Below are 72089 nucleotides of genomic sequence, written 5' to 3' on the forward strand. Positions count from 1 at the left end.
TCATCCCAATTATTTTTTGAGGAGAGTACAAAATTTCATATTTTTTTCATCTTAAACCTATGTTCCACTACTAGTAGTTCAGAGAGGAAGTTATTTGTAACACAACATTCATTTCCGTGATGTAAGAATTTAATTAATGCAATGAAGCACAACTCTAATGGCAACTTTCAGCTCTTAAGGTCCCAATATCTGATGCTGAAATGTCTCTACCATTCTTTATATCTTACTTGGAGACATCAATTAGGATAGTGCAGTTTGGAGTATTATATGTGAATACATATGAGATGACAGTAGTTGATGAACTGGCTGTTAACTTAGTCTTCGCATTATATTTTTTTCTTCCATTGACCTAGATTGATTTTCATATTCACTTGATATTTTCTGTTGCCTCTTACTCAGTTTAGAGTTCACTTTGATTTCTAAGTATTCATACCAGCCAGCATGCCTAAATAATTTTCTGTTGTTGGAAGTACAAAAGAGCCAGTAAAATATGCAGAGAATAAGGAATAGATACTTGGAAACAACGAAAGAGGTGAACTCAAAACATATTCATTAATGTCTTCATTAATGACCTGGATGACGAGGCAGAGTGCAACCTCAGCAAATTTGCTGGTGACACAAATCAGCCAGAAGTGGCTGATACTTCCAGAGGGCCATGCTGCCATCCAGAGGGACCTCCACAGGCTGGATAAATGGGCTGGTGAGAACCTCATGAAGTTCAAGAAGGGGAACTTTGAAGTCCTGGGGAGGAGCAACCCCAGGCACCAGTAGACACCGGGGGACATCCAGCTGGAAAGAGGTTTTCAGAAAAGGACCTGGGATTCCTGCATGAGACAATAATGTGCCCTGGCAGCCAAGAATTCTAATGGTATCCTGGGCTGCATTAGGAAGAACGTTGTTAGCAGGTGGAGGGAGATCCTTCCCCTCTCCTCAGCACTGTTGAGGCTGTGTCTGTAGTATTGTGCCCAGTCTGGGCTCCCCAGTGCAGGAGGCAAGGACATACTGATAAGAGTCCTATTGGGCCACAAAAATCATTCAGTAACTGTAGCATCTCTCCAGTGAAGAAAGGCTGACAGAGCTGGGACTGTTCAACCTGGGGAAGAGAAGGCTCAGGGGGTTCTCATCCATGTGCAGAAATACCTGAAGGGAGGGTGAAAAAAGGACACTGCCAGGCTCTTCTCAGGGACATGCCCAGAGGCAATGGGCACACACTGAAACACAGGAGGTTTCCTCTGAACATCAGGAAACACTTTTTCACTGTGTGACCAAGCACTGGCACAAGCTGCCCAGAGAGACTGTGGAGTGAATACCTCCAAAGAGAAATTCAAAAGTCATCTGGACATGGTGCTGGACAACTGGCTTTTGGGGCCCCAAGAGGACTGGACCGATGAACTCCAGAGTCATTTCCATACTCAGCTACTCTGTGATTCTGTGACTTTGAGTGAAAGAAATTCACTTGCATGAAAGTACATTTCTTAGCTTACAAACCATATCATTTTATGTGGGATCAGAGAATTAGACTAGATCAAAATTTACCCATTTGTTCAAGGTCCTTCAAAATCTGTCTTTCTAAATAAAATTTCTCACTTCATACTAAACCCAAGGTACTTCATCACTATGCATTTTTTTCCTTAATATCCCAAAACATAACCATAAAAAACCTAGTATCAACCTCCTACTCCTTCTCCTAACTTTCAAAACTTCATTTCATTAACTTTTCATTAGCATTTTTTCAAACCTAGCAAAAATTCTATAGAAAAGCCAGCAACATTTACCATCTCAAAAGATTTAAAAAATTCTGAAACTTAGAGTTCTAATTTAGATACTTTTTATCAGCCTTGGTATTTAAAAGTTGGGCTGCATTACTGACAAGATAATTTGCAGAGCATTACTCATGGCATTTAGTGTAAGAGTCCTTACTGTTTCTTATTTCCTTCTAGTTTTTAAAACAGAGATGCTTACCCAAAGAACAAGTCAGCTCCTTTATCACAGTGAAAATTGCCAGTAATAGATTACATATATAGATATTAGGAAAACGTTATTTTTAAGGTATACATACATGAGTGTTTGTTGGTTTACATGGTGGTTTTCTAGGGTTTTATTTAAGCTCTGTTAAGAATGTATGTTGTTACATATTGTGCCATTCGACTGAGGAATGGAAAGAAAGGTTGAAATTTGAGACAATATTAAAATGCTTTAGAAACTTTAAAGCTTTATAATAGTTATTTCAATAAAACTACTTCAAATATTTCTTCAAGAAGGAAACAATTTGGAGTTCAAGTTCAGTGGCATAATAGCTGAAAACGCATAACAGTACTCTCATTTCCATCACTAAACTATAGATTAGGGTCTTTTTCAGTTGTTGCTATTATAAATCCTTGTTCCCAGGGGTGCTGAGCTATCATAAAAATTTGCTTTGGGCAATGCTATGAGATAAGTTTTTCAAATAAAGCATAGGGGATTGGCTTGCAAGTCCCACTTGTGTTAATAGGAGCTATCAAGGCAAATCTCTCATGGCTTCATGGGAGAAAAAACTCCAGAGTATTAAAAGTTTAGTCCTGAGGATTATTTGGTTTTGATATACATCCTGATAAAAACATGCTCTAAAATAAAATAAATCAAGCTAGTGATCTCACTTATTTGCTGGGACTCTTAATGCCCAGTAGACTGTGTTAAACTGAAATTCCACTGATGAAGCCTGCAATGTAAGTTATTTCCTAAACATTTGTGGAAGAAAGAATGATAGTTTGGCTGAAGAAATACACGTTTTCAAGACAATATTATATGATTTTGTCTAATAATTACATAGAAAATTTTTATAATAAACTTCTATGTTTTTCACTATCTAATACAAAATGCTGGTTGAGCTTCACTTGGATATACCCCTGTTTTTTAGAAGGTGGGGATACGTTAGTTTAGTTGATCTGAATGTAAATGGCTCTTCTCATTCTGCTTCACATTTTCCACTTCGAGGTAGGTTACAGTGGTAGACCAGTCCATCTTCACTCTTCTTCTGGTACATTCCATTCCCCTCATCACAACTGCTCACATTTCATACAGACTATCTAGGAGCCAGGTCAAGGGTTTACTGTAAATGGCGGATACAACAACTTGACACACTTCATCCTCTGAAAAATACGGCTATGCTTATGTCTCTGGCCCCAGCATTCGCCATGTAGCTAGGCAGTAAAAGATACTGGAAACTTCCACAGAGAACCATAATTCTCAGTTCTCCTGGTAATTTACATTAAACATACAATTGTCTGAATACCACAAAAGAAAAAAAACACTACACAGACCACAGACATATCAATTTAATCAATTTCAGTCAGAGTACTAGTTTAATTTTATGTATTCTGAATCAGTCTTTGGAAGAACATTTTTTCACAGGCTGCTGCAAGACTGCAGGAAAAAGAACGATTAGCTTTCCAGAATATAGACCACCTTTGCGAGCACAACTTTTTCTGCCTACATGTTCTACGTTTTATTTCTCAGGTAAGGTTTTTTTAAAAGAACAAACTTACATCAGAGATAGACTATATCAGCTCAAAGTACTTCTCTAATACAATTACAAGGCTATAAACTCAGCACATGGGCTCAGGAAAGTGAGGTATTCTGCATGTAATAGAGCTAAACACACACTTTCTATAGGCACATACTTCAGGTCCACTTCTTTATGATTTTGTTGTTTTTTATTTTTTTTTTTTCTCTCTACATCTTTCTGGTAAACAGATGGCAAAAACTTTAAATAGTACTCCAGGTGAGATCTCACCAATGTCTTCTACAGCAGTAATACTGCTTTCCTTTCTCTAGTGCAAATACCTTACTTGCCACAACCTCAGATAATATTTGTCATTTTAATAGCCTCTTTACATTGGTCGTTCACATATTTTATGTGATTGATTAATAGCACCAAGTTTTACCTTCTTCCTCTATTATTTCCACTCTGTAAGCACCAAAGTCTTGCTATTCCTCTGAAACCTCACACTTCTTACCGCTGCATGTCATCCCATCTTTTTTTACTCCAATATTCAGTTTTCCATTTTGATGTGTCTGACAGCCTGGAACTCTTCTGTGCTAATCCCAATATAGTATCACTGTAAAATATTTTACTTTTCGTACTGTTTCTCCTAACAGTATCACCTGCATTCTTTTCTTACTCGTTGCGCTAGTCTGTTTTCATTAACTTAATAAATAATTTCTCATGGGAATTACTTTGTAGTAAATCCGATGTCCAGATACATTTTAGCTACTACATTTTCTTTGCCTAGAAAAACTGTTAGTTGAGCCAAGAAAGGTACAGCATTACTCTGGCATGACATGCTTTTGCTGACCTTACCTAGAATTTAATTTCACTTCCGATTTATACAATTAATTATACTTTGAACCACATTTGTTCTAAAATCTTCATGAAGTAAGGTTACTATGCCTGCAATTATCCAAATTCCATTATCTTCCTTCCTTAAATATATGCCATATGCTTGTTTTCATGCACCAAATGCAATATGACTTGCAGTCCGATGGACTCCTTAAAAATGCTTGCTACCAGATTGCTTTTCTGCAAGGAAATATTGAGTTCAAATATTAAAACAAAACTTAAACAACAGTTTTTGTGGTTATGTGGAAAATGTTTCAATAATCAGTGGAAAGTTATGAAATTGTGTTTTGCTGACCTCTTTGGTTTGTAATGGGTACCATTAAAATAAATAAATCAATCATGAATATTTATGACCCATCTGCTTTGAATATAGTCCATCAAATTTAAATTAGACAAAGAATTAAAGCTACAATTTAAAAGCTTAAAACTAGAAGGGCTTATTTTTAACCTTAGGACAGCCCAGCATTTAAATAAGACCAATTGGAACTGGGAATGAATATGAACTCTTAATTTTATTAATCTCCTTATACTGTTGTGCATTATTCTGAGTCACCAAAATATGCATAGCTTCTGAACATCCTGACACGTTGCTTCGCATTCCATGTTATATTTTAAGACATACATATCATGTATCACTTGCTAATTGTTTCTGTGGGAGGAGATGAGTAATTAAGGACTTGTGAAACTGTGGCAGTGTACGTTTTTATAACTGATAACATAAACTCACAGGATGGCTGCAGTTCAACAAAGGGCTCAGCTTGCACTGTTCTATAAATAAGCACAGGAAATTAGATTGAAATTTTAAAATTAGATTGCCAAGATATTCAAAAGTGACCATAGGATCATATGTCTTGTTTTGGGTCCCCCACTAGGAAGGACTTTTCAGAATCCTGATATATGACAACTTCCGAAAATACTTCATTTTAGAAAGTCTTCTATTTGTCCAACCTAAAAATATGTAATACATTTTTGAGAAGGATGTAGCTAAGCTAGATTTGAAAAAAGAAAAGAAAACAGAACAAACAGGACTGCTCTTCCAATTACGTTGCTCGTTGGACGTGTTATATATAACATATTATGGGATACAAGTTTTCTTTAAAAAGGTGCATTATAGTCACTAAAGTGCATCTGTATTTATTAATTAGTATAAAGCATTTGTTTTTGTAATACTGATAGGCACAATATGAGCCTCACAGTTCCTTTCTCATCATTATTGCTTTGCAGTTTCATTTAGAAATGTAACGAATGTTTAAGTTTCACAGAATCATAGAATAGTTAGGGTTGGAAAAGTCCTTAAGATCATCTAGTTCCAACCCCCCTACCATGGGCAGGGACATCTCACACTAAACCATGTCACCCTAGGCTCCATCCAACCTGGCCTTGCGCACTGCCAGGGTTGGAGAAGTCACAACTTTCTTGGGCAAACCATTCTAGTGCCTCACCACCCTTACAGTAAAGAACTTCCTCCTTATATCTAACCTAATCACAGAATCACAGAATCACAGAATCCCAAGGGTTGGAAGGGACCTAAAAAGATCATCTAGTCCAACCCCCCTGCAAGAGCAGGGTAACCTACAGTACATCACACAGGAACTTGTCCAGGCGGGCCTTGAATATCTCCAGTGTAGGAGACTCCACAACCCCCCTGGGCAACCTGTTCCAGTGCTCTGTCACTCTTACAGTAAAGAAGTTCTTCCTGATGTTAACGTGGAACTTCCTATGTTCCAGTTTACACCCATTGCCCCTTGTCCTATCACTGGATATCACTGAAAAAAGCCTAGCTCCATCATCCTGACACCTACCCTTTACATATTTGTAAACATTGATGAGGTCACCCCTCAGTCTCCTCTTCTCCAAGCTAAAGAGACCCAGCTCCCTCAGCCTCTCCTCATAAGGGAGATGTTCCACTCCCTTAATCACCTTTGTGGCTCTGCGCTGGACTCCTTCAAGCAATTCCCTGTCCTTCTTGAACAGAGGGGCCCAGAACTGGACGCAATATTCCAAAAGCGGCCTCACCAAGGCTGAGTAGAGGGGGAGGAGAACCTCTCTTGACCTACTAACCACTCCCTTTCTAATGCACCCTAAGATGCCATTTGCCTTCTTGGCCACAAGAGCACATTGCTGGCTCATGGTCATCCTCCTATCCACCAGGACCCCCAGGTCCCTTTCCCCTTCACTACTTTCCAGCAGGTCGACCCCCAACCTGTACTGGTACATGGGGTTGTTCTTCCCCAGATGCAAGACTCTACACTTGCCCTTGTTAAATTTCATCAAGTTTCTCCCCGCCCAACTCTCCAGCCTGTCCAGGTCTCGCTGAATGGCAGCACAGTCCTCTGGTGTGTCAGCCACTCCTCCCAGTTTTGTGTCATCAGCAAACTTGCTGAGGGTGCACTCAGTTCCCTCATCCAGGTCATTGATGAAAATATTAAACAGCACCGGTCCCAGCACCGACCCCTGAGGAACTCCACTAGTCACAGACCTCCAGCTAGATTCTGCGCCATTGACCACAACTCTCTGCCTTCTTCCTTTCAACCAGTTCTCGATCCACCTCACTACTTGATCGTCAAGCCCACACTTCCTTAGCTTATCTATGAGGATGCTGTGGGAGACAGTATCAAATGCCTTACTGAAATCAAGAAAAACTACATCTACCGCTCTACCATCATCCCTCCACCTAGTCACTTCCTCATAGAAGGCTATAAGGTTGGTCATACATGACTTCCCCCTCATAAAACCATGTTGGCTGTTCTTAATGACCCCCTCATCCTTGATATGCCTAGTGATGGAGTCAAGAATAAGTTGTTCCATCATCTTTCCAGGGATGGAGGTAAGGCTGACCGGTCTATAATTACCCGGGTCCTCCTTCTTGCCCTTCTTATAGATTGGTGTGACCTTTGCCATCCGCCAATCCTCAGGCACCTCGCCCGTTTCCCACGACTTACCAAAGATACTTCAACTGTTTAAGTTTGAACCTGTTCAGTTACAGTTCCTAATGAATAGTCCCTGCCCAGCATCCTTATAGGCCCCCTTCAGATACTGGAAGGCTGCTATGAGGTCCCCATGCAGCCTTCTCTTCTCCAGGCTGAACGGCACCAACTTCCTCAGCCTGTCTTCATACGGGAGGTGTTCCAGTCCCCTGATCACCCTTGTAGCCCTCCTCTGGACTTGTTTCAACAGTTCCATGTCCTTTTAATGTTGACGACACCAGAACTGCAGACAATACTTCAAGTGAGGTCTCACAAGAGCAGAGTAGAGGGGCAGGATCACCTCCTTCGACCTGCTGGTCACGCTCCCCGATGAAGCCCAGGATATGGTTGGCCTTCTGGGCTGCCAGCGCACACTGAAGCCGGCTCATGTTCATTTTCTCATTGACCAACACCCCCAAGTCCTTCTCTGCAGGGCTGCCCTGAATCTCTTCTCTGCCCAACCTGTAGCTGTGCCTGACATTGCCTCGACTCAGGTGTAGTACCTTGCACTTGGCTTGCTACACATCACCAAAAGTGTATTTTTCCTGCATTGTAATTGCTTTAGGCATGACTGTTTTCTCACTGTATGCAACTAGCTTTTCTCATTAGAAATAATATGTGCTGTACATAGAAATAAACCTATGCATATAATACTTTATTAGAAATATTTAAGTTAGAATTAAGTAAGTGATGGCTTGGTAAAAAAAAACCCAAACCAGTCTGGATTTATTAAGTAAAACCACCATAGAAATGTATTATGCATTTATGATGTTTCCATATTGAAAATGGAAATATCAGTTTATTACAAACTACCATTATTTCAAGAGCATTTTGTGATTCCTGTCCTGTAAGATTTTTTTCCCTAGAAGACTTAGCAAGATTTGTATCTATGATCACCTTTTGCTGTTACTGGTAGAAGGAGAGATCAGCAGCCATACACTTGACCAGGATCTCATTTCTTGCCTTCTGCATGTGTCTATTGGCATATAAGAAGCAATTTGTTCATAGCATTACAATTATTCTACCTGGTTTGGATGGACAGTCTTGTTGGCTTTTTTCCTTGTCAAGACTCTGACATGAATCGTAAGAACTTGATCCATGCTACATACATGAAGCTGAGGTGGTCATCACAGTGAGCTATGTGTTATACATCATCAATTATATCTAAATTTAAGTGAGTGAACATCTTGTAGTTTCAGATTCCTAGCTACACAACATGCTTGGACTCCTGATTCCCAGAACATAAGCACATAAATCTTGCATGAAGAATATCATGCTAGTGTTTTCAGGGCATAATGCCTGTTTAAATTGTCATGACACAAATTAAATCAACATGGCTATTACAGTAGACACTGTTGGAGTATTTCGTTTAATAAATCTTAGGACCTTTCTGTTCAGGGTTTACCAAGTTAACTTTTTATCTAGGCTGAAGTTTTTCTGCCATCATTTAAATAGTTTTCTCCAATTTTAATGTGCTATATACATAGCATCTTCTCCAGTACTTTAAATTCAATACACTGCTTCCAAAGCAATTGGTTCATCTTACCTTAGTTTCAACAACATGCTTACATGAAACTTGAGCAATTAAATAATTTCCTTTTTTGTTCTTTTTTTTTTTTTAAGTATTTTTGGACTTGTCTGATGGAAAAAAAATTCTCTTGCTTCTTTGTATCTAAGGCCTTCTAATCAAGTACTTATGAAACCGTTGTGTCCTTCAGTTTTAACTGCATCTGTTGGTTGGATTTACCTTAAAGACTTTAATTCTCATTGACTTTTCAACATATAAATTAGATGTTTCACCTGAAATTTGATAGAACATAGATGCTTTCAATACCCTTACTCATTACCTGTTAAGTATGTTCATTAATCAACATTTCCTATTTTAAATAAAAATGAATTATTCTGACACTTGTGATTATGGTCTCCTAGCAACTTTCTCAAACCATCCCTTTTCATTTCAATGGGTCTAAGATCAGAAAAGAATGAAGATAGCCCTAATTCTGTATGTGGTTTAATCCTTTTCTCCATGTGGTATAACTTTAATTTATTAAAGGAATTGATATCTGTAATTTCTTTGGACTAATGATAAAGTACAGTATTAAGCTTCCATTCTACATGTCAGTGTAACCTGTATCACAAAAAGAAAAATCTTTTCCCACGTATTCACTTGGAGCCTGCAGTTAGCAGGCTGATTGTTTTTCACACAGAAAGCTCCAGCAAGGCATCTCAAAGAAAAAACGTAATTCAATAGGATTTTTCAATACCTCAGTAAGAATCAACTTTTCTTCATTTTATGTGCCACTCTCCTCAATCCATGAGGCTGCATGAGGTAAATTTTCTTGTCCCCAGTTGTCAAGTGCCTTCTCCAAGTCCTCCTTAAGCTTTTCTCTGAAATTACTTCCTCTTTTTATTTCTGTCCATATGTCTATAGCTTTTTTTCTCCCAGACCATATTTTTATGTCTTGTTGTAGCTCATTCTTACAAAACTGTGTAAACTCTTCTCCTTAGGTGTTTGATCTTAGAATCTCTGGCACCCTGGGGGACAGCTACACTGCTTTCAGAAGAACAGGAAAGTTTATAATACTACAACAGATCCTAAAAATAACAGTTAATAAAGCATCATATGTATTTGTATAGACATTTATGTATGTGTATACTTCTATATGAAGAAATCCATTTTTTTTCTTGCTATCAAGGTGCAATTTCTCATTCTTCACCACATTTAAATTTAGGACTGAGCAAATCTCTTCACATTGCTTGGCATTTATTCCTTAGCTCCATCTTCATGGATGCACAAGGAAAGCTGGACTAATGACAACATCAGTGTTCACCCTTTCTATGTATACTAATTTAAGTATCTGAGCTTATGCTTTAATTTAGATTTGTTAGTCTCCTATATTGTTTACAACATAGTTAAATACAGACACACAGGGTAAATTCCCCAGCTCTCTGAAGGGGTAGGAGGCTTTAGTTTGGACTTGAGTTTTTTGTTTTTATAATCTGCAAAGAACAAGTACAGGTACTTCAAGTGCACTGTCCTCTAGGAGGTCTGCCAAATTCAGCTTTCTTTTGTTGACACACAGTCAATATCCTGGTCCTGTGTGTTTTGGAGCCAGAAATAAGGTTGGAAATAAGGAGCTTAGGAGATAGTTCTGCTTAAAAGTCTAGGCTTGCCCCAGTATCCTTGAACTCAAATGGCCATGTGGAGATGTTTTCTATAGCATTGTTCTTAGCAAATCATAGATTTTATCTTGGAAACATGGACAGCAGAAGTTGAGCTTTTTTGCTTATTCTAGTAGTCACAGGACGGAAAACACACAGGGATTTTGTCCTGGAAAGAAGTGAGCTGAAGAAGCAATAAAGAAGCAAAGAGTACTCTGGGGGCACTCACAGATCCTTCTGCGGAACTAGCGATGTCAAAGTCAGAGCTGATGGCTCTCCTACTGATGTCAATTTTCTGTGGAGGCTAGTAAAAGAAGGCAGCATGCATCCTCTGTCTATTTTCATCTATTATGGATCTGTTACACTGTACAATCTGTGAGCATGGTTGCAAAACATGGGAAGTGACTACCATGAGAAATATAGTTGACATTACTTAGAAAATAAGTCTCTCTGGGTGTTTCTAGCTATATATACCTACATACGTAGCTGAGCCCAGGCACTCAAAGCCTTCTTGTTCTGACAGAGAATGAGTTTACTAATACTGATGGCCACTGTGTCATGTAGACTGACCATAACAGAAAAAAAACAAACCCAACCCTCAGGTCCTGACAGGTTTGTTTTTCAAGTTAGACATTGTCTGTTAAATCTGGTAAAATCCCAAATCTGATCAAGTCAACCAAAGTCAGCTGGATCTGGATTTTTCTGTTTTCTCAGTCCTTGAACAAAGGTTTCTCTGTTAGGGTTTTCACCAATTCTTTCAGCATGAAATTATACTATTTTTGTAGATATAGATACAAGATTGGATTTTGCTCTGTTTTTAGTTCAGTGATTCACACACGTTTGGAGAAATGTTCTCTCATCATGCTATGTTAAGAATAGTAGCAATGGAGAAAACAAAATTGGGAATAGAAGACTTACAGCAAGACTTAAAGCAGTACAAGCCAACATTTACTTGCTGACTTAATCTGTGCATTTTGGTACTATCAGCTTCTTCTCTAGGGGCTAAATTTAACATCATGTTGAAGTTATCAAAGAAATTCATTCTCCCTACTGGAAAATAATAATTCTTTTTTGTTCCTGCTGCTTGTTGGATACTGTTCTGCTTTCTCTGCTTCTAACTTTCTCCGCTTCTAACTGTCCCCATCCCTTTTCATTTTCACCTGAATACATTCTTTTGTCTGCTTTCCCTCCTTCAGCTATTAGAACTGAATTTGGCATCTACGTAACTTAATGCAATGGAAATATAGTAGGGTGGATTCTATACACTATACAGAAGGGAATGAAACAAAATTGCATACACTTGCCAAGAGCGTATTTTAGGTCCAACTTTTATTTCTGGCCTACTGGGATAAAACTTTTGATTGAATTAGTAGTTAATTACTGGTTCTTATAAAAGTAAAACCACTAATTTTAAAATTAAAACCCAAACAAAACAAAACAAACAACCATAAGGCAAGCCTGTTAGACAATGAAAATTAATAACTGGTCATATTTTGTTTAACCTCAAAGGAAGATTTTTCTCTACTGCAAGTTATTCACTTATGCACTTGCTATGGAATCAGCACCGTGGGTAAACTGATAGCCTGTACAAGAAAGAAAAGAATGGCAAGCTGATTACTTTATGGTTATTTCACAAAACTGATGAGACAGCAAATTATATTCAATTCTATTAAAAAGACTAAGCACAGTCTTCCCCCCTTCCTCCCCCCCCCCCCCCCCCTTTAAAACAAAATCCCTGCATTCCTTGTGCTGGGATTGGATGATATGATTCTACAATTCAGGAGTCTGCAGAACATCTGCAATGAAATTGGTTTTCTGTGGAAAACTGATGAATCGCTTACTGCCAATGACTGGAAGGAAAAGTACTTGTTTATGCCCTTCTGTAATAAATTTTTATGAGGTGAAGTTTGCTGTTTATAAAAAATATACTTTCAGTTGCTGTAGATGTAAAACAATAGAATTCAGAATTTAGACCAAAACATTATTGAAAAGTCAGTCACTAGCAGAATATCATCCGCTTACAAAATGCCAAAAAGTGGCTTTTACTTCTATAATAGAATTAAAATTTCCATCCATCTAAGGCCTTTCAAGAGGAAAAAAAAAAAAAAGAAAAAAAATGTCAGGGACAATATTAACACACTTACCTTTGTAATATATCTTAAACTATAATTAATACTTTTATCAAAAAATATGTATTCTGCCTCCAAAAAGTAGATCTCAAACATAGTGCAGAAGATAATCATGCTTGTGAGCTATTCCTCAAAAATGCAAGCAATGCCCCTCTGTAATCAGGGACAACTACATACCTGCTTTTCCTTGCATACCCCTTCACTAGCCATCTCTTTTAAGAAAGAGTCAAACTGCTATCTCAGGGGTAAGAACTGACCATTTGAATGTGAAAAATAATTTTTCATTATCAAATGTGTCTTAATACAGTTGTATGTTTGCAAATTAATCAGTGGAGCTAGTTTTGAGAATTTAACTGAAACAATTGTTTCATACTTACTTTGGGCGATGGGAACAAGAATTGAGTTTGATTGCCACACTCTTTACATTTCTTTCTGCATCTTGAGATATTTCAGTAAAAGATGTCATTGCTTGAATATGACTTCTTTTTGGATCCTGCCAAATACTTCCAGAAATAGCTGTAGGTGATTGGAAACGTGCAGATATGTATTTTTAATGACTAATGCATTTTGCATTTCTTTAGCAAAAGCCGCTTTGCTGTGGATATGAAAAATTTCGTGTGCTATTTTCTTCATACTTCTTATCTCCTTGACATCTATACTGGTTCTGCTGGTACTGTTAATGTACCAGCCTTTCTTGGATCAATTTATAAGTGTATTTTTATGAAGATAAGGTTTTGTGGCACTAAGCAATGGTGCAATGAGCAACCTGCATTCCTTTGTGCCTTTTCACACATCTACCACCTTTGAAATTGTTACAGTTGCCTGCTGTTGCTGCCATAAATCACAGGGATTGTGAAAAGGATGTAACTGAGAAGGCATGCTGCCAGTCCATCTACAACATCTGCAATGGCCAGGTTTGCTTAAACCTGGAGACAGCTGGCCAAACATGACTTAACTGTCATCTTGTTTTCCACAATGCATGTTATAGAAGCTATGCCACTTGGCTAATTGCCCATCTCATGCTTGCATTTGCAGCATGCTCTGGCCATCTGAGTATTGCTTTTGGACAAGAAACACTACTTACCACACGGGACCATTATGTCCTTTGCAAATTGAATGAACAGCAGTGAGTGCAAAGCTTTTGCATGGAAAAGGCCCTGTTCAAAACCCTCATGCTGCTTAGCCTGAAGCCACAGTTCTCTAAGAGCTCTGATTCCTGGGTCAAACACCACTCCCTGCCCCTAGTCTGGCTCTATTGTTATCCTTTGGGTTAATATGGAACAAATTAGGGATGGGTTGCTATTACTGATAGTGTAGCAGTTATAGAGATATTACAGACTGCTGTGAAAACTATCCTGAAGTGATGTTAATTATTTGCTCTCTGAATCCACCTTTGAACCATCCTTTGAACAGTGTGACTTTATTATGTGGGGCAATCCATGGGATCCACAACCTTTTGTAGAAGCCTACATCAAAGGAGACTGGAGTTAGGAGTTATCAACAAATACTGTGCTCACATCATATAGCCTTTTGCTAATTAGACTATTTTGTGGCTATTATAGCAGGCTATGGTAGTCACTCATATGAGAAACTTACCTACTTAACTGCAGACTGAAACATTTTCATTAATGCAAAAGCATTTTCAGAAAAACTTAATTAGCTGTGTCTGTATTGTGAACATTGCTTTTTATGCCTTGTCATGAGCTATGCATCTCTACTCAAGTAACTGGATCTCACACAGCATGTTCAAGCAGATGTTCAGTTCCTGTTGTGGTTTAATGCATCTGACAGTATGTGACCATACAGTGACAAACTGGTTATCAACATCCTGAATACCAAGCCCATTATTGTACCTTACTGCACCATGCACAACCATGACCTTACATCAAGACTGGGTATAACAGGAGAATTCCTTCAGAGCAATCACTTAACAGGCAGCAGACCTGATTTAAGGCAGAGCAACTTCCAAAACTCACTGCAAGTCTTTAGTGCTAATACATATTCCAATAAAATAAAGAGTCAATACTGCCACAAATGCTACTTACTGTCTTTGCTTGGGGCTAAGTCTCTTTCTAGTCACCTAGTCCCAGTGACTGCTCTGCCTCTTGACAGAGAAACCTGATCCTTTCTCCACCCTGTCTTTAAGACCCAAACAACATAAGAACCAACTACAGAGGGCAGGCTAGGAATCTTGTTAAGGAATCAGGCATATTTACCTGAAAGCACCTACTAAACCTGCAAGACATGAGTTTGGTTTTTTTTTCCATTAAGAAAATATATCTCTGAGGAAGATCCTTAACAGTTATTGCACCAGAGCTATGCTTTCCAAATGTACAGCTAATTTGGAGATGCTAGGTTGGGCTACTTCCTTGGCAGACTGTGTACTGAAAGACTAGTTAGGTAAGACCTCTAAACCAGATGGCACACCAGCTATCGGAAGGTGTCTAAAAGCTAAGGAACATGACAGGACGCTGTGGTCAGGATAATCAAACTTGGCAGCTGTGCAGCCAGAGGTTAGACAGAAGGTTGCAATGAATACTGAAAATGGCAGAAGAAAGGAGTCCATTTCCCAGTCTCCTAGGCTACTCCAACATGCTAAGATTAGTTCTCCATTACAGCTCTTCCAATAGAGCGGGATGCAAAGTAGTTACTAGACTGGCAGCCTTTTGTTCCCTGAAATATTTTTGACATATCTGCCTAAAACAAGACTGATTCCTTTGAGATGAATGGTAGCATACTGGCCAACTTTACCGTACTTTGCACCAGCCTGTTCTCTTAAGTAGACTCAGGATCAGAGGCATGCAACTAAGGATTTTGTACGCATTAAAAACTGCCTGAAAGATCTAGAACTACCTGCACTTGTTGATGCACAAGTGTTCCCACACCTCCCATTAGAAATAAGCCTGCATTCTGTGTGCGGCAAACAGGGAGATTGAGCAGAGATACCAAATCTTAGGTGTGCTCCAGAGAATGCAAAAGATCATTGCTTGGCCTTAACAGATGCCTCACAAGTACCTCTCTGCGTGCTTGCAGACATCTAGACACAGTGTCCCATTCTGAGAGGGATCTCCCCATAAATGTTTTTTGCTCTAATGCCATCTATTTGGTCATCCAGCCAGGCTGCACGGGGTCTCATTGAGAAGGAGTTAATTTTCCCCATAGAAGTCCTCATAGTGCTGTGCTTTGCACTGGTAGCTAGAAAGCTAATGATGACTCAGCAGTGTTTTGGCTATTGCTTAGCTATGCCCCCAATGCATCAAGGTGGCCTCTTCAACATTCCCCCCTCACCAGGAGGAAGATAGGCAAGATCATGGGTGGAGAAATCACCCATGAAATTGGCCATCATGTTTGAAAAATCATGGCAGTCAGGTGAAGTTCCCAATGACTGGAAAAAGGGAAATCCCCCTTTCAAGAAGGGGAAAATGGATAACCTGGGGAACTACAGACCAGTCAGTCTCACCTCTGTGCCTGGAAAATCGTGGAGCACATTCTCCTGGAAGGCATGCTAAGGCACATGAAAAACAAAAAGGTGCTTGGTGACAGCCAGCATGGCTTCACTAAGGGGAAATCCTGCCTGACCAATTTGGTGGCCTTCTATGATGGGGCTAAAGAATTGATGGACATGGGTAAAGCAGCTGATGTCATCTACCTGGACTTGTGCAAAGCGTTTGACACTGTCCCACACGACATCCTTCTCTCTAAATGGGAGAGATATCAATTTGATGGATGGACCACTCAGTGGATAAAGAACTAGCTGGACGGCCGCACACAAAGTGTTGTGGTCAATGGCTCGATGTCCGGCTGGAGACCGGTAACGAGTGGTGTCCCTCAGGGATTGCTGTTGGGACTGCTCTTGTTTAACATCTTCGTTGCTGACATGGACAGTGGGATTGAGTGAGCCCTCAGCAAGTTTGCCGATGACACCAAGCTGTGTGGTCCGGTTGATACACTGGAGGGAAGGGATGCCATCCAGAGGGACCTTGACACGCTTGTGAGGTGGGCTGATGCCAACCTTATGAAGTTCAACCACGACAAGTGCAAGGTCCTACACCTGGGTGAGAGCAATCCCAGGCACAGCTGCAGACAGGGCAAAGAAGAGATTCAGAGCAGCCCTGCAGAGAAAGACTTGGGGGTGCTGGTCGATGAGAAAACGAACATGAGCCGGCAGTGTGCGCTTGCAGCCCAGAAAGCCAACCGTATCCTGGGCTGCATCAAAAGGAGCGTGACCAACAGGTCGAAGGAGGTGATCCTGCCCCTCTACTCTGCTCTTGTGAGACCTCACTTGGAGTATTGTGTGCAGTTCTGGTGTCCTCAACATAAAAAGGACATGGAACTGTTGGAACAAGTCCAGAGGAGGGTCACGAGGATGATCAGGGGACTGGAGCACCTCCCGTATGAAGATAGGCTGAGGAAGTTGGGGCTGTTCAGCCTGGAGAAGAGAAGGCTGCGTGGGGACCTAATAGCAGCCTTCCAGTACCTGAAGGGGGCCTGTAGGAATGCTGGGGAGGGACTCTTCATTAGGGACTGTAGTGACAGGACAAGGGGTAATGGGTTAAAACTTAAACAGGGGAAGTTTTGATTGGATATAAGGAGGAAATTCTTTCCTGTTAGGGTGATGAGACACTGGAATCGGTTGCCCAGGGAGGTTGTGAGTGGCCCATCCCTGGCGGTGTTCAAGGCCAGGTTGGATGAAGCCTTGTGTGGGATGGTTTAGTGCGAGGTGTCCCTGCCCATGGCAGGGGGGTTGGAACTAGATGATCTTGAGGTCCTTTCCAACCCTAACTATTCTATGATTCTATGATTCTAAACAGTCACGTTTAGCTGATCCAAACTAGCCAAAGGGATATTTCATAGCTTTTATTGCTGAGCAGATGTCATATACTAAGGAGAAAGGGGGATTAAGTTGGATCATTCATTATCAGAGTGTTTGTCTTCCAGAGCAACGGTTAAACAGTACTGAAGCCGTGCTTCCTGAGAAATGGCTGGACATACTCTGCTGATGCGAAGCAGATAATAAAATCTTCTTTTTTTTTCTCTTTGTTTCCATGCACAACCTTTGGTTTTGCTTTATTAAATTGCCTCTGTCTTGACCCATAATTTTTTTCCCATTTCATTCTCTCCCCTCCACCCCAGCCTGTTGAGGAGTGGGGGTTACAGAGCAGCTTGTTGGGCACCTGGCATATAGCTGAGGTCAACCTACCACACAAATCTTGTCACAGAAATGGGCTCCCCTGGAATGGTGGAAATATTAAGACTGCAGTAACAATTCCAGTGGATGTTTTGATGGTGATAACATGGAAAACCGTCATGGCAGAAAGTTATAATCTACCTGACCAACTCTACTAAGGGATTTTTCCAGAGAATACGTAAGTGGTTGACATTCAAAAGGTACAAAACACAGTTTTGAAACTGCTCGCTGATCTTCTGGTTGTATGCACTGTGACTTACAGTAGCCTATGGTACCATATTTTTATTGTTGGAAGTAAGTGTCCATCAGCTCTAATATCTACTATAGCAGGAAGCACATGACCCTATTCTGTGTGTCAAGTCACGCTCCAACATTATCTTCTTCGTACAAGCCAACACAGCTTCCTAGCAAAAACACACAAAATGTACCAGTCATCAATTTATTGCTATGACTACTCTGCTCAAAAGGAGAATGATTCAAAAGATACTTTGCTTTGGAACCTAACATTGAAGAAACCTTTAAAGTGAACTGTAACTATAAACTAGCTTGCCACTTTGCATTTGTATCATAAATACTAAAGAACACCTAATGGCCTTACAACTGAATAACCGTAATTAGACGGCCAAAAAGAAAAAAAAAATAAAGTCTCTTCAGAAAAGTTCAGAATCTGTTCAAATGTATATTTTATTTGTCAACTTGGTTTTCATAAGAATGATACATCTCAGATAACAACTGTAGACATACTCTCAAATAAGGAAATTCATAGGACTGTATTTAGGAAAAATATTTCTTTCACCTTTAACATCTTTTCCCCAGTTTGCCCAAATCATCCTCGCCTGTCACATCCCACATTCATGTAAAAATAACAAAACAGAAGTATTTCCAGGTAATGCAGAGATCAGGTACTTTCTCTGTCATTTATTTTACAGACTATTGAAACTCCTGCTTTTAAGTCTTTCACAACATTACTTAAACAAGACCTCTCTTAAAACATATAGATGAACTGCTGTTTTGTGGAAGCAAGTAATCAGCATTATCCAATTCCTTTCATCTAAATGCCTCCAAAATCATACCCTGTGACAACTTGTAATTCTGATTCAAATGAAGGTATGAAAATTTTTCTAATATGCCTATTAATACAATTAGTCTTTTTCAGTTATGACTTAATTTCTTGATTTCTCACACAATGAATATGTTCATATAGCACACAAGACACAACAAAGCACAAATAAACCCCTTAATACACGGCTGTAACTTCTTTCCAAGATAGAAGTTCTGGTCCTCTACATTTATTAAATTCTAGGCATTTATTTTCACTGATGCATATGGCTGCTCAGAGGTACATTCTCATGGTAGCTGAACACTAACCCCCTTTTGTTTAGAGAAAAGGACTGAAGAGATTAACATCCAAAATAGATTTTATTCCCTCTACTGGAAGAAGCATCACCATTTAGTCCTTTGCTACAGTGGAGTTTTAACCTGAAAATGAGTTAGCATGCAGTTAGCATGTAAATCATCATTTGATTAGTCTATGAAAGATATATATCTAATTTTTAAATATAATCAAAGATTACTTTTCTGCAGTTTATAACACAAGACACAACAGAACAGAGGTATGTAGTTAATTTTACAGTGCTATAAGGAAGCACTGACTTTGCTGAGCACTGACTTTGAAGTGTTACCAAGCTAACCTGGTAAAAGTAGTATTTTTAATACACTTGGTCTCATCAATGTGAGTTGTGACTACAACTGAGCAAAAGGTTCACCACATTGCAGATAAATAAATAAAGAATATTTCTGACAAAAGGAACCACTATTTTCCCAAACTTTTCCTCTCACTTGCATGGAAAATGAAAGAATTATAGCCACACCTTAGAGTCTAGGATATTAGGGTAATGCAAACTGTTTATTTATGTCATAAGATATAGACCACAAAGTTGGTCAGTTCTATGGGCTACAAAGCTAACACACTGATGATGAGGTAATACAGTAGTAGGCCAAAGCTTTGGTATAATAAGACATCATAAATTAAGCATCAATAGTTCAATTCCAGAAGAAAAACAGGGAAGTCAAGTGCAATTTAGCAAAGCCAGCAGAAAACAGCTGTACAACAGAGTTACAAAACTTCTGGAAACAGGTTTTGTACTGCTACTATAACGGGGATGAAAAACAGTATATATTTTACTAGGTTTTCACCTGCATGAAGCTGCAAGAGACAAAACAAGCCTCAGCAAATTCATACAGCTTACGTAAATCAAACAGCAGGAGAGAGAGAGGTGGAATGAAAAGGGAAAATAGCATTGTTTAAATATTCAGGAAAAAGAAACAGTTCTCAATAGGAACGAAGTTAACGCCTACATTAGAAGAACATGACACCTAACAGTCCAATATAGAAAAATCCATGCTCTTTTAACACAATACTTTATCTGTAACTTCAGAAGGAATGAAGAGTCCACAATAAACAAAGGTCCACTATGATTATAAACCACAAAGACTGTATTTTGGATGTGTACAAGCCTTAATAAGGATAGTTAAAAAGGTAACAGAAACGCTGATGGATTTTTCAAGAGACATTAGACCACCTCAAAGACAGGGCTGCAAATACATTCCTTTGGGAAGAGCTATTAAATAATGTGGAAGGACAATTCATACAGAATCATTTCAGGACCAGCAAGTAACTCCAGGATATTCTCCAACAGACATGCCAGTTTTGATACTTCTATTAAAGGCAGCTTTGTACATGCTGGTTCGAATTGCAACTGTGAATAATAAATCTGGCAGGCTGCTGATACACACATTTGAAAGCAAATAATACATTGTGGCACAGTATCTGGAAGCAGTTGCTCTGAAGTCTCAACTCACAGAACAGCAGCAGCATTAATGAAGTTTTTGGCTGCCCAAAGATACTTACAAACCTGCTAACTATATTTAATTGCATCAGATGAAAGCACTGTGTGTCACTCTAAGGATCAAAACCTAGAATTTAAGATCTTCAAATAAATAGGCTGGTGGGTTGTTTTAATCAGACACTGAAGAATGTAATAAACCATTTCATAAAAGTAGATCAAAGACTGGATCAGTTGTTACCATACTATTTTTGGGACTGACTACTGATGACAGCCAATCAAGAACACAGCTAGTATAATGCTATTTACTCAAATTCTCAAAAAACTTACATAGTTAAAGAATTGAAAAAGGATGCAGTATATTTTTGTGTTAATGACACATTTCTGGGCAAGACTGCCTGTTAAAAAAAGGATTGCAATTTTTAAGAAAATAACTCACACAGGACCAGGTCAAAGAATAAATGGATAGTGTTAAAACAGGGGATAATAACAACATTGCAAAGCTGACAGACAAAGCAAATAGTAACAGTGAAAATCAGGAATATCTATTTTTTTTTTCTTTTTTTTTCCCACGTCTACATGCACATAACTGCATTGATATTTTTTTGGTGTGGCAGTGAGCCATTACTGAGGTCTGACACCCACCTTGACCACACACATAAAAAACCAGAAGAGTGGCAAGTCCCAAATACAGCATACTGTCAGTTATCTCCAGTGTCTCTGAGTCAGAAGACTGTGGGTTACCCTTGGGCAGCTGCCACATTCCAGTGAATGATGGACTGTGTGCCTCAGCTTTATAGGGAAGAAGAGGAAAGTGGTCATATATACGTCACTGAAGATCATGGCTGAGCCAGAAAAGTAGTTCAGTCACCTCATGGAGGTCTAGAATGTGCACTGTATTAGTACAGGAAGTGGTGTAACACTTGTAGGCACATGTTCACTATGGATTATCTGTATGTCTACCAGAGGGATCACTTAGAGCTTATGGTCTATTGATAAGAAAGCAATTCTGAGTACATCCTGTTATGTTGGTTTAATACGACAAAAACTCTTAAGAATCTGCCGAGATGATAATCCATTCTACACTTTTCCTTTTTTCAGTGGAACCTCACACTGGAATTAAAATTTAAAACATTTGAATTTAAAATTATTCTTTAGGCATGACAAGATGACTTGCCTACTAAATTCATCTACCAGCTAAGTTGTTAATGGCAGAAGCTGTTACAACAAGCCTGAGAAAAATCTATAAAATTGGTAAAAGCTTACTGGGCATCTTCTGTATCTTTGAAGGAAGTATACAGCATGAAGTTAGAAAGTTGCAGGCTAACAGACTCTAGATCTAAGGAAGAATGACTTGGCAATGTGAGGGTACCAAAGTGGGATCAAGCAGAAGAGTTAGTAAATTACTTTTTGTTCCTTCAAAGAGGCAAGTTGGCACTTTCACTCAGTAAACTGCTAAGACCAGTAAAGACATATGTTGCAACAAATTGCATACTCTCAAAAACCATCTTTAAGCTGTCTGTTTACAATACTTTCTGAATTTTTGCAGTAATCTCTTCAACATAATATTTTATGTACAGCATAAAACCAAATCAACATCATATCAGGCGTGCAATTCTGTCATTTCAACCTTATATTTCAATGGCTGAAGACTCTGTACCTCTGAGCCACATTTAGGGCATGTAAAATACATATCAAATAAATAGTTGCTTTTAATACAGTAGTAACAAAAAACATGTGAACATCCTATGGTATGAGGCATGGTAGGCCATTCCCCACATAGTGAGCATTCTTTGCAGTGAGCTGTTAATGTGTTTTTACTATTGGAAAGACCTGCAATACGCGAGCAGCAAGAAGAAATTTTAACTTTCAGTTTCTGTACATTAATAAGTGGCAGCAGATAGATCAGAAATTCAGCAAAGCCATGCCATAGTAGCTCCCTGTTCATGTATTCAAATCCTATTTGACGAACACTTTGTGGCTTGCAAAAAACTGACCTAATTCCTAGAATGCGTTCTGTTAATGTTGCAAAAGTTCCTTTCTGAAGAAAAATCAGAAAATTTAGAAGTCCACAAAGTTTAAGAAGTCCAGCTCCAAAGTTAATACAACTCTTAATTTTGCAGAAAGATTGCATTTGACGATTGCTAAATAAATCATAACATCTTTCTTCCAACCATCTTCCACCAACAGTTAAAATAAGATACCATAACTTCTGGTGTTTGCTCAGAGGCTGGTATTTCTCTGTCTGAGATAAGTTATTCTTGTATCGAATATTCAGAATAGCCTGTCCCACTGTTGCGTTCTTGGAGTATATAGTGAATCTCCACAATACAAGCCATAAAAATGCTTTTACTTCTGGTTCAAACTGAGCCAACACCCCTGGTTTAAATCCATGAAAACAGCTGGTAAACTGTGACCACACTAGCTGTTCCAGGGCTTTGTTTAGTTCAAGAGCATCAAGTTGACTTATTCTGAGCACAGGATTCACAGTCTTTTCATTTCCAGTGATGGATGCCATTTCTTCACAAAAAAACTTTCTAGGAATAAACACAAATATATTTTAGTGTAAGCAGAGCATTTCCTATTTTTGTTCTTATAAAAAAAATAACAAACTTGGTTTTATGTATGCCTACATATCCATTTATCTATATCAGCAATAGACAGTAAGTAACAAAAAAAGGTTGCTCAGGATGTACATTACCACACTATTAATAAACTACAGGTCCTTTCAGGAACCTTTACATTAACAGTAAGAAATTTCACCTCAAAGGAAGATATATTGGACTGCTTCTCACAAACTAACATTTATATTTGGTTATAGAGAAGTGTTTAACACCTTACAGATATTCAGAAAAACTACACAGATTTAACATTACACTGAATAAATTAAAAACTCCAGTATTTTGCTGGGCATATCTGAAATATTGAATTGGACCTCAAAATAAAAGGCCAGAAACAAGAATTATAAAATTATACAGGTTTTCTATGGAGAAATGGGGAAAGTGAATTTACTAACCAAAATCTGTAAGAGAACAGTGGGTGGATAGAAAATATTGCTGTATGAATACTTCACTAGCTACAGCTGAAAGTAAAAATCTTAGAAATGCTAACAAATTTAAGGATTGCATGCAGAAAAATATGGATAAAATAAGATCGGAATGATAAAACTTGCTAAAGGCAGTGATTAGTTCAGAGAAGAATCATCATATGAGATTAAAAAAATATTCAGCATTCAGACATAAATTATCACACAGTACATCACTAAAGCCTGCATATATTTTCTAGTCTTTTGACAGGTGTGGGATTGTGCTACTTCTTGTATAACAAATTTCCTGGCAAGATGATTAATGTATACTAGCAACTCCAACAACTATGTGCTCTTCTTATTCAAGCATTACCGAGAAAAATACATTATTTTTTTTAAAATTGCTTGGTTTAAGTGTTATTATATTTGGAATTTTGTGACTAAGAAAATAAATGCAATAAATTACAAAACCAAAATACAGCTAATGCCTCAGTAATGCAAAATTGTGGGGCAACTGATTTTTAGTTCCTTCTGTGCACATAAAAAAAACAAACCCAACGTGATTTACAAGTGGTATATTTCAGCTACTACTTAACATCTTTCACTTTCTCTAACAGATTCTTTGCATAACAGACAAGGAAGGGTCAACAGTCTCCTAAACAAAGCACTGAAGAAGGTACTTCAAATCCCTATTTATAAGAGGAAAACCTATAAAACAAACCTGCTTTGAATGAAAGACGCTGTATAGGACCTTATATAGGAATGGTAGCTAATGATGCTAATAATAATTAAAAAAAAAAAAATCCTTCAAAGCAGCAACTGTTTCCTGAAATAAGAGTGCACCAAAAATTTTAAAACCCGGTATAAAAGAAGAGGAGCTACTGGAGGGGATCCAGCAGAGGACCACAGGGATTATCAGGGGTCTGGAACATCTCTTTTACAAGGAGATTGCAGGAGCTGGGCCTGTGTAGTCTAGAGAAGACAGAGAGGGGATCTCATTAATGCATGTAAACATCTCAAAGGCAAGTGCCAGGAGGATGGTGCCAGACTCTTCAGTGGTGCCGAGTGACAGGACAATGGCCATAAACTAAAACACAAGAAGTTTCACCTGCACATAAGGAAGAACTTCTTTACATTGAGGGTGGCAGGGCACTGGACCAGGCTGTCCAGGGAGGTTGTGGAGTCTCTCTGGATACTTTCAAAACCTTCCTGGATGTGTTCCTCTGTAACCTATTTTAGGTGTCCCTGCTTTGGCAAAGGGGACTGGACTAGATAATCCCCAGAGGTCCCTATCAACCCTAATGATTCTGTGATCATTTGTAGCATTCCTACTGTTTTCCATACCTGGTTGTCTATAAGGAAAAAATATCATGCAAAGCTAACAGGAAACATGATTTTGTTTTTAATGTATGCTGTACAATAGCAGCTTCCAGTTAACTAAGCCTAGCTGCATGGGTAGGGCATACAGTAGCTCCACTCAATTTCTTTAAACTCCTCCTTCCTCAATAGAAAGCAAAATATGGCTGAAGGTAGTTTAAGGCCACCTCCTCTGGACAAACAGCTAATGGGGTTCACTGCACCAACCCATGCTGGTCTGACAAGACAGTATACAAGGGTATACAAAGGCAGTACGCCCAACTGCCCACTTCTGTCATTTCTGCAGTAAGGACTGAAGTGCATGAAGCGTGTTTGCTAAGCAAAAAAAAAAAAAAGGACCTGGGCATTATGGTAGGCAGAAAGCTGAAAACAAGTCACCAGTGCATCCTTGCAGTAATAATCCGTACTGGAGTGCACTAGCATGCATACAGCTAGCAGATGGAAGGATGTGCTTACTCCCCTCTACTTGGCATTGGCGAGTCTATACTAGGGACACTATGTCCAGTTTTGCCTCTTACCTGTCAATAGAACAAAAGAAACATCAACAAACTGAAAGAATACAGCCACTAAAATCATTAGGGAGCCCCAGCACCTGATCTATGAGAGTCTGAAGGAACTCAGATTGTTCAACTCAAAGGCAGCTAAGAAGTGATCTAATGTTCCAGAACCTACAGGCTGCAGAAACGATTAAGTCAAATCTTTCTGTGAGATGCAGTGAAAGAAGAGGCAACTGCTTCTAAGTTGCTGCATGAGGAATTTTAATTGGACATAAGGACACAGGAACAGGTTGTCTAGAGAGACTGTGAAATCTCCATCCTTTCCTAAAGCTTGATCACATGATGCCCTTTCCTAGCATTGAATTTATCTTGAATTTTTACAGGAGGATGGAGGGACTAGATGCTTTAAACATCTTCCCGAGAGCTTGGCGCTTGACCTTCCCTCAAATTTGTACAAGCCTCCCTCATTGTAGAATCTGTTTCAATTATGACAATACATACTTTTTTTTATATAGAATCATAGAATAGTTAGGGTTGGAAAGGACCTCAAGATCATCTAGTTCCTACCCCTCTGCCATGGGCAGGGACACCTCACACTAAAACATCCAACACAAGGCTTCATCCAACCTGGCCTTGAACACCGCCAGGGATGGAGCACTCACAACCTCCCTGGGCAACCGATTCCAGTGTCTCATCACCCTAACAGGAAAGAATTTCCTCCTTATATCCAATTTAAACTTCCCCTGTTTAAGTTTTAACCCATTACTTCTTATCCTGTCACTACAGTCCCTGACAAAGAATCCCTCCCCAGCATCCCTACAGGCCTCCTTCAGGTACTGGAAGGCTGCTATGAGGTCTCCATGCAGCCTTCTCTTCTACAGGCTGAACAGCCCCAACTTCCTCAGCCTATCTTCATACGGGAGGTGCTCCAGTCCCCTGATCATCCTCGTGGCCCTCCTCTGGACTTGTTCCAACAGTTCCATGTCCTTTTTATGTTGAGGACACCAGAACTGCACACAATACTCCAGGTGAGGTCTCACAAGAGCAGAGTAGAGGGGCAGGATCACCTCCTTCGACCTGCTGGTCACGCTCCTTTTGATGCAGCCCAGGATACGGTTGGCTTTCTGGGCTGCGAGCGCACACTGAAGCCGGCTCATGTTCATTTTCTCATCAACCAACACCCCCAAGTCCTTCTCTGCAGGGCCGCTCTGAATCTCTTCTTTGCCCAGTCTGCAGCTGTGCCTGCGATTGCTCCGACCCAGGTGCAGGACCTTGCACTTGTTGTGGTTGAACTTCATAAGGTTGGCATCAGCCCACATCACAAGCGTGTCAAGGTCTCTCTGGATGGCATCCCTTCCCTCCAGCATATCAACCGGACCACACAGCTTGGTGTCATCGGCAAACTTGCTGAGGGCGCACTCAATCCCACTGTCCATGTCAGCAACGAAGATGTTAAAGAAGACCGGTTCCAACACCGATCCCTGAGGGACACCACTCGTTACCGGTCTCCAGCCGGACATCGAGCCATTGACCACAACTCTTTGTGTGCGGCCGTCCAGCCAGTTCTTTATCCACTGAGTGGTCCATCCATCAAATTGATATCTCTCCCATTTAGAGAGAAGGATGTTGTGTGGGACAGTGTCAAACACTTTGCACAAGTCCAGGTAGATGACATCAACTGCTTTACCCTTATCCATCAGTTCTCTAGCCCCATCATAGAAGGCCACCAAATTGGTCAGGCAGGATTTCCCCTTAGTGAAGCCATGCTGGCTGTCACCAAGCACCTTCTTGTTTTTCATGTGCCTTAGCATGCCTTCCAGGAGAATGTGCTCCAAGATTTTACCAGACACAGAGGTGAGACTGACTGGTCTGTAATTCCCCGGGTCTTCCATTTTCCCCTTCTTGAAAATGGGGGTTATATTTCCCTTTTTCCAGTCATCGGGAACTTCACCTGACTGCCATGATTTTCAAATACGATGGCCAGTGGCTTAGCAACTTCATTCGCCAGCTCCTTCAGGACCCGTGGATGGATTCCATCAGGTCCCACGGACTTGTGCATGTTCAGATTTTTAAGATGGTCTCGAACCAGATCCTCTCCTACAGTGGGCCCACGGTCTTTATTCTCACAGTCCCTGCGTCTACCTTCTAAGAACTGGGTGGTGCAGTCAGAGCCTTTGCCAGTGAAGACCGAGGCAAAGAAGTCATTAAAAACCTCAGCCTTCTCCAAATCCTGTGTAGCCAGTTCTCCCGAAAGCTTCCTCAGGGGGCCTATTTTGTCCCTAGTCTGTTTTTTGTTTGCTACGTACCTGTAGAATCCCCTCCTATTATCCTTAACATCCCTGGCTAGGTTTAATTCTAACTGGGCCTTAGCCTTCCTAACCTGGTCCTTAGCTTCCCAGACAACATCCCTGTACTCTACCCAGGCCACCTGTCCTTGCTTCCACCTTTTATAAGCCTCTTTTTTCCTTTGAATTTTCCTCAGCAGCTCCTTATCCATCCAAGGAGGTCTCCTGGCCCTCCTGCTGCACTTCCTTCTAGTTGGGATGCAGCACTCCTGAGCTTGTAGCAGGTGATCCTTGAATATCAACCAACAGTCTTGGGCCCCCCTGCCCTCTAGGGCTATATCCCATGGAACCTTACTAAGCAGGTTCCTGAAGAGGCCAAAGTCTGCTCTTTTGAAGTCCAGGGCAGTGAGCTTGCTACACGCTCTTCTCACTCTCCTGGGGATCTCAAATTCGACCAGCTCGTGATCGCTGCATCCAAGGCTGCCCTGGAGTACCACATTCTCAAGAAGCCCTTCCCTGTTGGTGAGCACAAGGTCAAGCATGGCACCTCTCCTTGTCGGCTCCTCTATTACTTGCAGAAAGAAGTTGTATTCCACACAATCGAGGAACCTCCTGAATTGGTTGTGCCGTGCAGTGCCATCGTTCCAACAGATGTCAGGGTGGTTGAAATCCCCCCATGAGAACAAGGGCCTGCGAACGTGAGGCTTTTCCTATCTGTCTGTAGAGTGCTTCATCCTCAGGTTCTCCTTGATCAGGCGGCCTTTAACAGATCCCCACAGTAATGTCTCCCACAGCTGTTTTCCCTTTAACCCTGACCCACAAACTCTCTGTAAACTGCTCACCTGCCCCCAGACAGAGTTCCATACTCTCCAGCCTATCCCTAACATAAAGGGCAAATCCCCCTCCCCGCCTGCCAGGCCTGTCCTTTCTAAAGAGCCTGTAACCTTCCATTCCAACACTCCAGTCATAGGAGCCATCCCACCTATTATATCATACCCCCGTACATGTGCACACATCTCTAATTCCTCTTGTTTGTTCCCCATGCTACGGGCGTTTGTATAGAGGCATCTGAGACAAGCTCCAATTGAAGCCGGCTCATTTGGAGCAGCTGGAATGTATCTACATTGTTCCGAGCATTTATTATAAGTGCTGGCAACTGACTGAGTGTGTTGGGATGGAATGATGCCCCCCTCCCCCAACACATCTAGTTTAAAGCCTCCTTGACCAGTCTGGCAAGCCTCCTACCAAAACTGTTCTTCTCCTTCTTTACCAGAGCAGCTCCACCAGCCCCCAGTAGATCTGGCCTACTAACTTCAGTCTTATGTTCAAGACACCCAAACCCCTGACTATGACACCATCCTTTTAACCATTTATTGACCTGGCCAATCTTCCTAGCTTTTTCTTGGTCCTCCCCTGTGTCCTGGAGAATTGACGAAAAGACTATCTGAGCACCGGAGCCCCTAACCACCTCTCCCAGGGCTCTGTAGTCTTTCTTTATGGTCCCCAGTCTACTACTACCTATATCCCTAGCACCCACATGGATCACCAGGAGCGGGTAATAGTCCGTGGAACTTACTAGAGCAGGCAGCCTCTCTGTAACATCCCTGATCCGTGCCCCTGGTAGGCAGCACACCTCCCTCGAGACGGGGTCAGGCCGACAGACGAGTGCTTCCGTCCCTTTCAAAGTAGAGTCCCCTATTACTACGACCCGCCGCTTTTTCTTTGTAGCACCAGTAGAGATCTTAACCCATGCATAATCCGGCTGTTTGTGGTGCAAGTGCGTTTCCTCGTTAGTCTCCTGCAGGACAGCAAAGCGGTTCTGCGTGGGGACAACAGATTTAGGAGGAAGCTCCTTGCTTTTAATTGTCCTTTTCCTCCTTCTTTTGTTATTTTTCTTTGTCACCAATTCCCAATTTCCCGGGTTGGTGTCCTCCTTCTTTCCTTCATGAGCTGGAGGGGAAGCTTGAGGCCCCCGCACAGTATGGGGCTGGAGCAAGCAGCCCCGCTTCCTCTCAGCTACCCTGACATCTTGCAGCCCGCTAATAGCATTCCGCAGCTCAGCCACCTGCTGCAGGAGGACCTCCACCAGGGAGCACCGAGCGCAGCCCTGCCCGTCATGCACCTTTCCCTCACCAGACCAGTGCAGGCACCCTCTACACTCCGAGCTCTGCAGTGCAGCCTCCCCTCTCATTGGCTCTGTCTGGGTGCCTACGCTGGTCACTGCCGGGGCAGCCAGAGCAGAGCTCCCAGAGCAGGCCCTGCCCATACGATGGGCGCTCACCATCCCGCTCGCCTGCCCGCGCAAACTGCTGCGCAAACTGCCTCGTCCCGCTCTGTTCGCCGCGCTCCTGGTCGCTCGCGCTCCCTGGGGCAGGTTTTTAACCACTCAGGGTTGGTGCCGCTGCTCCTGGCTCCGCCCCCTGTGAGTCCCTGCTCGCGTCCGCGGAGCTGCCGGCTCCTGGGCAGGTCCTGTCGAGGACTTGAAGCTCCCTTGGCAGCTCTGGCCGCTCTGAGTTGAGGCTCCTGGACACTGATCTCTCCCCCGCTCCGGTGATAAAGGCGTCCTCTCTCGAGCTACTCACCTCAGCATGATCCTTTATAAAATTAGCTGAAAGAAATAACTTCAGTGAACCTGAAGAACCAAAGTGGATTGGAACTTTGTATACATAAAATGGGAACCACTTCTGAACCAAATTCAAGCACTATTCATTAACCTTCAGATTTTTGCAAAAGCCAATTCTCCTTTTTAAAAAAATTAGAATCAACACCATATATACTGCTTAACTGTGACATATTTAATGCCTCTTCTGAATTACCAACTAGCTGATTGATTCAACTTTGAAGCCACTTTTATACAAGCTACATGGAAAAGGAAGAATACCAGACAAAACCTATTAATACGGATGTACTAATTTAACTTAAATTACGCTTATCATATTCCAATGTAAGCAAAGCTTACCAATTAGGTAAGCACTCTCAATTTAAGCAGTAAAACTAGGCAGTGTTCTGAAGTTCTTTGTTGTTGAGAACACTGAAAGTTTGCCACAGATCATGGCTGTTAACTGGACCTTGCAAGTTACTTAAAAATTGTATCTATATAGCTTTGATTTTAATGTGTAAGTGCATTGCAGCAAGCTAAGTGCTACGTACAAGAATAAGTGTGCTGCTATACATGCTTACTTCTGAAACGATTTAAGGTTTTACTTCAGTTACAGGGCAGGTACTTACTTCGCATAGACAGACATTAATAAGTAAAGTTTGAAAGCTGTATTTTCCTATAGAAAATCACAGAATCACAGAATCACAGAATCCCAAGGGTTGGAAGGGACCTAAAAAGATCATCTAGTCCAACCCCCCTGCAAGAGCAGGGTAACCTACAGTACATCACACAGGAACTTGTCCAGGCGGGCCTTGAATATCTCCAGTGTAGGAGACTCCACAACCCCCCTGGGCAACCTGTTCCAGTGCTCTGTCACTCTTACAGTAAAGAAGTTCTTCCTGATGTTAACGTGGAACTTCCTATGCTCCAGTTTACACCCATTGCCCCTTGTCCTATCACTGGATATCACTGAAAAAAGCCTAGCTCCATCATCCTGACACCTACCCTTTACATATTTGTAAACATTGATGAGGTCACCCCTCAGTCTCCTCTTCTCCAAGCTAAAGAGACCCAGCTCCCTCAGCCTCTCCTCATAAGGGAGATGTTCCACTCCCTTAATCATCTTTGTGGCTCTGCGCTGGACTCCTTCAAGCAATTCCCTGTCCTTCTTGAACAGAGGGGCCCAGAACTGGACGCAATATTCCAGATGCGGCCTCACCAAGGCTGAGTAGAGGGGGAGGAGAACCTCTCTTGACCTACTAACCACTCCCTTTCTAATGCACCCTAAGATGCCATTTGCCTTCTTGGCCACAAGAGCACATTGCTGGCTCATGGTCATCCTCCTATCCACCAGGACCCCCAGGTCCCTTTCCCGTTCACTACTTTCCAGCAGGTCAGTCTGCAAATGTCCTAATGATGTGGATAAACAGCACTGTTTCTTTGAGAGAAAAGGCCTAAATTCTTACCTATATTTTGCTATAGTCGTGAACTGTCATTTAAACTCTTTATGGTGTCCATTTTTTCACATGATAATAAGAATAAGAATAAGCAATTAATAATCACAGAATCCCAAGGGTTGGAAGGGACCTCAAAAGATCATCTAGTCCAACCCCCCCGCAAGAGCAGGGTAACCTACAGTACATCACACAGGAACTTGTCCAGGCAGGTCTTGAATATCTCCAGTGTAGGAGACTCCACAACCCCCCTGGGCAACCTGTTCCAGTGCTCTGTCACTCTTACAGTAAAGACGTTCTTCCTGATGTTAACGTGGAACTTCCTATGCTCCAGTTTGCACCCATTGCCCCTTATCCTATCACTGGATATCAATGAAAAAAGCCTAGCTCCATCATCCAGACACCCACCCTTTACGTATTTGTAAACACTGATGAGGTCACCCCTCAGTCTCCTCTTCTCCAAGCTAAAGAGACCCAGCTCCCTCAGCCTCTCCTCATAAGGGAGGTGTTCCACTCCCTTAATCACCTTTGTGGCTCTGCGCTGGACTCCTTCAAGCAATTCCCTGTCCTTCTTGAACAGAGGGGCCCAGAACTGGACGCAATATTCCAGATGCGGCCTCACCAAGGCTGAGTAGAGGGGGAGGAGAACCTCTCTTGACCTACTAACCACACCCTTTCTAATGCACCCTAAGATGCCATTTGCCTTCTTGGCCACAAGAGCACATTGCTGGCTCATGGTCATCCTCCTATCCACCAGGACCCCCAGGTCCCTTTCCCCTTCGCTACTTTCCAGCAGGTCAACCCCCAACCTGTACTGGTACATGGGGTTGTTCTTCCCCAGATGCAAGACTCTACACTTGCCCTTGTTGAATTTCATCAAGTTTCTCCCCACCCAACTCTCCAGCCTGTCCAGGTCTCGCTGAATGGCAGCACAGTCCTCTGGTGTGTCAGCCACTCCTCCCAGTTTTGTGTCATCAGCGAACTTGCTGAGGGTGCACTCAGTTCCCTCATCCAGGTCATTGATGAAAATATTAAACAGCACCGGTCCCAGCACCGACCCCTGAGGGACTCCACTAGTCACAGACCTCCAGCTAGATTCTGCGCCATTGACCACAACTCTCTGCCTTCTTCCTTTCAACCAGTTCTTGATCCACCTCACTACTTGATCGTCAAGCCCACACTTCCTTAGCTTATCTATGAGGATGCTGTGAAAGACAGTATCAAATGCCTTACTGAAATCAAGAAAAAACACATCTACCGCTCTACCATCATCCCTCCACCTAGTCACTTCCTCATAAAAGGCTATAAGGTTGGTCAAACATGACTTCCCCCTCATAAAACCATGTTGGCTGTTCTTAATGACCCCCTCATCCTTGATATGCCTAGAGATGGTGTCAAGAATAAGTTGTTCCATCACCTTTCCAGGGATGGAGGTAAGGCTGACCGGTCTATAATTACCCGGGTTCTCCTTCTTGCCCTTCTTATAGACTGGCGTGACCTTTGCCATCCGCCAATCCTCAGGCACCTCTCCCGTTTCCCACGACTTACCAAAGATGATGGAGAGTGCCTAGCAATGACCTCCACCAGCTCCCTCAGCACCCGTGGGTGCATTCCATCCGGACCCATTGATTTACAGATGTCCAGATTGCATAGCTGATCCCTAACCCAATCCTCATCTACCAAAGCAAACTCCTCCTTTGTCCTGACTCCTTCTGGGGCTATAGGAATTCGGGGCCCCCGGGGAGAGTCTGTAAAGAGTAAAGACAGAGGCAAAGAAGGCATTCAGCACCTCTGCCTTCTTTATATCCTCAGTCTCCAGGGCACCCACCTCGTTCAGCAGTGGGCCTATATTGCCTCTTGTGTTAGTTTTATTTGCTATATATTTGAAGAAGCCCTTTCTATTGTCCTTAACCCGACTAGCAAGATTAAGGGAGGCCTTAGCTGTCCTAATTGCCTCCCTACATTCTCTAACAACTGTCCTATATTCCTCCCAAGTGGCCAGCCCCTCCTTCCATAATCCATAGATTCTCCTTTTCCACTTGAGTTTGCCCGGCAGCTCCTTGTGTAACCACGCTTGTCTCCTAGATCCCTTACTTGATTTCCTACTCATTGGGACGCTCTGATCCTGAGCTTGGAAGAAGCGGTCCTTGAATGCTGACCAACTATCTTGAGCCCCTTTACCACCTAGTACCCTTTCCCATGAGACTTCCCTTAGCAGTTGATTGAAGAGGCCAAAGTTGGCCCTTCGGAAATCCAGAACTGTGGCTTTGCTAGGTATTCTATTCCTCCCACACAGGATCCTAAACTCCACCATCTCATGGTCACTGCAGCCAAGGCTGCCACTGACCGTCACCACTTCAACCAAACCCTCCTTGTTGGCAAGTACTAAATCTAGCAGCGCTGCTCTCCTAGTTGGTATGTCCACCATTTGCATAAAGAAGTTAGCATCAATAATGAAGCTTTCTGTTTTAAAATTTCTTCATAAAAAATCCTTTCAGAAATCTGTTAGATTTTTCAGGCTTTACTGTCTTCACAAACAGTTGTCCCAGAGTCCGAACAAATGAGAACTCTTCTGGTTTAAAAGTAGATTATAAACAGCCTGTAAATGTCAAAACATTTAGCTTGTGCTTTTAATATTATTTTTGCTTTCCATATTCTAGTGAGCTACACAAATTATAAGGAAAATGTTGGTTTTCCTCCATTTTCTGCATTAAATTCTGTTTGTCTTTCCTTACTCTCTTATGTGGCCTACTTTACATTTTTTAAACTTAAGAGCTCGGAATTGTAGAGCCAGTCATGAAAGAGGCAAATATGAATGAGCAGTTAAGGATGCTACCAGGCTTAGCTCATATGATCAGAATCGAACAGTCAAAAATCAGGTGAATATACATAAAACCCCTCTGTGTGATTAACTTCTTAAACCAGTATCAATATGCCTTGATTCCCTCAATTTTACACCATCACAGGTATCACATAGGGAAAAAAAAAAAAAAAAATTGCCTCCCAGAATAAAACCACACAGAATGCTTCTGTAAGTAACCTATACTTTGGTGGTGGTGTGTTTTTTTTTTTCCTAAAAAAATGAACAATCCCACTTGTACAGTACACTGGGCAGCAAAAAAAAAAAAAAAATTATTGTATATCACCAGGGAAAGAGAAATTTCTTCTGGTATATGTTAGTGCTGTTATTGAGCATTGTACAAATTATGAATGAATATATTTTATTTGGAAGCATGTTATTGACAGAAATCTATCAATACTAATGTGAGTATTTTCAACAGCCTGTCAATATTAATGTAATTATAATTAAGGGGATAACATGGATTTTAGCTATAATACCAAGTAACATCTCCTGCATTGGTGCTATCAATATAAGCATTATTATTGACCTATTCTGGGACTATCAGTATGAAGTGTATTACCATCAGACATATTTGTCAATTCTTTCTGCCCACAAAGAATCTACATTTAAATTTACAGGTCTGTAAACTTTGCCTGCAGAAATATACAAATCCAAGTAACCTCTAGGGTGTCATTTCTTCCATAGGGCTATTACTGAGTAATCAAGGGGTTTCTACTGTCTCAGTGCTACTGCAATTGCATTCCCTACTTTTCTAGCATTCTCATTAGAAGACGGACATTCACAGAAGCTTCAAAATATTTTTAAGCATCATTTGTCAAAACACTTTAGGGGAAACCAACTAAAAACTTATTTTAAGTAAAAAATGAGCTTTTTTCCTTACTGATCTAACTTAAAATTGAATTAAGGATGCAAAAAGTAGCATGCCCATTCACTTCACTGAGTTCATGACTTAACTCTTAAGATCTTATCTCTTCCATGGAACCAAAACATGCAGTTTGAGCACTGTACTTCTGAAGAGATGAAATGGACCACAAGAGACTACCTAATCCTAACTAAGCATGAATGAAGGCTCAAGAATACCTTGACAGATATTTAACTACCAAGAAAGCCAATTCCATACTTTCTCCAGATAAAACACTGGGACAGACTATCACCCTAATAATTCCAAAGAATCTTTTTCTCATATCCAGTCTAAAGCATCCTTATTAGAAATAAGGAAGGGTTTCATTCCACAGGAAAAAACAGTAACAATGGAGAGGAATTTCCAGTTTTTCTGCATTTTCTTGAGAGGAAAGAGCAGTGAGGCATTCGAGGGGACCAACTTCATATTGATTCGCCAAACTAGACAACATCCTCTTTCCTACAATATGCCTGGTATGATACTCCACCGAAAAAAGAAACAAACAAAAAAACCCCAAATCAACAATAAACACCCACAAACAAAAAACCCAACCAAACCAACCTCACACTTCACTTTTTCCAGCAGCATAGACAGTGTTTACCCTGAGATCTACTATATCCTCAGATCTTTTTCTGTCATTTTTTCTGTCTCAATAATTATTTCCTGTTTTGTATTCATGCATTTGAGTTTTTCCTCTTAAACTCAGTGCTTTGTACTTGCCTGCATTGCTTTAATCTTACTGATTTCAGAGGTTCTCTCCAAATTCATCAAAAGTATTCTGGATTCAGATCTGTTCAAAACAAAGAATAAAAAACAAATAAAAAATTTCAACCCCTCTCCAGCTTAGTATCATCAGTAACTTCTGTTAAGTGTGTGTTCTCTTCAATCATCCAACTCATTAATGCCTTTTCATATTGACAGGGTACTATAGATAATTACTCTGTAACGGCAATTTTTCAACTTGATGCTGATAATATCAGCATTTAATAGAGACAGTATGGATATTACATTTCCCTAGCTTGCTTATGGGGAGTAAAATCTTTACTAAAATCAAGCTGGACTGTAACTAAAGTTTTCCTTTTACTTACTAAGCTTGTCATCCTTTCTAAGAGAAGAAACAGTCTGAGGTTTCTTATGAACAGGTGACATCAAACTATACTGGCTGTCATACAATCTCTCTTCTGCACATTTTTAGATACAAATTAATTGCTAAACTATTTACTCCTGAATCTTTATTTGGAATTGAAACTGACATCTTCAAGAATTCTCTTAACACAAGAGAAGAGAGACAGAAACACATGCACACACACAAACCCATTTTGCTATCTATTTTCACCCTCTGGGATATTAAATATATAAATAAAACCAGCAGTGCCTAATTCCTCAACCATTCTAGGATGAATTTTATTAGAATTTGCCATTTGAGCACATTTATATTAAGATTCCTTAGGCTATTCTGTCTGTGCTTTGGTTCCATTCTTATTTCCTAAGACTCATTTTATGAAAGTAGCAGGTCACAATATATCTCTTTTATAAAGTATGAAGTAAAGAATCAGCCTTTGAAAATCTGTTACTTGTTCTCCTTTCTTATTTAGTAATAGATCTAGGTAATAGACCTCTCCCTTTGTGCCTTCTCTTACTTAGATTTTTGGACCCTTTCATTGATTCTTTTTTTGTGCTTTGTAAATTGAAACGCATTTTATTCTTCAGAGTCACTGATTTTATTCTTACATTCCTATGCTATTCATTTATATTCATTGCTAATCATGTTGCATTATTTTTGCCTGGACAACTCTTAATTTTCAGGCCACTAAAGAATTCCTGAGATACATAAAGTCTCTTTAGCATTCATCATTTAGTTTATCATTACAAACTATCTCAAAAAAACAACAGGACATATATTAAAGACAACCTTTTTTTTTTTTTTAGCCTTTTTAACAGACTAGATTCTTCCAAGTCCCAGTATTCATATCTATGGCCCAGGGAGGGGGAAGCAGTATGTGACGGGTACGCTAGGAATCATAACTTCTCTGGAGACGGTATCACTAACACACAGGTCCTCTTTTCTCTGAGAGTTACAATGCTTTTGGTATTGTGCGTTCAATGTTGCCATGCTGGGTGTGTGAAAGAAAGCAAGCAAGCCATACCCTCAAGGCTACTATTCTTCCTTTTATGTTCATATAGTTAGGGTATCTTTTCACCCATCAAAAGTACACTGAGGAGTGGTGGAGTTTTGTTTTTTTAATCGGTTGTTTTTGAGTTGGTTTTGCATTTTGTTTTGAAGGTTTTTTTTGTGAAAGTCTGTTCCATTTAACTGTTCTTTTCAGTTCCTCTCAACAGAGAATATTTTAGATGTCAACTTGAAAACAATAAACTTCAAAGATAAGAAATTAAGTTATATGTATCTAGTTAATTTTAAAATTTTCCTTTACATAAACTGTTATAATCAACCACAGAAAATGGAAACCAGCTGCTCAAAGCCTCATGTCTTAATATTAATTCTCATCTCTTGCTTGCTCATATAGTTTAGAAAGATCCTGAGATCAAAGTCTAACTGGGAGCCCCAACTGTGTTGTCCTTAATCACTGTAAAATTAACTTATCACTATATCATTACCTCAAATAACCTTACAAAAGATTGATTTTGTATTACTGTCTGGATTTCTAGATACTTCAGCTAAATACCTATCATTTTGTAAAGAACATAAACTGATTCCATTTGGAATAACTACTAACACTAATTGAAAAACCAGCAAAACACTGCAATCACATATTATTTATTTCTTATATTCCTGGGAGGTGGGACTATTTCTCAAAACAAAGGAAAACACTGAATGACTGTGTAACAAATCAACTCCATGGATTAAGATTTTCACTACAGACGCTAAGTAAGCAAAAATTCCAGAATCCTAAATGCTATAATTACATTTATTGTCCGAAGACCAAGTACAAGACAAAGACACATTCAAATCACCAATTGCTTTTCCAACTTTAACTCATTAAGCTTAGATTTTATAAAATGGTATACAAGAGGTTAGCTACTGCTGAATGCCTGGAGAGAGCAAGAAAAAGTAAGGACAGCTCATTGATTTATCTTCCAGAAACTACCTGCCAGAGTCAAAATATTAGGGCTTCAAGTTACAAAATCAAAACCAGCTCAGAAGAGCCAGAATTGATACAACAGTAATAAAGAGCAGTAGGAAAGTGCTGCACTGTTAGAAGCTGTACATCAGTCATTTCTGTCAGTATTTGATGGAAAATGAAAATCATGCGTCAGTGTAATACATTCTTTCAATGAATGCTAGCAACCAAGACTATTACTGGCCACTGGTAAAGACATGCTGAATGCTAAGAGCAACCACTGTCTTCAGAAAAATTTGTGATCAGTCAGCACTCTTACAGATTATCAAATGCACACAATGAGATCTGACAGACTAATTACTGCATAACTAATATTTAAAGTGCTACATTTTAAAATTTTGTGATGTTAAATTTAAGGCGACAAAAGCTCAAAGTACATTTGCATTCCTTGTAGCATAAAAGCCAGATAACGTCATCCTACCAACCTTTTAAGTATGGCCCTAATTTTCATTTATTAGAACAGATAGGAAGAATAGCATGTAACATGTAACAATTCCTATACTGAATCGCTATTATTCTTCACTCCATATCCCATTCCTTTTTCCTCTCATTTCGTTTTTGTTACCCCTCTCCTTAGTACATCAAATTGCAAATTCAGTGCTAGAGATGTCAGTTCTGTTTGTAAATTCCCATTCTCTGCTGTACTAAATGAAATATAACTGTTGTTCCTTTTAATTAAATCAATGATAAAAGAACCCCAAACCGTAAAAAAAACCAAAACATAAACTGCATTGTAACTTAAGACTTTCCAAAAGCCATAGTTCAAAAAATCCCTTGAACACTAAGATGAAGAGTCAACATATATATATATATATGTATATAGGCTCTAACATCTATAAGACCCAATGTCAACTCTTTTTCTTTAGAGCTAAGCACCTGGAGAAGTGCCTTACATTTACTGTTGCTGAATCAAAATGGTGCAGGACTCTGCTGTTTAACAGAGTTGCAATTGTGATGGTTAACTAGGAAGGAACAGCCCCTTGGAAGGAAGGGAAAACATTTCTGCCTAAACCAGTACCAGGATGTGTAAGAGCATGGGAAAGATAAGGATCCTTTGTGCTATGAATGTAGGTCTCAACTGTTGATGATCACATAAGCAGATGACAGGGAGACCCACTGCATTTGAAGAGATTTTGGTTATGAGGAGGATATGAAATTCTGATACACAGATGGATAGCAAAGTTATATTGCATCACATGTGTAAAAGTGTAAAAGGATGTAAAGCTTAGTAGATGTGCCATCCTGTGTGTAAAGCAGGCGAAACATCACATGGTGGCATAGGTATGCATCTCAGTTTCAGAATGGTTCAAAGACAGGACATGAACGCATGGCTGTGGGCCCAGGGGACAATTAAAGCCTTAGCTCTTCAATTGCTGGTTACTGTTACCTGAAAAGTTGGCCTTATACCTCGTGACATAGGTAGTATCTGCTTTTCACTGTACTAAGGGCACTCTGTCTTTCATAGCCTTATTTATCAAGCACTGTGTCAACTGCTATTTTATGCATCTTTTCCATGCTCCTATCTTTCTTCCATTCAACACTACCAAAAGGGAAGGGGTGGGGGGGAGGGAGAAGTAAACTAACTTAAATTCCCATTTCACAGCTCTGTGTTTCTGTCCTTCTCCCACCTGTCTGATCCATATGAACAGATCACTAGATTGGTGTGGAGATAACAGGAAGAAGATTGAGAAGGCATGTATAAGGGATTCAGAACCAATGCCTGTTCCATATACTCTGATACAATTTACCACAGGTGACAGAACTCTGAAATTTTGCATTAAACACCTTAGGCTGATCATCTGCGAACAAGAGACATTGCCCAGATTTTATTCCACCTTTCTTGCCTTTTACATACATATGCATACCAACTGCACAGTCACGAATAAGTACAAGTGTAATAATGGTGATCCAAATACTGCACCACAGCAACATAATGTCCTTTAACCTTTTCTTAAAAATTCTTATTAGATAAGAAAGTTAAAATCTGTCCTAAATGCACAGATAACTCTTAACTTCTGACCATATCTGTACCAAAATGAGGAGCGTATGTAAAAGCAATGCTGTTACAGACTGTATGTAGTTATGATATGTTACAGCCAAGAAGGCTTCATATCAATAAAAAGATAAGCCTGTTCACTATCATTTTAAAGTTTGGACCCTGTATTATATGGCCAAACTTATGAATAATTTGATCTAATTAAAATCAAGAACTCGCAACTGGTGGAAGGATAAAGAACAGTACCTGACATACATGTTTCATTTTTTCAGCTTGTGTTCTATATGAACACGAGCTGATGTAATTTCTGACAATAAATGTCATTCCCTCCCATCTTCCTTCAACTACGTACTGCCACCTTTTAATACAGACTAGCACCAAAATTCATTTGACCTTCTATTGAACTGTTCTTGCATTCTGAACTGGCACGAAATAAGCCTGTTTAAATTTGCTTTTCTGTTGATTTAGTACACAAACAGGTCAGCACAACATCAGGTAAGACGCATGCAGAACTGTTACGAGAAGCATCAGAGCCAGTAAAAGCAGGTAGTCATGAAACTAGCTTCCTTTGAATCTCAGCATCACACTCTTGCATCCACCACCAGTCAACAGAAAGATAGAAACCCAAGCTTTTCATTTAACTAGAATTGTTCTTATGGTCTTCAAACCCAACATGCTGAACGTGCAAAGATAATACCACCACAACACTGTAAATACAAATAATGAAACTTTTGGCTAACTTTCAAAGCTGAAAAGAAAAAAAAAAAGAATTCTTTGCCCAAGTCTGATGTAGGACTCATGCAGAGTGGCAAGTGTGAGGCTACTTTGTTTAAATAAGTAATGCTGTGTGATTCCTCCCCAGTCTTACCTTTTTGATATGATTGTACTTTGAAATATTTGGCATACACAGTGACTAATAGGGATGGTGGGAAAATTAGTGTGCTCAGTGCCCCCAAATCTTAACAGTTTCATTACTTGGTAATTATGGTAACTTTAAGCACACAAGGGAAGACTAATAGGCTTTCACCACACTCCAAAATCCTATAACTTCATTAGCATTTTACAATCCACTGGCACAGTTGCACACACATATTACAAGCAACAGTTTAGAACAGGGATAATAATTTCCTTACTAGGCAGCCTTAGCTACACATTGTTCAGCTTCTACAATCCCTCTGTGATTCCAACATCAATTCCCCCTCATAATTTAGTTATGCCCCACAGTGTTATGGCCCTTTATTAATTTCTTTTGCAGGAAAAGTTCCTTTCCCCTTGCCAGCCCCCTTTTCTGATATCTTTTGTCAGCTTCTCTGCTTATAGAATTAACAATATTATTTTTAAATAATATTATTAATGTATTTTTCAAGTCTTCTTCAAATTTGAATTATTTCCTTTCTTTTCTAACCCACTTCCAGTATCAGCAAAAACAGGCACAGTGGAGAACAGCAGTGGCAGAGAGCATTTTTAGAAAGATTGTTCCCAGGAAGCTGATACAAATGCAATTAATATTAGGAGTGATTCAGCTTACTTCTGAAGGCCAAAAAATTACATAGGTCTTTGCAGGCAAAGGAAGAAGTGCTCAGATCCAGTCATAGTCAACCTCAATTGCAGAGCTGCACAACTGCTGTAATTCCTCCCTCTTCCCATACCATGTGTTTGTCCTCAAAGTTTTTTTTTTTTCCTCAGAATTTTTACTCTTTCTTTCTCTGAAAAACCTGCATTTAGTTTCCTTTTGCAAAAGGCCTGAAATTATCTGACTTAAGAATTTCCTGCATTCTACCTCTAAACAAACACAACCCACTCCCTGAAACCCACTACCAATATCTCTGAGAGAAAAATGTAACAAGAGATAGCACCCTTTCTGTTCCTCCTTCTGCTGAAGATTTTTGTGAAGTTTGGATATGAACTGAAAATGCTTGTAAATATAGATCAGATGCATGGCTGTGAGAACCATTTAGGTCATCTGAGAAGCTACAGGACAGAACCTGCTATTTTCTTTGTCCATAGACGGCACAAGCCAACTCCTGAGCCTGCAACTTTTTAGCAGAACACACATTCTTTATATCTGCTGCTTTTAACTTTATTACTTAAATAGAGGAAGTGCCTGGAGTAGCTGGTGTTGAGAGCAAACTAGTTAGTTAAGAAGAGTTGCAGCATTACACGTTTCCTCTTCCTTCACTGTAGGAAAGCCTATACATTCTAATCAGGTCTCAAAAGAAAAAAAAAAATGACCCAAACCTACAGTAATACCCCCCCCAAAACAAAACAAAACCCAACAAACAAAAAAACCCCACACAACAAAAAACACCAAATAAAACTACCTTCTGCTTCCCCACAAAACCAACCAACCCAAAAAAAACAACAACAAACTCAAAACTGAACCCCTAAACATGAGCATCCTGCTTGAAAACACCATACTGAAGTAACCCTCTGCTTTAGTCCAAGAGATGTAATAAGTTGTAAGGGTTGTCATCATTGACTGCAGCAGCAACACAGTCAGTCTGAGTCTATTACCATTTTTAGTCATACACAACTCAGCATCATATAGGTTGGAAATTTAAATTCACTCTCTGCATGCTCTAAAAAATTGTGTGAAGTCAGATGTTGTTCCTGAAAAGTTAACATTTGGAAACCAGACCTTGCTAGAGAAATTTACATTAGGGTATTCTAGCGAAAGACTGATTTTAATTGAAAAAATTATCATCTTCTAATGCACAAGTTACATGCAAGCACAAACACATCTTTCCTGTATTTTGTATAAGTTGTTCAGCTTAGTATATACTAAACATATGTATAGAACTAATACATGTAGAGGATATATATATACAATCTGAAGGATCAATAGACACTTCACAATATTTATAGAATGGAGTTGGTTGTGATTTAAAGAAAAACATGCTTCTCTTGAAGCTTGCCAGCAAAGGGATCTTTTTTTGAAGTCACTCTGAAGTAGTACAGAGCAGCTTCACTGTCTGAATTTCCTAAAGTATGTGTGTGAAAAGTCCACTGGCAGGTTACCAAACACTGCTTGTGTATTTACTGCAAGCTAAGAAAAACAAAAAAAAAGAAAAAACTCCAGAGCTGACTGTCACCCAACCCTCATGTTTATTCTTACAAATGTGGTAACAGGGGCAAGTAGAAACGAATAGGTGTGCTACTTACTGTAAACTCCTGAACTACAATCCCCCTGCTCAAGAAGGGCCATCTGAAGCCAAGAGCCCAGAAGCATGTCCAAATGGCTTTTGAATATCTCCAAGGACAGAACCACCACAGCATCTCTGGTCAATCCATGCCAGTGCCTGGTCACCCTCTCAGTGAAAATGTGTTTCCTGATGTTCAGAGCTTCCTGTGTTTCAGCATGTGCCCACTGTCTCTAGTGCTGTCACTGTGCAGCACCGAAAAGAGCCCAGCTCCATCCTCTTTGTGTAGCACTGTAAAGAGCCCAGCTCCATCTTCTCTGCACCCTCCTTGCAAGTATTCATATACATTAATAAGACACCCCTCCACCCCGAGCCTTTGCTTCTCCAGGCTGAACAGTCCCAGCTCTCACGGCTTTTCCTCACAGGAGTCATACTCCAATTCCTTAATCAACTTTGTGGCCCTGTGCCGGGCTTTCCAGGCCTCACGTATACTGTAGAGCACAGAACTGAACACAGTACTCCAGACATGGCCTCAGCACTGCTGAATAAAGCAAGAGGATTCTTAACCTCCCCTGACCTGCTGGCAACATTCCTCCTAATGCAGCCCAGGTTACAGTTAGCCTACTCTGCTATAAGGACACACTGCTGGCTCACTTTCAACTTGGTGTCCAAAAGGACCCCCAGGGCCTTTTCTCCAACCACTACTTTCAAGACCACTGCTACCCAGAAGATACCAGGGCACAGGGCTGATCCTCTCCAGGTGCAAAACTTTTTACTTTCCCTTCCTGAACTTCAGGAAGCTCCTGACAGACTATTTATCCAGCCTGTTGAGGTCCCTCTGGATGGCAGCATGATGCTCTGACCTATCAGTCACTCCTCCCAGTTTAGTCCCATCGGCAAACTTGCCGAGATTGCACTCCGCGCCATCACCCAGGTAATTAACCGTCCTGGGATCAGAAGTAGCAGTCTTTTCTCCTTCTTAGTAGCTGGTGCAGTGCTGTGTTTTTGACTTTCAGCCTGGGAACAGCTCTGATAACACCGATGTTTTCAGTTGCTGCTCAGTAATGTTTACTCTGACCAAAGACTTTCTGAGTCATATGCTCTGCCAGGGAGGAGGGGAAGCCAGGAGGAAGCAGAGACAGGACACCTGACCCAAACTAACCAAAGAGGTATTCCATACCACAGCATGTCATGCCCACTATATTAACTGGGGGCAGTTACCTGGAAGGGCTAGATCACTGCTCTGGTTGGGATGGGTATCGGTCAGCAGGTGGTTCTCTTCCCTTGTTATTTCCCTTATCATTATTATTATTGGTGGCAGCAGTAGTGGTTTGTGTTATACCTTAGTTACTGGACTGTTCTTATCTCAACCCGTGGGAGTTACATTCTTTTGATTCTCCTCCTCATCCCTCCGGGAGCTGGGGAAAGAAGCGGGAGATTGAGCTAACAGCTGCGTAATTTCTGGGTTACCGTCTGGGCTTAAACCACGGCATTAACGAAGATATTAAACAGCATCCAACTCAGTACTAATCCCTGGAGTGCACTGCTACCTACCAGCCTATCACTAGACTTTGCATCACTGATCACCACTCCTGGGCCCAGCTAGTTTCACACTGACCTCAGTGTCAGCTCACCCAGGCCATACTTCATCAGCTTCTTTATGAGGATGTCCTAAGAGACTTATCCTGTGGAACAATTCCAAGCAGATCCATGCAGAGGCCAGAGTCTGATCTCCTGAAGTCCAAAGCAATGATCTCGCTTTCTAATACTTAAGCCAGGTTCTCAGAGAAGGCAGGCACTAATATCAGTAGCTGACTAGATTGGAAACAGATTACATTAGTTTCTGCTAGGGACCATACAGCTTAAAGGAGATGTGAGCTAAACTGTAACAAACATGCTGAACTTCTTTTTTAATAAAATATTACCTAGAGAGTCTTAAAAAAAACCCTCTCTGCCCAAAAAACATTAAATATCTAAAAAGTTTTAGAAAGTCAGATATTAAAAATAATCTAACAAATATACCTTATTCTTCAGTTAGACTGATGTTTATCCAGAATGAGCTTCTTGGTAAGATATGAGGAACATTTCTTATAAAATACAGTGCCATCTTTCAATTCAAAAGCTTATTCATTTTTGTTTTTTCTTATTTTTCTTATTATTATTAGAGCACACTTACAAGCTAATTTAATAGTTATATTTATGCCTAAATCTTATCAGTTAGCATTAGCTGGACATATTTTTTTTTTTTTTGTTAGCTCTTCTTGATGACTGTTCTTACTGAATAAACACAGCAATTGCAACAGTGCTGTGGGATTTCTTAGTTGTCTTTTTTTTTTTTCCCCCCAAAAGTAGGCCATTATAACCGATTAGAAATAAAGCACGAAGTTAATAGTAATAAGGTACTTATAACAGCAAATTGTTGACTGATTTGTCTACTGTTTAATTTGCTGCTGGGGTTCCTTCAGTAATCTGTAAAACTCCTTCCTTTCTCCCCACTCTCTCTAAACCTCAAAGCTTTGAAATTACTTTCCAATTGTTTTAAACATATGAAAAGGAAAGACATTTCCATACTCTCCCTTTTTTCTAAAACTAATTTAATGTGGTTTTTGGTGTTTGGTTTTTTTTTTTTCTTTTGTAATATACGCTTCATTACTGTATACATAATACACAGTATATATACTGGACTTAGACATTGCTCTATCCCTTGATTATTTCTATCTTGAGTCATTTATGTTACAGTATATTTTTTGTATTGACAGTATGTAGCTGTAAACTTGTTTCCTTCCATCCCAAATATTCTCTGGGTAGCAGTCTTTAGAAATTTTCAGAACTGCCACTTTAAAGGAACATGTAAGGAGAAGATCAAATGTCTTTCCTGACTTGCATCAGAGCATTTGATGTCAATGCACAAATGGAGGTCCCCGGATTAGTAACAGTGTCAAAAACTGTCACAGTATAGAAATTACCTTTCCCATTCTATTCTACAAAGGATCTAACAAAGTACACAAAATACGCCATCAATACCTGTTTGCAAGTTTTGAGTTTTATTTAGTTCATTACAAGAACATTTGCTTCCTACATCAAAACCTTTCTGTGAGTCATTACTGCTCTAAAAAATAAAAAGACCTACAGTCTTGGGGTGTGAGGAATAAAGGAATCTAATAGGAAAACACACAGAAGAAAACCTCTCTCCCAAATCTAAATACCTTCCTTGCACAAATCAGACATTTCATACATCTAGCTTAGTCCTTAACAATCCACTAACATGAACCATACCATGAAGCACACCACTCCAGCCTTTTAATCAGTGTGTGGATTCATAACAGATCTGAAGGTCCATTGCCTTATAAACTAAATTTTTTAAAAATAAATTCAGAGGATGATATTTTATATGCTTGTACTGCTGTTCCAAGAGCTCTAAGGGTAACTATGACAGACTTGAGCATCACCTGACTCAAATACACATAAGTTCATAACTATTAGAAATGCCCAATTTTAATTATTTACTCAGTTATACCAACATGAAAAGTTTCACTAAAGCTTCAAAGGGAACTGACTTAACTGGTGAAAAGATTGATCTCAACAAATAAAACCCCCACAAGTTTGAATCAAGGTAGGCCTAGAAGTTAAAAGGACTTACAGAGGCAAAACTTGAAGCAAACTAATTTCACCTGCCTTCACCCCAAGCTTTAAACTGAAAGATGTCAGATTTATATTAGCTATTACGAAGAAGTTCTTCACTGTGATGGTGGTGAGGCATTGGAACAAGTTGCGCAGAGAAGTTATGGCTGCCTCATCCCTGGCAGTGTTCAAGGCCAGACTGGACGGGGCTTTGAGAAACCTAGTCTAGTAGAAGATGTCCCTGCCTATGGCAGGGGAGTTGGAACTAGGTAAGCTTTAAGGTTCCCTTCCAACACAAACGATTCCACAATTCTGTATTCAATAAACATACTCAGTTCTTACTTCAAAATCTGCAAATATATATACATATAACGCTGGGGGTTGGGCATTAATATATAAACATTGTCATTTATTATTTCATTTATTATCAATTATAAATATACCCAAACAGCCCATGTCTTTCAACCTCTCACAATACAATCTGGATTGGTAGGCGAGAAAGAGGATGCAAGTTTACGATGCTTGCATAATCTTCATAGACAATAGTGCTAAATGTGTTCCACTTTCCAGTTCTCTGACTCTATCAGCTACTTAATAATATGGAAAAAAAAAAAAAGCATCATGGTAATATATTGCAAGTGATAAGCTATTAAAATTTTAACACTTTAAAAAATAAAAATAATGTTCCTTTCTGAAGAATGTTTGCACAGGCCAACTTCTGACAATTTTTAGTGATAAAAGTAATATCTGACTTATCCAAAAGATGAAAAATAATTTTCAAAACATTATTGCAGTGTATAGGATAGCAAAATACTGGAAGGATGACAGACATCCAGGAAGTGAAAAGCAAACTGCTGATGACTTGAAACAGAAGCATAAAAAGTTTTGTAGAAGAAAGCACTGATAAAGTAGATCTTCATAAAGAATAAAAATAGTGTCAGTCTTAAAGTGAAAACTTTATCAACAACTGTTGCTGAACTGCATATTGATGACAGCTTAAAATAAATTACATAACAAACTACTAGCTTCCAATAAAATCAAACAAATGGCAAAATATTTTGGCATCAGATTTTACTACAATCTGGCCATACTTCATATACGACCTTGGTGAACACTTCTCTTTTACCGATACGTGAAAGATGATACAAGATATATATGTAGGGATCAACAATAATATACAGTGCTATGGTTTTCATTATGGACTATACCATAAGCAGAATTCATCCCTCTGCCAAAACATGTTGGCCATTCAGACTAGAACTAGATTAATTTTGTAGCAAATCATTCGATACTCACACTCACAAGCTGCACAGAAGTGGATTAACGAAAAATAGACAGGAGGTGCTGCCACCTGTATCAGGCTGTACCTATAGGAAACTTTATCAGCTACAGCAGCCAGTCACAGGGAGAACCTTCGGAAGTCCGCAAATGGTTCACCCTCCCAGGTGCCATCAGAATAACAGTTCAGATTAAAATTTACTAGAATATTATGCCCTGTCCTGTCTGCGAAGCACTTTACCTAGCTCCATACTCCCTTACCCCTGGGCCTAGCTGGAGACCTTGCAGTCTCTGGGCGTGCTGAAGCACTCAGCGGGACTTCAAGAGGGATTTAAGGAACCGAGACACCCAGGGAGGGCGCGGGGACCAACAGAACTGTTTGTGAGCAGCGCCAGTACCAGCGCCCAAAGCCGACTCCGGGAGGTCACCCAGCCGCCCCTGCAGGTACGCCGCCGCACCACGGCAGACAGACTCGAGTCCGCGGGAGCTGCCCGGCCGGGTTCTGCCGAGGGCCGCAGTTCCAGCAGCACGGCGGCAGCTGTTTAGCCGGGCAGGCCGGTAGCAACCGCACCTCTTCCCGCCCCGCGCACCGACTGACCTGCGCCGCCACCGGGCCCAGGCCGCCGGGCCCTTGGAGAAGTAACGGGTGCGACAGGTCCCGCTTTGAGCCTCCTAGTGAAGGCCTGCACGGACGGCGCCTCTTCGGGCAGCCTCAAGGACGCTCCCAGCAGCCCCCCGGCTGCGGCCGCCGGCCTACTAGCACTATCCCGCCAGCAAGCCCTACCAGGTCACAGAGCCACCTCCTGCTGTCTAGAGCGGCTGCAGCACGAGCAGCTGCTAGCACAGGTAACCGCCCGCAGCAGCTCTGCAGGAAGTACTCTGGGAGCCAGCCATGACGCGCCAGAAGAACTCCCCGCACCGTGTCCGTGCCCGGGTGAACCGTGGAGCTCTTTGATTGACGGACCGCAAAGCCAATCAGCGGCGCGGGTGAGGATGAGGGGCCCACGGCGGAGGCAGGAGGGGGCGTTGACTTGGGGCTAAGTGTGGTGGGCGGGCTGAGGCCGAGGGGTTTGCTGGATTGTGGGTGGTTTCTGGGTGCTTCTCGGTCTTTGAGAGGGGTTCGGCTTTCCGGTGGAAGTGGAGCTGCCGTTTCGCTACCTTCAGCTCGGCAAGCGCTAGCAGCGGCTTCTGTTTGGCTTGGCCATTCGTACGGCGGTGGAGGGACTCCTAAGACAGCATGGGGCAGTCACCGAGGGTGGTGCGGGACGGCGAGGCAGAGCAGCCTGGTGTTGAGGGCAGCCTAGGGCAGTGAAGGGTTTCTGTAGCGTTTCGTGACAGGATTCGTAGGGCTGTGGGAGGAGAAACTGAATACACTGTGAGTACTGCAGGCCCGTGTTTCTCTAGCAGCTTTTCTTCAGCGCTGTTTGAGGCATGGTTGGTCGTTTGGTGCCTGGCGTTAGTGACAGCCAAGTTCTCCCTCACGGGTCTGGAAGTGTTTTAGGTGTCTCAGGGGGTATTATTTGAATGTATTACGCAGTTGAGGAAGGCTGCATTGGAAAGTTGGTTATTACAGTTCTAGAAACCAAATAAAGGTAACTTTATAAAATTTGTATGAACAGGTTGAGAGGCATCTACATTGTTTATTAAATATAAAAGATGCTCAGCTAGTGATTTATTTCCAAGCAATAACTATGTTTACTTTTTGTGTGTTTATGAATGCATGTTCACAGGTGACATTAAGGGTCCCAGTTTTAACTATATCTTGCTGAGATTAATTATGCTAAGGAGGCTGGGGGAGTGGGGGGATTCCATGGGCATGTAGTGATGGATTTTATCCTACTTTTTTTCTGACTCAGACCCAGGAAATTAGCTACCACTCTGGACTGACTACTTGTGGTTTTAAAAAACAGGATGGAGCCCTTTGTGAGTGTTATGATCTTGAACAGTTTTGTTGAATATTTACATGTAATTTTTCACAATGGCAAATCATCTTAAAAACAAGTGCCTGTTAACCATGAGTAATTCCTCTTTTAGAGCTGTTTGAAGTGAATAAGTCTAATTCATATGGCTGATTCCACAAAATGGGGATTACATCTTTTATGTGGAAACTTCGTTGTAAGCAAAATGAGTTTACTTTTTGAGCTAGGACGGCTCTTTTGTTTCACAGAAAGACGTTGTAGTGGAAAGGTTATGACCACTAATAAGGGAAAAACTGTCACACTCAAATGTTTAGATAGCCTACCATATACACAGAGGTATTTGCAGTGATTTTGCCTTTGTCTTTGAAGCAAAACCACATGATAATTTATTTCTGCTGAGGTGCAGTTTAATTGAATCATGGAATTAATTTTCTGTTATCATTTATTATCATTTCATGTTTGAATTGGAAACAAAAACGCTTCCTTGTGCAGGGCACTGTGAAGAGCTATATCAGCATTTAAAAGCCTGGAAAAGTGATAACCTGTGTGACATGGTGAGGCACTGGAATCAGTTGCCCAGGGGGGTTGTGAGTGCTCCGTCCCTGGCAGTGTTCAAGACCAGGTTGGATGTAGCCTTAGGTGGGATGGTTTAGTGTGAGGTGTCCCTGCCTGTGGCAGGGGGGTTGGAACTAGATGATCTTGAGGTCCTTTCCAACCCTAACTATTCTATGATTCTATGACATGGGCATAGAGAGAAAGGCCATAGAGGGCCAGCAACTGAAGACTGAAACAGTGTGTTGCTTCTTTCTGAGGCTGATACTGTTGTAACTGTCTCTGGAGCCACACTTTCTAGGTTAGAGGTTGTTCTCCAGCCTCTTGCCTGTGTTTTGGGCTTATGGTCCAGATGCAGCTGACCATCTGTCACATGAGGGCTCTGAACAAAAGCTTGCAATGCTAGGTTGTCAGTGCTTGGAATACATACAAACCCTCTAACATGAAGTGTAACTGGGGAGTGCTGAACAAGTCTCACATGCAGAATAAGAGTTTTGACATTTCTGAACATGAGTTTCAGACTAGTTCATGAGTAACTCATGATGAAGCCACCTTTCCTCATTCATTCCAGTTCCTGAAAGAAACAGTAAACAAATAGGGGTAGTCAGTATCTGAAGGTTGTCCTTGCTTCTGTACTCACCTGACACATTTCCTCTTGCTGTTCTTTCTTCTGTGTTTATGAGGAGATCATCTGGACCCCATGCCGCTCAGAAATCTCTCTGTCCTCCAAGACTCAGTGTGAACAAAGATGACAAATTCATTGCTGATCAGATTGCTTTTATAGACTGGATAGCCTCAACTTTTTCTAAGATGGAAAAGAGCATGCTTGCTTAAACTATACTACAGTCATGAAAAAAGGAGTTTTTAGATAGGCAGAATGAAATGACTTGCAAACCACGGCTACCTTACTCTTTGGAAAAATGTAATGCCCCTTCCTCTCTGGAAGCAGTGCTTGAATTGTTGTGGTTCGCTGGTGATTCAATAATCAGAATCTTATTTGTAGTGTCTTTGTAGCAGACTGCACAGATGAGGAATTTAGTCACTGCAGTTAATATTATTCTTCAAGCAGAAAACCGCAACTAAGGGACTGTAATATGAAGAAAGAGTGGGGGATGGAAGAAAAATGAAAAGCTAGAGCATACCTTTGTCCAAGGTTTTCATTTGTGTCTAACCTTTCCGATCATCTCTATTCTTCTAATTCTTTCAGGAGATGATAGAAAAATGTCCTCTCTGACTACAGAAAAGCACTCTCAAATTTCCATACCACTACTTGAAATGTGGTGATGCTTTTAAAGCAGACATTTTCCATGGCCTTAACTGCTCACAGGTCTGTCCTAAACCCAAAGTAGCCACTGTGCATACCTAGTAAGTACTGTTCATAAACATTTTTATAATGTTTGACCTTAAGAGTGACCTGAAGATTAATGGATATGTTGTATCGGTTTTAATGGGTCTCTTCTCCCTTGGATGCACACATGTGACTCCCATTAGCCTTAATGGGGGTTATATGTGTGCCTAGAGGTTAAGACAAGATCTCTAAAGGTGTTGTTATGCTCTGTTGTATTAACGATTTCATAATTGCTGAGGTGCTGCACCTTTGCATTGAAAGCAAACTAATTAAATTGGTCTAGTATAAATTGGCATACTAACACACCTGGCACGTATGTGTGTTTTCCTGTGAGTCCCTCAGTACACAGAGGCAGAGGCCAAATCAAGTGTGGAATTTAAATTTTAACTGTCAGTTATCCTTCCTTTTTAATTTGTCCTTTTTTAATTCCAGAACAATTTAATGAATTTGATTCCTGAGAAAGATGATTGTCCGTGCCAATACAGAAGAAGAACCTGAAAGTGGTATTTTATTTTGTCATTAAAGCATGTATTGAGAAAACCATTGAATTGATTCTTATTTTTGATGTTCCAAATCATGCACTTTGAAAAAGGCAGTTAGGTCTAGAGGATTAACATGAAGCTTGATGTTGAATTTTAATTATGGCTTTGTTACTCATTTCTTCCGAGTGCCTTTAGACAAAGCACTTCACCTTTCTTTGATTTCTTGATGTATAAAATATCTGCTTGTTTTTTAGTGTTGTAGACATAAATTAATATCTGTTCTCCACTTTGAAATGTTAAGATTGTTACAGCCAACTGTATTCTCCTGGCATAATCATGACAGCACAAGAAGAGAAAAAAATCATAGTGCCTACCTGGTACAACCAGCAGAAACTCTGGTAGAGATGCACATCTGTTGAAAGAACTGATTCTATTCCGTAGTTTATGGTGCATAAGGCAGTGCCCGGGTACTGAAAATTCTGGTATGTTTTTTTGTGGAAAAATTGTACAGTAGGCAGTTTACACGTTTTGATTGATCAAAATGTATGGTATCTATAATCATTATTAAATTTGATTGTCACTGTGAAAATTAGTGTACTGTATTCCATGACATTTGAAAATTAACCATGATGTAGTCTTCTTTCAAAAAATAAACTTAGGAACAGAATGAATCTTAATACTTACATTCTGGAGGAAAAGAAGGTTTTACCATGTTATGTGGTAACCTTCCCTTTTTATTTATTTATTTATATTTTGTCAAATTAAGTCATTATATAAATTGTCATATTGTATAAATTCAGTTCTGCCATTCAGTTTTGCTTCAGAAGAATTTAGATTTTCTTTTTTTCCAGTATGTTTATATTATTTTTGACAGTATAATAGTTGACAGTGATTTATTCTATCTGGCATATTTTAAGGGTGATTGAATACTGTAGCAGGTTATCCAGATTGGTTGTGGAGTCTCTGTCTGTGGAAATAGTTAAAACTCAACTGGATACAACTCTTTAACAATCTCCTTTGAATCGGGTTGGATGAGACAATCGCCAGAGTTCTCTTCCAACCTTGATCGCTACATGATCTATAATTTGTGTAGTTACTTTGTTGACACTTTTTTATTGTAGACCAGCTTTCAAATATCAATTCAAATATTTAAAATGGTACTTGAGATAGGGATGAAAACTACTCAATCTTAAGTTAAAAAGCACAGAAACAGAAGCAATTAGCATGAAATGGTTGGATGCATGGAATGTTATAAGCCTGGACAATTGAATACATGCAACACACTGTGCTGAGTAAATTACAGTTTTCTCAGAGTGGAAAAGCTATACACGGTAGAGGTATGCAAGCTGCCTAATTTTTAGCCACATTTGACATACTGTGTAAGTAAATATTGCAATAAATGTTAATTGCATTAATTGCCTGTTTTTAATTTTTATGTATAAACTCTTGATTGCCTTACAAATTGCTTTTATATCAAGTATTCATACTTTTAGCATAATGAAACAGTCCTTATAAGAGATTTTGAGAAATAATAGTGAAGTTTTAACTGAGTCAGAAATAATAGTTACATTTTATCTGAGTCATAGAAAAATTAGGTGGCTTACTGTGAAGTTAAAGTGTTGAAGCTGAGAACAAAAACAAGGTATTGGGATTTTTTTCAAGTCATAGCCAGATTTTGAAAATTACGGGTTGGTAGTTCTGTACCTAATCTAGTACTAACTCTCATACGCTGAGGTTTGCCAGCTGTTTACTTCACTTGTGTAAAAAGGTAGCTGGGTTGGTAAACTAAAGCATGAGCTTGCATTTTAGCCTCTCTGTTTCAGTTACATATCTTCATTAACAGTTATAAGCTTTAGTTATAAGCTTTAGTTTTCTGAAAACTGGTATGATTTAGTCATTGTCCCCCTTTTCTTTGTAGGTGTTACTGAAACACTGCAAGTGGAAAACAGACTGGTGATACCATCTCAATAGCTATTCGTTTGAACTTGCCTGAAGTGGAAAAGAGATTGGTGATATCATCTCAATAGCAATTTGTTTGAACTTGCCCCCAGAGCTCTTGAGGATTTTAGGATCTTGTCAATCATTAGGTAGTATTCCATAAAGTTGTGTAGGCCAAGTATATTAAAAATCGCTGATTATACTCATGAAAAATTCTGCTGCATTGCATATGCCCAAATAATTGTCAGTCTGCTAATAAATCACTCTAGATTTATGATTCCTATATGAAATGATTAAAGAAAAAATAAAAAAGTATTACATGAAAGCCTAACGTTGCTTTTGGTAACCTGTACTTTTTGTTAACTGTGCTTTCGCACTTCAAAGATGGAAGAAAATGGATGGTTAAATTTATTAGTGGTCTGCCAAGAGATTGATTTGATATGCTTTCTCTAATTTGCATTGAACCCAGGTACAAGAATTAGTATGTTAATGCAAAAATTGCAGATGTCAGAGTGTGTGTGGGAATGTGCTAAAAAGGGCCAGATCTTGTGTTGACTTACTGTTTTGGTTATTGTTTTGGGTTGGTCTTTTGTTTGTTTGTGGTTGTTTGTTTTTTTGTTTTTTTTTTTTTCAATAATCAAATTTAAATTTCAACTGTCTGTGTTATTTTTGTTCAGTTTTGAAGTGGAACAAGAAACAGAGTCCAACTCCATTCTTTTATGAGTGAATACTTTGTCCCATTCAGTTCATTCTGTGGCTAATATCACAGAAAAATGCTGAAGGAATTCAGCTGCTTTTTAGATCAATTTTCATAAGCCACAGTTACTCATAGCTAGGATAAAAGGACTAATCTGATTCTGAATGAGAGTATGTGTTGGATAAAGAGGACTATTTTGGGGGTTTGTAGGGTACATAATTATTTCATCACCCTGGTACAAAATTCTCAAATTATGGTTTATTTCAAATTACTGGAGATTATTGCCAAATATTTCTTTCTTTGGCATGTAATGAAAGCAAAATTTCATTTGACTGTTCATGTACTTATATATGCAGAATCATCTATGTTATGCAGATGCCTAAAAGCACAAGGAGAACTGGATTTGAGAGGAAACCTGTGTTGTATTCCGATATCACCATCAATTTAGATCACATTGGTATCACATCAGAATAATGTTTTACAGCCTCTGCCAATTTAGAAATCAAATTGATGCTAGATTTGTATAGAACAACACATTTGACTGACAGAAAAGGCTGTTGTAGATGGATGTGATGTTCTATCCTTGTATAACAAGGGTTTTGACTGACAGTTTAACAATAGTACATTTTCTATCCCATATATTCTAAATTATTATTATTACAGTACAAAACATTTTTGCACTTGCTGTATATAGATAACACGTAACATTCAAAAAGAGAGGATTTCTTTTATGTCTTAAAGATAACGACAATTAATGAAGGCTCTGTGTGACACTTATAACCAGTGTCAAGGATTGCTGTTGTGGTGCATGGTAATGTAAAAACTATTGGGATGCTTAGCTCCCAGTGAAGGATCAGCATAACTCTTGACATATGCTGTATGGTGGATGAAATAAATCTTGGAGAGCAATAGAAATATTTCTTAAACTGAAGAGTACCCTTTCTGTTTTATAATGCCTCTTTTCAGCTCTGCAGTTCTTTGTATCACTCTAAAATGGAGTTTTAATCTGAAAAGTAACTCTTTAAAATGGTACCTATTAATGTAACAGCTTTGCTTTCTATGCTTTGCAGTCAACATTTTTCCGTTCTGAGACCTAAGATTCTTCTTCAGAACTATAGCTAGATAAGGAAGGTACACAGTTCTTATTTGGGTATCTCTCATTTTCTTTAGGGAAGATTATCCTTTGGTAAGTACCCTCCTCATTTTATGATTTCTACTTCAAATTCTTGGTATCCTTTGTCCTTTTAGATCTTTGCAGCACTATTTAATGCAATTCTCAAAGCACGTCACCCCCTACTTTGTGTAGGTTTTCACAAGAGTTGAGACACTGTGGTATGTCTGTGATATTTGATGATAATTCAAAAATAAACATTAAACTCTGTAAGCTTCAGTTTCATGTTGCATGCATCTGAGACAGAAGGTATGTTCTTTCATGATCTTCCCAAGGAAAAATAATATAAAAAATATTGAATAAAGAAGTTGGACCACATTTAGCAAAACAGGTCTCTCTTCAATTATCTAGACCGGAAAAACATGATAAATACAATGATTACTTAACATTTTTTCTAATTGGCTTATTGTGAAGGATATGTTTCTTAAATGACTTTATATTTGGTAAGGGATTTAAATAGATTATTTTTTTTCACTTCATTATTTATGATCAGAGGGATCTTAACCCAATCTCAGGTTTACTCAGATTTTATTTTTCTGTTGGTGGATAAATTCAGTATATGTTTTATCCAACAGCAGGAATATTTATTGGCTTGCAACAGTGGTGGTGATACTTCCTGCAAAGCACAAAAAAGATCTAAATATTTACCCTGTTACTGGTGATGCCACCTCAACTCTGCCAGTTTTAGGTATAATACCAGTGCTTCTCCAGCAGTGATTTATGACATGAAGGAAGGTATAAAAGTAATTTGAGAAATAATATTATCCAGTTAGAAAATTATCACTCAGAAAAATTGTAGTTTTATCAATATAAACTGTTAAGATTTTAAGTGAAGTCAACTGAAAAAAACCTTCATGGTGTGGAATTATATTGATGTTCACATAGTTCATTGTGATGATACATACAATCTGCTGCTTAATTTGAGAGAGTACTAATGATCATCATCGGTAGAGGGTCCAAATTCTAGAGTTTGTTGGAGCATGTGCTTCACTGAATACTGAAAACTTGAGATTGTAAACTCAGACTGAGTTCTAGTTTCTAAGCAGGATGTATTATATTGGTACAGAATTATATCTAACGCTTCTCAGCTGACCACATCTGGTGGTGTCCATCTTGTTTAATACAACTTTTCTTTCACTGGCATCTTTCCTTATGTTGCTTAACCCATATCCTCACCTTACTTTCTGCCCTGACTTTGCTCTTTGCCCTTTGTGAGCAAATGCAGGTCTAAAAAAGTGGTCTCAGTTTCAATCCTGCTGTTTGTTGGGTTTTGTGTTTGTTTGTTTTTTTGGTTTTGTTTGGGGTCTTTTTGTTTTGTTTTTATTTTTTTTTGTTGTTGTTTTGTTTCGTTTTGGGTGGTTTTTGTTTCTTTGGGTTTTTTTGTTTGTTTGTTTCTTTGTTGATTGGTTTGAGGGTTTTTTTGTGTCCCTTTGTATCATTATTCCAGTAGCTGTTGTCTGTCTGATCTACTTAATTGTCTTTAGTTTTTCTTCCCTTTTATGCTTCTGGTGAACTCTCAGTTCTCAGTGAAGGAACAGAAGACACAGAAGGAAATGTTCCCTTGCTGTCTGTTTGTGTCTTTGGCATTGTAACAGCCCGGAACAGAGGCAGTTACAAAGGGTTGGATTAGTTCCTTCATCTCCAGCTTGGAGAATACTCAGTAGAGATGCTTTTTTTTTTTTTTTTTTTTTTTTTTTTAAGGAGACTTTTGCTTTTCCAAATGAGCTGTCTGCTGAGCATATGCAAAATACTGTTTGCAGAGACCCACAACTTATCCAGTGGTCGAGAATTTCTGCAGGGTTCATGAAAGCAGTGTTAAGATAGTTGATCCCATATGCCTTTATTTCAAACTTTTCTGTTAAATTGTGATGAGGTTTATGCTTTTAAGCAAAACATTTCCTCACTTTTAACAAGGAGAAAGCATTTCCTGTGTACTTCACTTCTGAAGTGTATGCAACATTTCTCTTGACATCTATATGTGTACTTCTTTCTTTGGTATAACAAAAAAGAAAAGTGCAGTCTGGGACAAGCATAAAGACATGCCAGACAAAAAGCAAGGGTTTGTCACTTGCAGAGTTGAAATGTTATGGCTTAGAATTCAGCATAGTGTGATGTCTTTAAATGTTAGCTGTACAATAAACACCACTTAAAAATATGTGCAAGGGAAACATGTACACATTTGTAAAGTTACCTTATTTTATTCTAATTAAAAAAAAAAAGTCGTTAGCAGAGACATTTGCTCTCAGAATGAAGACCTGATTCTAGAGTCTCAGAGATATTTAATTTGCCAGATAGCGTAATGAAAGTACGTTAATAGCTTTTTCGATAAGTTAATAGCTTTCAAGTTCATACTAATTAGTTTGTTAAAATATTCTATTGGTAAAATACTTTTTTTTTTTTTTTTTTCCTCCTCCAATAGAAGTTAAAAATGTAGCACAGTTTTATAGGGACCATCTTGCCAATGGTAAGGGCAGAATGACAAGTAGTATTAAAATTGTTATAAAAAAAATAATTAGTGAATGATGAAGGAAGCTGCCATAATTGGCGTCAAAGATAACTTTCTGTCATTTTACAGTGAAATCTGAAAGAGTGTAGGAGTGAATCTTGCAGAGAAACTGAGCGCTCTTGGGAACAAGGATGTGAAGGCAAAGTTCTCATGGTAATATACTTAGTCCCAGGTGCCCTGGATTCCTGACTGCCTACAGTGGCAGCTGCAGGAGAGTGAGTGCTACCCCAATTTTTGCCCATCCTTGGTGGCTGGAGCACCATGAAATTAGAGTGTACTTCTTCATGTTGAGAAGATAATCTCTCATTTTCCGTGTTAATGCTCTATTGTTAGAATAGTGCAATACTTTATTCAGTGAGAATAATGAAGTATGTTTTGAGTTCTGGCGGGGGGTTTGGTGTTTGTTTCTGGGGTTTTTTTGTTTTGTTTTGGTTGGTTTTATATTGTATGTCACCAACATCCTGTCTCTTTAAAATGCAGGTTTTTGTTACCTCCCTCTTTGGCATCTTTTAGTAGTATCCTCCAATCTCTAGGATATTCTAAGCAGCACCTCTTATATCCTTACACATTTAGTCCTCTGGTATCTTTTGAATCCCACTGCGATTTTTCACATTTCTTTGTCATGTAATTTTGAAAACTGTCCTGGGTTCAGCAGTAGCAGTCATTTTTCTCCTTCTAGTAGCTGGTGCAGTGCTGTGTTTTTGACTTTCAGCCTGGGAACAGTTCTGATAACACTGATGTTCTTAGTTGTTGCTAAGTAGTGTTTACTCTGACCAAGGACTTCCTGAGTCTCATGCTCTGCCAGGGAGGAGGGGAAGTCGAGAGGAAGCAGAGACAGGACACCTGACCCAAACTAGCCAAAGAGGTATTCTGTACCACAGCACGTCATGCCCAGTATATAAACTGGGGATAGTTACCTGGAAGGGTTAGATAGCTGCTTGGGTCGGGCTGGGTATCGGTTGGCGGGTCGTGAGTAGTTGTATTCTCTTCCTTTGTTATCTCCCTTATCATTATTATTATTGGTGGCAGCAGTAGTGGTTTTGTGTTATACCTTAGTTACTGGACTGTTCTTGTCTCAACCCATGGAAGTTACATTCTTTTGATTCTCCTACCCATCCCTCCAGGAGTAGGGGGAGGAAGGGAGGGAGTGAGCGAGCGGCTGTGTGGTTCTGGGTTGCTGTCTGGGCTTAAACCAAGACAAAAACCTATGCTTGTAGTACCTTCATTTTCCTTTTGCTTCTGTTAGCTAGGCAAAAAGCATCATGTGCTCTGGCTTATTCCAAATAAAGCTTGTGCTTATTCGAAAGAGTGCATGTATTGCATGGCTTGCTGGCTGTTGTCAGAGTGAATAACATCCAAAGTCTCCCTGTTCCACCATCAGCAGGGAATTAATAGAGATTATTCCCACATTTCTTTCTCCTGGCCCTCCCCATTTTACTGGGTACAACAGCTGTAATACATTTGGGAACCCAGCCACTGGTAGAACTATGTCATTTGATTAAAATTTAAGGTAATAATACTCAGTAAAACAATCTAGATTTGGGGAAATTTACTTGAGATAAGTTATTGTGAACTGATGTGAATCTCTGATCACTGTTCTGAGTGTTGACAAGCAATTAGACACACACTTATGTAAACATCTGAGCCCCCGTTCCGCTGGTCCAATTGCGGTTGTTTTGCCCTGAGTTGTACTCAGTCCATGCAAATGTCTTTGGTACAGTGATGGGCAGCTGGGAGGTTGAGGTGGTTTATGTGGTAGTTTGTCTTCTAATCCATGTCAGTGGTTCCTTTGTGGATCACTTGTAAGCATCTGCCCCTCAGGGGTATCACTGCCCTGCTGTGGTTTGCCCACTGTCACAGCCCCTTGTGCATGTCCATGCTGCCTTTTGGGTTGGAGTGCCCCATCCCCACCAAGTGTGTTTCTAGCCCCTGCACCTGCCTCTATCAGCCTTAAATGTCTGAGCAGGAATGTTGTGTGCTTCTTTGGTAGACAGAAGGTTTTCCCACCATTTTAATCTCATCTGGGAAAGGCTGTAGCCAATTTTGACTGGCATATGGCAGTTCCTGACTTCCTCCAATGCAGGTCAACTGCAGCTCCTGCTACTTAAAGCCTATAAAACATGCATATTTGTAACCAAGAAAAAGAAGATGAATAAATAAACAGATAACATGTGTACCTTTTGTTTCAATACAAAACTATGGAGATAAAAGGAGGGCATTTCCTCTGCTGTTTGTTTTTTGGTGGTTTGTTTTTGGTTTTGCTTTTTTTGTAGAAGGCAAGATATTTGCATTATACTTCAAGGCATGAATGAGATGCTTATTATGAAGGAAGAATATTTTCAGTGAACTTTAGTCTTATATAGGCATGTAGTAAGCATGTTCCTTTAAGAGTGTTATTAGGTAGGAAAGACCAGCACAGAAATTACATTAGAAGTCCTGTCTGTCTTATATTTTTAATTAGTGGTTTTCTGTCTTACCATACAGCTGTTATAATTCCTAATTAAGCAATTGACTGGACTTGCTGAGGAAAAAAAAATAGAAAATTTGAAACTTACATCTGGTTTATAGTCCCTAGGAATATGAAGAGCTGGTCAACATGTGAATTTTCTTGTTAAAATTCCATCTTTCTGTTCATTCAGACTTTTCTCAAATGGCCTACTTTATTCTGACTAATGTAACACTTCAGGAAATGTCCTTGCTCTCTCTGAATGGAGTGTCTCATTTTGACATTGGTTGCAACTGGTTAGGTCACTTTGTTTTTATATTTTTATCCTAATAGCATTTTTCTTCTTGTTCTGTAAAATAATTTCCTGGCTCCGTACTTTCTTGAAAGTATGTCTTTCTGTTGCTCATCATAAAGTTTCAGCATTTTTACAGAGATCTTCAAGCATAACTGTCTAATTATCAGTTTTATGTGAAATCTGGTTTGGTCAAACATGCTATTCTTTTAGCTCACTTGTGGGAAATTTATAGAATCCAATGTTGTATAGAACCCTGATTTTTAAAATATTAATACAATAATTATTCACTGTTTACTTTGTATTGTTGTTTTGGAAAGGAGATGAAATCCTGTTCATGTGGGCAAAAGGATGGAGCTATAGAAAATTATAAATATCGTATTTTCACTGTGCGTTAGAAAAATAATTTTACTTCCTGTCTTTGTGGCAGTCATGAGTTTATGGAAGGAGATGAATGAGGCAAAGAAGTTTGTACAGCAAACAGGGTTAGAATTGTACAAGGAGTTAAAATTTGTCTTGGTAAGCTTCCAAAAACTATACTCTAAAGGAAGCCATGTTGTTAGTATGTTACAGAACCTTTAACCTGTAGTTCAGTCTAAACTTCTAATAAAAGTAAGAAAGCTTGCCCTTTTCCTCAGGAGTTCCTTGAGGCAGTATTTTAAACATTTTGAGTCTGTTTAGTTGGTTTTATTTCAATACACATTAACTTACATGAGCATGTTTATTATGACAATTTGTAAAAAAAAGTTGTGAAATAATGTTGAAAGATGAAGAACAAATTAGTGTTTTAACTCATGGTAAATGCCAAAATTTTGAATGAGGTGATCCCTTCTTATGTAATGGGCTTAATTTTTCTTTTCTTTTCAATTCATGTGCAAATAAGACTATTTCAGTTCTGTTCAATTTTGCTCAGAATTTTGTTTCAAACAGCCAAATATTTTAAACAAATCCAGTGGTGAAGTTCCTTAGTCTGATGATATGTTTTTGAAAGCAGACTATATAACTAAGGCAAGATAATTTTTCCAGCTTTATGGTTGTTTGTTATTCTGTCTCCTCCTGTGTTCAGTGTATATTTTTTGCCTATAAGTTTCTCCGTAAGCTTTGTGTTTACTTATTCTCCAAAATACATTCTAAATTGGGTTAATATTATCTTCCTCAGCCCACCGTGACTGAGAGAAACTAGAAAGCTGATTTATAGAAGTTGATTAAGAAAAGAGTTAATTAAAACTTACAGCAAACCTAGAGATTTCTGATAGTAGGTTCTCGTGTCTGGTAAAAACCTAAGTAGTTTGATGCATGGTAGGTGAAGTTTGGCAGAGTTAGATAAGATTTAATATTTTAGTCAGGGTATTTAACCAGGGGAACACATACTATGGGAATATGGTGGACTCTTTAGAGCCTGGAGTCTTTTCAATTGGAATTGGAGGTTATTTAATGCAATAAACTGTTGCTTTGGCAGGAGGTTATACGTTTAATTTGGAATTGTATAGTTTTGTTGTCTACCTTATTCAGGACATCAGCATGGATGATCATAACATTTTTCATAGCCTTAGGTTCCATAAATCCACAATCCGAGCTCTTATCCGTATGAGAAAGAGCAAAGTACTGGATTAGCAAGGAAGGTAAAGGAAGAACACAGTAGACCTGAACATGAATGATACTGTGACAGAAGATTTGTCATTCATTTATTAGACATCTATTCAGAATGATGTTCCAAAGGTATGGCACTCAGCTAGTGGGAGGAAGATCTTCACATTGAAAATAGAAAGTGAGAGGGAATTTTAAAAATGTATCTGCACCTTGCAATAAAAATGTAATTAACCTATGAGCAGCATGCTACTAATGAAGTTTATTATTTGGACTGAAACTAGTGTTTCTGTAGAGTGTTTTAATATGCTATGTAAATATACTAGGTGATTTAGTTCTAGCACAGTTGTCTCTAACATTAACGCTGCATTGCACGGCATCTGTGTGTCCTTGAAGTTACAGCTGATTTTCTTGGAAAGGTTTTATTTCTGAGGAATTTCTCCTGTTTGTATAAGGAAGAAATGTCAAATGTAAATGCATTTTGATTTCTTTTGGAGCAACTACATTAAAATTTTGCTATGGAATTCTTGATTTTCACTAGAGTTCCTTAGTTTCTGAAAGGATTTTATTCATCTGCCTCGTATAGTATCCTTTGTGCCTATGTTGTCTCTGACAGACAAATTAATTTTAATTACTGATGGTCAAGTCAACAAAAAAAGAATAATTAGCTAAAAATGATGCCAACGCTAGTACTTATGACTCTGCCTCTCATATTTTGGCTTGTGTGCAGGTGGTAGATGTATAGAGTACCAGAACTGTTAACCGTACCTGTTTTATCTTTTTAGAGGAAAAAGGTTTGATCACGAATGTAAGATGAACACGAATGTAAGATGAACTCCAGTATCTCTTCGGCTCCTTTAGTATGTCTTTCTCTAATAACATTGGTGCTAAGTACTGGCGTCACTGAACGGAGTTTCATCTTCTTCCTGTGTCATTCTGCTGTGCTGAGAAAGAGAGAAATGGTGCTGTCCTCTTTGGTAGGTGTTTCATTCTCCTGAAAGGGAAACCAGTGAGGAAGGCAGTAGAGATTAGAGGCAGCCATCCAAGCCCTTGAAGAGGAAGCAGCTGTCAGTTGCAAGAAGCAGCATCTTCTCAGACAGCCACTTCCTCCTCTTGAAGGCAGTGGGAGTTGATAGTTGGCCAGGTCTTGCAGCTTCTCAATCATGTATACATAAGCATAAAGCAAAATGTTAATATGGGATAATGGGTGGGTTTAGAACAGTCTTCTAAAATAAAAATAAAAATAAAAAAAAAATATTGACTGGTGTTTGCTTACCTCTACATTTAGAATCATAGAATAGTTAGGGTTGGAAAGGACCTCAAGATCATCTAATTCCAACCTCCCCGCCATGGCCAGGGACACCTCACACTAAACCATGCCACCCAAGGCTTCGTCCAACCTGGCCTTGAACACCTCCAGGGATGGAGCACTCACAACCTCCCTGGGCAACTCATTCCAGTGCCTCACCACCCTCACAACAAAGAACTTCCTCCTTATATCCAATCTAAACTTCCCCTGTTTAAGTTTTAACCCATTACCCCTTGTCCTGTCACAATAGTCCCTAATGAAGAATCCCTTCCCAGCATCCCTATAGGCCTCCTCCAGATACTGGAAGTCTGCTATGAGGTCTCCACGCAGCCTTCTCTTCTCCAGGCTGAACAGCCCCAACTTTCTCAGCCTGTCTTCATACAGGAGGTGCTCCAGTCCTCTGATCATCCTCGTGACCCTTCTCTGGACTAGTTCCAGCAGTTCCATGTCCTTTTTATGTTGAGGATACCAGAACTGCACACAATACTCCATCCAGGTGAGGTCTCACAAGAGCAGAGTAGGTCATCAAAGATTGTGTTTCTTTCTATGAAACAAAATCAAGAGTGGAGAATAAGGGACTATACAGCATGATATTGTTATTTTTTAGTGTCAAAACCAGACATGACTAGTATATTTATTATAATTTCTATGTTTAATATGGCAACAATTCTTGTTCTTCCTCATATGCTAAAAATAAGCAGTTTTCAACAAGTACTTAATCTTATTTATGCAAAGACACAGACTTTCTGCTACATGTTGCCATATGTTGTAAGAAGTTGAATATGTATTTTTTTGTTTTACTCATCTTTTGCAAGCCATCGTTGCCATATTACATGGTGCTTCTGTCAGAACGGTTTCTAGAGAACATACCTAGCAGCATGCAATAACTGGGAAAAAGTACTGTTAAAAAGCAATATCCCAATTATTTTGCTTTCTTTTGCTCTTCAAAGGTGGTAATATAGAAAAGATAAATTAAGCCAGTACATTTTGGATTTTAATTTTTGTTTGGTTTTAGTTTGGTATTTTTATAGCAGTTTGTTTACTAAACTTCTCATTGTTTTCATGCAGATTTTCTACCCTTGTTTTTAGGGCAATCACAAGATTTATTTTAGGAGTTCTGATGTCTCTCTCTCTCTAATTCAAACATGACAGTAAAGATAACATCATTGTGTACCTCTTTTGTAAATATTTTAATATTAACTTGAGATCTTGTTCTGGATTTTTTAACTTCTCACACGTCTCATATTTTGGATATTTTTTCAAAGCAGTTTTTTTTTAAGCTTTCAAATGGAAACAGGAAATACCTTTAGCAATTTCTGTTAGATATAAATGATATATGTGTGTAATTAAGTTGAATATTTTAGAAATTTAGTTAAATGTGCAATACTGATCAGAAATTTTTTTGGTGCTTTGCACTGCATGAGAGGAACATTTAACATTACATTGCACTTCAAGTGAAAACAGTGTTTTGAGATGCATAAAAATATCCCTGTTCTAAAAATGTGGAATTTAGTTCAGATATATGAAAGATCGTGGCTATACAGGGAAATAAATTACATTATGTAAAGAAGTTGGAAGTACATGTGCCACATGAAGACTTCTGTGCACTTTGCCAGGAAAGGATCTAAGTTGGCCTATGCTAACAGGTTAATTCTCCATCTGTGAATATAAAAGCAAGCAAAGTGGAAAAAAAATTAAAAAAACATGTTAACATTGCTATAAAAAGTAAAAAGCATTAATTATTTTTAAAATTTTACATGCACTACAGACAATAAAATCATTACTTGATTTGACAGTACTTAGTTCAATATTTTGAAAACTTTTTGAAATAAAGCTTTTATATTCAGGAAATTGAAAGCAATCAGCTCAAAATATGTAGATTTTAAATTATTAAATTAGACATTATTCAAAACAAGTAAATATCTTATTTTAGATATTCTTAATATGGCATGTTCCTTTTAATGAACAACAACATAGAGCAATCATGGGAAAAACAGGGCCCTTAAACACAAGCATTTAAAGTACACCTCCGGCTAAATGAAAAGGCAAACCCCAGAATCTCTCAAGTGTTCATCAAGGTGTGACTGTGATCTGACAACTCTGCTCCTTTTTTCAAAGTTGTAAAGGTTCATGTGCAGGATAGAAATGTCTGAAAGTCTTTTTCCAACTTTATCAAACTTGTGCTCAGAACATTTACTTGTAAGTAAACCTGGTGTTGTTTCTCCATTATAAAAACACAATAGCTGTCCCTATTGAGCAAAGAATGCTGGTTCTGATTTTTTCCAAATTTAAGTAATACTGTGGTTTATGGAGCTATAGAAAAGAACTTTAGGGGAAAATTCTGTAATAATGACTGTACTCCCTTTTCCCTGCTGTTTCTTACAGTATTTAAATAAGACTTGTAAACAGCCTAGAATTGGATTGAGTGGTGAGAGTAAGACATAGTTAGATACTGCTTAGATTATTGTTGTAGCTGAAAAAAGCTGTCACAAGATACAGCTTGAGAAAACTCGGTTGAGATTTTACAGAATTATTTTTCTTGAGTTTCTGATATGTACATATTTTGCAACAGGATTTAACAAATGCTGATTTCACAAATACAATTCAGCAGAAGCACTGAGGTGAGCTGCATAACATTTTGAAGCTGCTTGCCTTCTACTAATAATACCCTTTTATGAATGGTACAGACTAGCACAGCTTGAGAACCACTGGTGTGAGAGAAATTACATGGTTGGGCCTCAGAATTATTTTTTTTCCTTGTTGTTGATCTTGCTATGAACATTTTCATTCCTAAGTAGGATTTGCTCTGCTAGTCTTAAATGATGAGTAAAGAAAGAGTGGGAACTTTGGAACCAAACCATTTGGCACTGGAGCAATGTGAAGATTGCTCAATGTGTGGATTGAGGACATGAGACAATTACAGAATAATAGATGTTACAGATGGAAAAAGAGCTCTTAGGTCATCCAGTCTCTCTCCTTAAAAATTCAGAACTATTCCCTACAGAATATTTTCCAACATTTTGTCCAGTTTGGTTTTTAAATATCTCAAATGATGCAGATTCCACTACTTCCCTTGGTATGCTTTTGTACTGCTTTGCAGCAGTTATTGTCAAGTAGTTTTTCATGATACTCAGCTGCAGTTTTTACTTATTTTTAATTACTTCTGTAACTTTCTTTTCAAAGTAATTCTTTAAAATTCTAAAAATCAGTCATATAAATATTATGTGTAATCATTTGGGTCACACTGGCTGTCTGTGATGCCTCTTATTCCTCTGCAGTGAAATAGCACAGTTTTAATTTTCAAATGTTTTTCTGTACAATTTTCAATATTGCTGTATTTCTAATCACTTCCACTGGTATGCTAAGTACACTTAGTTACTTAAACTTACTTATCAGTGCACATGAGCACCTCTTCATAGTGAACTTCTACCATTTCCTGGTGGGCAGATGAAATGTTAGAAATATTCTGGGTGCATTAGTACGGATCTCTGTTCACAGTTTCCATGTTATTTCAAAGATGCATGTGGCAACAGAGCAAAGGGAAGAAGATATAGTCGTATTTAAACTATTCTGAGTGTTCATGCATGTGCATTAGTGGTATTCCTCTGTAACAATATGTAAGCAATGGGGAAGTAACTCCTGAATGCAGAACAACTCCAGGTATGAACTTTACAGTTACAGCATAGAGATGAAGGTTGCCACTGTTACAGACACTTACAAACTATTGTTGTGGCATTAATTTGAGAGTCAGAGTGTTTCTTAAAAATTAGCACTTTTCCCATGATTTTTTTGTGATGCTGGTGTCAACATAGTAACTCATAAGGGTGAGTAGTGTGTTTTCTCTTTAAACTTAGTACAGAAACCAATTCACAGATGCTTTTATTATTTGGACAGGTGATGAATTCATTAGGCTCAGACAAGATTTTGACCAGTTAGGTGACTCTTGAAATACTGTTGACCATTACATGACATTAATAACTGTATAGATGTTTTGCTATGAGGTATCATTAGGGACTGGTGGTCAGGCCAATTTCAGATTTATTAAACCTTTTCTTAGAAGTCAAATACAGAATGTATTTTCTTTCATTGCCATGCTGTTGATGTGCTACAATTAGAAACTCCTGACATTTAACTTCTAAAAATCAAAAAAGCAGGAGGAATGAAGGGTCCCTGTCCTTCACCAGATCTTAGACTCTTTGTTCCTGCAAAACTGTTTTCCAGAGGTGTGCATTAGTCTGTTATGAAAGGGTAATGTCCCCGTGTAAGCAACATTATTGGTTTCTTGATATAGCTGGGCATAATTTTCTCATGTTTTTTTTTTCTGTTTCCAAATATGTTGTTTACCTTTTGCCTTAGTTTTGAGTTTCATATGATTAAGGATTCTAATGCCAAACTTGTTTTCATATTCTTTTTACACAGAATGGACATGCTGTGCAGAAATCAACAGGTTGATGTACAAGGATTCCAACGACCAAACCTGTGTCCCATGAAAGAGTCTGAATTAACCATATGATACTGCTGATCTGTTGTCATTGATCTTTGTGAATTCTGTATTAATGAGTTAGCTGTCTGAAATTCTCTCTCTGACTTAGGCACAAATTGAAAAAAAATCCTTTTTATTGGCTGTTTTGCATTGCTTTGTGGGATAGCTCATGCATTTCATAGAATCATAGAATGGTTGGTAATTCCATTATAACACCTGTGTTACTTGAAAAATGGATGTTATAGCACAGAAAGCAAGTTTGAACCTCCTCATTAAGTTTTCTGCTTGATGTTGACAAGCACAGTACTTCAGTTATGTGCTACTGGAGAGGGAGATGATTATTATTAAATTGATTACTGATCATATCCTACTTTTCAGTGATTTGGTCAACATTAAGTACATAATTTCTCTTCCAAGTACATGCTGCAGTTCAGTACTCTGAGTAATTCAGTACTCTGACTGTAATTGCAATTTCCCTTGTGTCCTGATACAAACAACGGTGCAGTGACCCAGGAAAGAATTTTGTATGTCTGTGTCCTACCATCACCTTGTAATTTTTAACTGCATGGCAATTGGTGATAAATGGCCATTACTTCTCTATCACAAGTGTGTGCATGTACCATGTATGTTTCAATGCATACTAGAGCTGCTTCAGTGATGCTTTCTTATCTGCTTTGTCTCCCCAAAATCATGATGTTGATTTGTCTTGTTGAACACATATATACAGTTATTCCTAAGTATATAAACAGTTTCCAAACAGGCCTTTATCTTATTCCTTTAGATTTCTGGTGCAGCCATGACTGACTTGATTTTACCAAGCTGTCTGATCTCAAACCCACTCACAAATTGGAAGGCATAGAGTGACGTTAAGCAGACCCACTTCCTGATCCATCATATATGGCAGAAAAATATTCTCTGAATATAAATAAAGAAATTTAAAGTCCATGTCGTGTGAGTCTGAAAGATTAAAAAAAAAAACCCAAAACAACCAAACAAAAGCCAACAAAAAAACCCCACCAAAAATCCCCAAACAAAGCAAAACAACGAAAAAGCCCAAACCAACACAAACAGCCACCCTTAAAATTCTAAAGTGGAAATTGCAGAGGTGCGCCAAGAAAAAATTAATTGATTTGCCAACAGTTTCTGTGAACATGTGTGATGCGTTACTTTCTTATACTGAAAGCTTTAAAAAAGATTTAAGATGCAAAGGTCATAGCTGGGCTGTCTTAGAGGGATTCCTGCACTTGACTAAATCAAATAACCCTTTTCTATGAAAAATGCAATCTCCATTGTTGTTATCTTGTGTTTAAAATCTGGAGGTAGAAGACCTCCAGATTTGGTTACTCATTCCAAAATAGCAGTCTGCATACTTGTGCCCTTCCACCCCACCTTTGAGTAGTACATCCAGCACTCTTTTGGTATTGTTCATGCCTTTTCTGAACTGAGGAGCAAAGAGAGAAAATCCCTACAATATGTGTCTATACTCCTAATTTTTTCCCCATTTTTTTAAATGTTCAGTTTAATGGGAAAGTGTTAAAGTGAATGTTTTTGAAATAATCTGGCATCCGCAAACCTTTTAGTTGCACCTTGCAGTCCTTACCCTGGAGGCTGAAGTCTACTTGAGCCTGGTTCCTCTGCTCCATGCTCATAACCCTTATCTGGCAAAATTCTCAGGTATGTGGCTGTATCATTTACATAGAATCATAGAATAGCTAGGGTTGGAAAGGACCTTAAGATCATCTAGTTCTAACCCTCCTGCTGTGGGCAGGGACACCTCCCACTAAGCCATGTCACCCAATTAAGTCAACTGTGTTTTTTAGAAGTTAGTGTCATGAATTGTTCTTCCTTTCAGTATCCTGCCACTTTCTAAATGATGTTCTTTGGTCACTTGTTACACGGTCTGAGTAGTGGCAGCTAAGGAACGTGCTAAAAAGGAATCCTTTCAAATTGTGATGCAAGAAGTCTCAAATATTTTTTTAATTCATAGAATCATAGAATAGTTAGGGTTGGAAAGAACCTTAAGATCATCTAGTTCCAACCCCCCTGCCGTGGGCAGGGACACTTCACACTAAACCATGCCACCCAAGGCTCTGTCCAACCTGGCCTTGAACACCGCCAGGGATGGAGCATTCACAACTTCCTTGGACAACCCATTCCAGTGCCTCACCACCCTTACAGTAAAGAACTTCTTCCTTGCATCCAATCTAAACTTTCCCCTGTTTAAGTTTTAACCCATTACCCCTTGTCCTGTCACTACAGTCCCTAATGAAGAGTCCCTCCCCAGCATCTCTATAGGCCCCCCTTCAGATACTGGAAGTCCGCTATGAGGTCTCCACACAGCCTTCTCTTCTCCAGGCTGAACAGCCCCAACTTTCTCAGCCTGTCTTCATACGGGAGTTGCTCCAGTCCCCTGATCACCCTCGTGACCCTCCTCTGGACTTGTTCCAACAGTTCCATGTCCTTTTTATGTTGAGGACACCAGAACTGCACAGAATATTCCAAGTGCGATCTCAC

The 72089-nt window shown here is 39.4% G+C and overlaps 1 protein-coding gene and 1 long non-coding RNA gene across 9 annotated transcripts; one reads left to right on the forward strand and one right to left on the reverse strand.

Moving 5' to 3' along the window:
- Positions 1 to 18489: 18489 nt before the first annotated feature.
- On the reverse strand, positions 18490 to 49801 carry PEX2 (peroxisomal biogenesis factor 2). 4 transcript variants are annotated; one of them, XM_065668470.1, is made up of 3 exons: positions 49630 to 49801; positions 36391 to 36460; positions 18490 to 23206 (listed from the first exon to the last, which is right to left on the reverse strand). In XM_065668470.1, the coding sequence occupies exon 3, from the start codon at positions 23185 to 23187 to the stop codon at positions 22273 to 22275; it is 915 nt and encodes a 304-aa protein (XP_065524542.1). In that variant the 5' UTR covers positions 23188 to 23206; positions 36391 to 36460; positions 49630 to 49801; the 3' UTR covers positions 18490 to 22272. The 4 variants fall into 4 exon arrangements, with proteins under 4 accessions (XP_065524542.1, XP_065524541.1, XP_065524544.1 ...); XM_065668469.1 differs by having other exon boundaries at positions 49444 to 49801; XM_065668472.1 differs by lacking the exon at positions 36391 to 36460.
- A 93-nt stretch (positions 49802 to 49894) lies between these two features.
- On the forward strand, positions 49895 to 55409 carry LOC136008759 (uncharacterized). Of its 5 annotated transcripts, XR_010610227.1 has the most exons (6): positions 49895 to 50220; positions 50702 to 50768; positions 51257 to 51318; positions 52524 to 52681; positions 53097 to 53167; positions 55065 to 55409. It is a non-coding gene; the product is annotated as an uncharacterized LOC136008759 (long non-coding RNA). The 5 variants fall into 5 exon arrangements; XR_010610229.1 differs by lacking the exon at positions 51257 to 51318 and having other exon boundaries at positions 49895 to 50013; XR_010610224.1 differs by lacking the exon at positions 51257 to 51318 and having other exon boundaries at positions 49896 to 50220.
- Positions 55410 to 72089: the final 16680 nt, after the last annotated feature.

Source organism: Lathamus discolor, chromosome 2 (genome assembly GCF_037157495.1).
Source record: "Lathamus discolor isolate bLatDis1 chromosome 2, bLatDis1.hap1, whole genome shotgun sequence".
NCBI lineage: Eukaryota > Metazoa > Chordata > Aves > Psittaciformes > Psittacidae > Lathamus > Lathamus discolor.

What these genes read in the sequence shown, in the direction of transcription:
- PEX2 (XM_065668472.1), bottom strand. Translation starts at nt 23,187, where the DNA reads ATGGCATCCATCACTGGAAATGAAAAGACTGTGAATCCTGTGCTCAGA.